This window comes from Manis pentadactyla, chromosome 2 (assembly GCF_030020395.1).
Source record: "Manis pentadactyla isolate mManPen7 chromosome 2, mManPen7.hap1, whole genome shotgun sequence".
Taxonomy (NCBI): Eukaryota; Metazoa; Chordata; class Mammalia; order Pholidota; family Manidae; genus Manis; species Manis pentadactyla.
This window is the reverse complement of record NC_080020.1, coordinates 69,925,004-69,997,092: the sequence shown is the minus strand read 5'-3', so window position 1 is coordinate 69,997,092 and position 72,089 is coordinate 69,925,004. Positions and strand designations below refer to the sequence as shown.

At 37.3% G+C, this 72,089-nt stretch overlaps 1 protein-coding gene across 3 annotated transcripts; it reads right to left on the bottom strand.

Annotated features, from left to right (window-relative positions):
- Positions 1 to 25,650: 25,650 nt before the first annotated feature.
- ARRDC3 (arrestin domain containing 3) lies at positions 25,651 to 39,460 on the bottom strand. Of its 3 annotated transcripts, none has more exons than XR_005032707.2 (8): positions 38,902 to 39,460; positions 34,988 to 35,069; positions 32,968 to 33,115; positions 31,832 to 31,934; positions 31,225 to 31,481; positions 30,729 to 30,891; positions 30,292 to 30,484; positions 25,651 to 28,377 (listed from the first exon to the last, which is right to left on the bottom strand). XR_005032707.2 is itself a non-coding variant. In XM_036925679.2 (8 exons), the coding sequence occupies exons 1-8, from the start codon at positions 39,179 to 39,181 to the stop codon at positions 28,321 to 28,323; spliced, it is 1,245 nt and encodes a 414-aa protein (XP_036781574.1). In that variant the 5' UTR covers positions 39,182 to 39,442; the 3' UTR covers positions 25,651 to 28,320. The 3 variants fall into 3 exon arrangements, 2 of the variants coding, with proteins under 2 accessions (XP_036781574.1, XP_036781575.1); XM_036925679.2 differs by having other exon boundaries at positions 30,292 to 30,446; positions 38,902 to 39,442; XM_036925680.2 differs by lacking the exon at positions 32,968 to 33,115 and having other exon boundaries at positions 30,292 to 30,446; positions 38,902 to 38,960.
- Positions 39,461 to 72,089: the final 32,629 nt, after the last annotated feature.

The following is a 72,089-nucleotide window of genomic DNA, read 5'->3' as shown; positions in this document are numbered from 1 at the left end:
CTTCATTCACTCACCAAGTATTTTTTGAAAGCCTGTGATTTGCCAGATACTGTTCTGCTCTTGGGATACATGAAAGGAGGGGGGGCACAGAAAAACATAAAAACCCTTTGCTTTATTTCATCAACTACTTAAAATCTGGATGGGGAAGATGGGTACAATTTATTGGTGTGCTCTTCTGAGGACTTTAACTTTATTCAGAGTACAGTTCTGGTTAAAATATAAAGTTCTCATACAAGGCTCTGCCTGATACAAAGCTTGTTCCTTCTCTTCATCTCCCATCACACTCCCTTTCTCCCTCGGCTCGGCTTCCCTGCTGGCCTGGGAACACAGTGCTCACACTCACTCCTCTGTTTTGCACATGCTGTTCCCTCCTCCTGGACCGCTCCTCCCCTAGAAGGCCACATGATCTGTCTCACTTCTGTCAGGCGTCTGTTCAGACGTCATCACCACCGTGAGGGGTTTCCCATCCACCTGGATAAAATGAACCCCTCACTTCTGTTTCTTGTCTTTCTCTATTTCTCTTGCCCAGTTTTATTGTTCTTCATAACACTTATTACTACCACATGTATGTGTTGAATGTTCAGAAAAGTGACTGGCGCAGAGGAAGCACTTGATGTCGACAGTGATGAGGACCATGTCCATGCACTTAAGTGATGCTTTACTGTCTGCCAGGCCCTGTTCTAAGAGCTTTACAGCTATTAGCTCATTAATACTGTATCATATCCCTTCATATCAATCTGCTTTTATTTGCTTTTTACAGATAAAGAAGCTGAAGCATAGAGAGGTTGTGTAATTTGCCCAAGGTCACAGAGCTTGCAAGCATTAGACGGAGATTGAAATGCAGAATTATACCCCCAATGAGAATTATAAACCGTAGCGGAATAGGGGCTTTGTTTTGGTCGTGCTCTAGCCCCAGGGCATAGAATAGTGCCTGGCACTTAGTATGACTGTATTAATAAATGAACAAATGATATTACCTGCTTCTTAAAGTTCTGGAGATTAAAAATATTAATACATGTAAAAAGTTTAAATTGTGCCTGGCACACAGAGCTCAATAAAGATTTTTAAATTAAAAAAAAAGCTGTCCAGGGCTGACTTCTAGTTAACCTTAGTCTACATTAATATCCTCTATCTTTGAGCAGCAATTAGATATTGTAATATGCTCTCAAAACTAGAAGAACAGTTCTCAAGCTATGCTCAAACCTATTATTGATGGACTATGATCTGGAGTGATGGCTTCTGTGCTAAAATCAAATAATGGAATTTTCCCAACTCTCAGAAAAGTCTCAAATAAGTGGATAAAATCTTTAAAATTTTAGATGTTTTTTTCTCATGAATATTTCTTAAAACGTCAGCTATTACATCTTATCTGCCGGGTACAAAAGTGAGTGAACATGTAGCAAACACAGGCTGTTAATGTTAACAGGAAAAGATGGAAACTGCCCTAATTGGAAACCAGGAAGCAGCCTTGTTTTATTTATAAATAGAAGAGCAAGGGAGTGTAATTTACAATACCAACACTGGATATTCTGGAAAAATAAATACAATATGCATAAATATTTACATATCTAATAGACATCTGTATCTAGATTCAGATACATAGATAAGTCTTTTTGTATTCAGTCAGGTTTTTGGATTGGAATAAATATGTATATAGTTTATCATGCAACATGAAGAGCACCTTGCCTTCCAGGATGTTCTGCTTCCCAAACACATTAGAGAACCATTGAGCTTGGAAAGCAAGAACAAAAAAAAGTAAAAACATAGCCAACCAGTGTCACAGAGATTTCCCCTGGCTCACTCATCACATAAATGAGGAAACCTTTAAGGACTTCAGCAGAGCTACGTTTTCAGTATAACTTTTGATCTGAAGTTTCTTTCCACCCACATGGAACTCATTCAAGTGTTTAGAGTACCAAGAAATGTACTGCTACAATGTTACCCAGGCACTATAAAGAGAACTCATAGATCACTTAAAAAATATATATAACTATTATGAAAATCATGATGTTGTTCCCCAGTGGTAAAGCTTCTAAAAGAAAACTAGAATGCATTTTTTTAAAGTTATCCGGTAGCCTAGTATTATCTTGCTTAATTATTTTTGCAAAGTAATCATCTCAATGCAGCCCCTGGATGGCAAGAAAAAGGCTGCAGCTTAAGAGTAAAAATGTGAAAATACCATGTCATTTGAAGGGTCTAATTATGCTTTTGGACAGGGCACTGAACTGTAGCTATTTTCATTAGTGGGCATTGACTGTGCAGATTCCCACTTCAGTCAAGCCTTGCCATTGCCCCAAGCCATGCTCTTCATGTAAATATTAGTGAAATTTCTACCGCAGGCATAAATTATGGGGTATTAACCAGATCTCCTTGAACAGTTCCACTGGTTCCTTCTGGCTGTAATGAATCTCACCCAGCAGTCAGCTGAAACATGTTTATTTTAAAATATTTAAACATTTACTTGGTGCCAAATAAGGGAGCAGCAGTGGCATGTTTAATGGCAATTTTCTTAGCCAACAGAGGAGGAATAGATGTGTGCATTTACATTAGCTCCTATTTACTTCACAGAAATACACATTCCAAATTTTAAAAAGAGGAAGATATAAAATTCCCCCCAAATGAGTTTCAAAATCATTTCTCAAAAGAACCAACCAAACCAAAACAAAACCCTCAAAACTTGGAATGTCCCCTCTCCCTAATTTCCCTTTCCTCTTCAATGTTGGCATTCCATTTTTCTTTCCACTGTATCTTTCATCTTGGCAAATCCCCTTAGATATTCACTATATTAAATTAATTTTTAAAAAAGTTTTTCTCATAGACAGTGTTATGGAAACCAGTCTAGTCTCACCAGCACAAGCCAGGCAACCTGGGGAGCAATGTGGTCCTTTAACAGAATGATCTCTGCTCACTCCAAGAATCAGCCAGGATCTCACCAGCAAACAGCAAGATGGGACAGCATGTCTCTGGATTGTCTGGGACCCTCTCTGTTTTCCTGGAACAACTTCCACATCTGATAAGAAAGGGGTTCATAATGGGCTTCATAAAAATGCATACAGATAGATCCAGAACTGGGGGAATCCTTGTTTAAAATATGGAAGAATAGGTAAAATATTGCAGCCTCTTATTGTGAGCCTCGTCTTATGGTAGCATCATACAGCTGCTTCACACTGGTGCTCAGCCTCATGGAAGACCTGACTCAGCTTCTGTTGCATATTAAACACATATGGTCACCTTACACAACAAAATTAACATTGTTTCCATAGCTCTACTTCAGTCTAGTCTCATATACTTGTGGTTTGTGCAGCAAATAGCCTGTTCTGTTGCACCTTAATGTAATACAAATGTAAACCTAAATATATCTGAGGAGCCCATGCTTAAATTTCATTTTACCTACATCCCCATTCATTAAAAACTGTGAACAGTAAATAAAAATGTTAGGTAACAATAACCTCTTGTTTCTTTACAGAATGTAAAAGGATAGAAGACTATAGTTGGCATTTCTAAAAATAAGGTTAGGCGAAAGTTTCTGTGATGACTGCCCTTGTACTGTTCACCATGTAAGAACTTACTCACTATGTAAGAATTTGTTCTCCATGTAAGAACTTGTTCATTATGCTTCAGAAGATTGGAGACTGATGAAAATTAGGCTTGGGGTGGATTAATGATTGTGCATTGAGTCCCCTATACAGAATTTTATTGTTGTTAACAACCATTTGATCAATAAATATGAGAGATTCCCTCTCAAACAAAAAAAATAAATAAATAAAAATAAAATAAAAATAAGGTTAGGAACGTTGCTCTTGTAATGTAATTACAAAGTCACCAATGGTCGTAGTGAGATAGGAAGCTGCCTTTGTAGCATGTGATTGGCATTGACAATGAATGCAGAGATTTAAAGAATTCAATTGCTGCTCTATTACTGGAGCACATGGGGGGGTCATAAACTAACTTCTAGAAAACTTTCAATACAAACATTATGCAGTTGTGCACCCCCAGTCATAAAGTATATATATATATATATATATATATATATATATATATATATATATATATATACACATATATATGTTTTTTCCTCTCACTACTGAAGCTGATAAGGTATATTTTAAAATCCAAATTCAGAAATAGTTTCTATTTTTTAAAGATACCAATTGGCTTGGTCAGGATGAGTAACTCACTTTTGAGCTTGAAATCGGTTGCTACCACTCTTTACTGTGTCTCAGGTACTTTATGTCATTCAGTTCATAAACCTTGCAGTGAGGATCATAGCACAGCACATGTTCAGGCATCCTTAAGTTTATGAATAGGTGGATGTAAGGATGGGGAGGAAAGCAAGTGTCCAGCACCACTAATGGGTAAAGGATTTCTCCATTTTCCACCCACTCATACCCGATCTACCAAAAAGTCCTGTCTGTTCGGTATTCGATCTACCCTTCATTCTCTTTGTTACTGTCCCCCAGACCTAGTTCCCACCCTTTCTCACCTGGAATCATGTAGAGCTCCCTGACTGTCTTCCCATCTTTACGCTTTCCCTTCCTATAATCTATTATACCCACAATAGCCAAAGAGATATCTTAAAAGTTTAAATCAGATTACCTGACTCCCCTTTTCAAAATCTCATGAAGGCACCCTGCTGTACTTAGAGGAAAGGCCATACCCCCTGGCAGGGCCCACACTGTGCTGTAGCCTCTAGCCCCTCCTGTCCCAGCTATCCACTGCCTTTTCCCTGTGCCTTTAATGGGCCAGTCCTTGCCACTTCCTCTGCCTGGAATGACTGTCCCTCTGATTTTTTAAAGCCACACTAAGTATTAAATATTGCTTGCATTTTCAAACAGCAAAGTTACTGTTTACCCATTCCCTTTTCTTGAGCCACTGAGTAGATACTGCTCGTTCACTATGATCTGTCTTCCCTTCCTTCTTGGGCACACAGGACACTACTCCCTTGCTCACTTACAGTCGGTTGAGGCCATGAGGCCATGGCTAGCCAATGAAATGTGAGCAGAAGAAAGATGTATCACTTCTGGGCCAAGGCAGAGGGCCCTCTGATTTTTACATGACTGATTCCCCATCACCATTTGGCCTTGCCTCAAATGCCACCCACTCAGGGACCCCCTCACCTGTAGCCCAGTCTGTGCTCATATGACCTTGTTGGTTTTTTTCTCCATTCTGTGTGAAGTCATTGGTGTGTTTACTTATTGTTCTCTTTACTAAAAAAATATTAAAATACTAGGTGTCATAAGACAGGGACCTTTTATCTTTTTGCACAGTTTTCTCTCCTGTGTCTAGTGCAGTGGCCAAGACATAGCAGTGCTCAAGAAATACATGTTCAATATATGAACAAAGCAGAAAGAAACATTTGGCCCAGTCTCACTCTTCAAGACCTAGAATATGATGAGAGACAAACTTCATTTAGTCAATCATTAACCCATTCATCTCCCCATTCATTCACAAATCCACCCAACAACATTCACTGAGTATCTACTTTGAGTGAAGCACTGTACAAGACAATGCAGAAGTGTGTAAAATTAGGTTCTGGCCATTGAGGCACTCATATCGTGGTGGGACAGTAAGAACTGTGGGCATGTAATTATAGTACCATTGCAGTACATGGTAAAATAGAGATGGCTACAAAATGCTGTGGGAGTGGCACAGAGAGAGGAATTCATTCTGAAACATGTAATGAACAATTTCACCAACAGTATTATATCTTATCTAGTATCTTGATATAGTAAAAGTATTAAATTGTGAAGCTTTTGTTCTGTTATGATTACAATGATTCTTCATACATCCTCAGAAAAGCATCACAGGCCTAATTTAATATGATTTTATGAATAGTTTGGCAAATTCGAATTTAAATGACATGCCACTTTTTTCTGTAGAAGTACCACTTGTTTTTTATCCATAGAGCATGGTTTGTCATTATGTCTGGGCTGTGTCATTTCAACAGGATGTTGAAACTCCTGTTCTTACACATTGAATTTGTGAGCCTGATTAGTAATTTAATGTCTTTGTGCTCTGATTTTCCCACTGATATAAAGAAATGTCAGAAAACTTCCTTCTATTAACTTCAAATGAATGATGTTTGGATTAAGGTTTTAAATGTGAGTGAAAAAAACAAAACGAAACAAAGGAAGCCAAACAAGCCCTTTGTGGGTCTTGGAAGAATATTTTAAGTTGTCTTTAGAAAGTCTTGAATTCTTGAATCTCACTTTCCTATTCAAAGAGCTGTGATCTTGAGAAAACTAATAATCTAGCTGAATCCCATTTCCTTAGCTATAAATGTGGGTTGTTTTAATTTTAAGTGAGTTCATGAGTGTGCTTGGCATAACATAATCCCTCAATAAGTGGTAGCTGCATTATTATGATTGTTAGTGTTTCTTTTTGAAATACAATTAATCCTTATTATTCATGGATTCCATATTTACAAATTTGGCTGCTCACTACAATTTATTTGTAACCCTATAATACTTGTGGCACTCCCATTGTCATTTGTAGGCATGTGCCTCCTCAGAGCAGTAAAAATTGGAGCTACTGGAAGTGCATGTTCCTAACTGAACTTGAACGAGGTGACACTATGCCTTATTGTTTCAGATCTCATAGGGTAAATAAATGTCCTTTTCATAGTCTATTTAGTGTTGAGTTTTTCTAATTTTTGTGCTTTTTTTTTTTTAGAGATTTAACTGTTCAAAGTGGACCATAAGCATAGTGCCGAAGGGCTGTTACTAAATGCAAGAAGGCTGTTATGTGTCTTACATGTTAGATGAGCCTCAGGGAGGCATGAATTATAGTGCCAATGGCCATGACATTATTACTAACATCTGTAAACAGGAAAACATATAAACACAGTTATGTATTGATCAGTTGATAAAAATATTGTGACCAAAGACTTACAAGAAACTAATCCTGAGTTTCCCCTAGGAGCAATGATTTTGTGTTCACTAATTCATGTTTTTTTGTGATTTTATAGAACAAAACTACCACGAATAATGAAAGTCAACTGCATTTATATTGCAGCCTTGTTTTAAAAACACCTGCTATTTGGTTGAATTCTACACAAGCAATTTTCAGAATAGCTTTATTCTTACAAAGCCACAAGTTTCTTTCTATAGCAGTATTTGATGTAACGCAGCAAATACTAAGGATCAAGGCCAAAATTGATTAATGCCACTCTAACTAGGTTTCTCCTGGTTTTGTGTAGGTTAACCTGGTAGGTAGTAAAATAAAAACATAAACTTGATCAACAAGAACATAATTTTTATTTCCAAATAGATGACTTAAATGAGAAGGCATTTTGGAAAGATGAAATATTATTCCTTACAGAGAAAGATATCCTTCCTCTCAGTGAAACTTACACCCAGGACAGGATATTAAAGTGGAACAGTTGCACTGAATGGGAGAGAGGTGTCACAGATTTCCCTATGAGCCTGCAAGTATGCTGACAGTACCTGACACTGAGTACTAATGTGCATAAGGGTGTCAATGAAATTGTGAAGAAGAGATCTTGGGAATTAAGACATTAAAGTATTATTCATAATTATTGCTTAAACATCTCTCAGAAGATTAGCCTTGGCAGAGAATGAGACACAAGGAAGTATGAATCAAGAAAGGCATATTTGTACCTGGGAGAAAGGTCAGGAAAGGTCTAGACCAGGATAGGATAGTTGTCCTTAAACATCAGTGGGATTTACAAATCACACCAGAATCAAGCTAAAATTCAAAGGCCCAGCCCCACCTCCCGGGACTCTAACTCAGTAGGAATAGCTGGGGTCCTGGGAATCCTGATGCAGACTGCCCTGGGCCACACTTCAGGGGCTGATGCCATGGGCAGTCAGCTGGAGAGCTGTGATGTGTGCTGACAGAGTCCTTCCTCACCACTCATCTGAATGCATTCTTAGGCATTATCCCAAGGATATAATGCATAAATGGAGTGGTTCTCTGGGAGAATAAAACTTACAAGGGTGTGTGGAGCAGACTGGGAGGTCAAAGGACTCTGAAAACAGAATTTGTGTACAATTTTTTAATTTAACTGTTCCTGTTCCTTTTGGGGGCCTGTGAAGCAAATGGAAAGCAGATATGCAGGTATTATGATGGAATGGGGCATTCCATGATTAAAGTGATCTTCATTGCTTCTATACCTATATTTTAATGTTGGTGCTTCATGGGGAAAAAATTTAGGTCCCGAAAATAGCATACACTTATATCTGCATGCCAAAATACTGATGTGCCCAATAATAATGTATCTCACTTGCTTCTACGGACAGTTTCCTGGTTTTTAAAAACCCGATATTCATTCCTTTGGGTCACTAACTATGACCACTTACTCTCTCATTTATTCATTCAAATTTCAACAAATTTGTATGGCACTTAAGAAACATTATGTTGACCAGCTTAAGTTCTAATAAAGAAGACAGACAATAAATATAATAAATCAGTCATAAATTATATATTGTATTAGAAGGTGTATTGAGTGCCCTGGGAAAACATATACAGAGAGAGAGAGAGAGATGGGGCTCAAAGATGGGCAATCGTATTTTATAATTATAAATAGGGTTTTCATGGTACGTCTGCCATTAAATAAAAATCTGTAGGAAGTGAGGAAAATGACCATATGCAGAATTGCGGACAGTGGGACTGACAATGCAAAAGCCCTGAGGCAGAAAGCCTGTGTGGAATGTTCAAGGAAAGGAAGAGCAAGTAGTCAGGATGCGGCTGGGGGACAGTGGTGGGGAGAGGAGGAAAAAGAAGAGCACAGGGCCTCTTAGGCCACAGTGAAAATTTTGACTTTTGATCTGAAGTAGGGAGCCACTGAACAGTTGAGCAGAGAAGTGACTTGATCTGATTTTCATTTTTAAAGGATCACTCTGACTGCCCTTGAGGACTTGTTAGAGGGCAAGGGTGGAAGCACAAAATGTTTGGAAGGTTAGTGTAGTAATCCAGTGGGGAGGTAACAGTCACTGAGACCAGGATGGTAGTAGTGAAGACGGTGAGTACTGGCTGGAGTCTAGGTGTATTTTGAAGGCAGAGCCATGGAATTTTCCTGACAAATTGGATGTGGGATGTAAGAGAAAGAATTCAAGGACATTTCTCTCAGTTCCTCAATTGAACAGAGGACACAGGTGGCATTAACTGAGGTGTCATCCTGTATTTTATCTAGTACTGCACCACATTAAAAAACCTACCAATCAATACGAACTCAATCAAATTGAAGTTTGAATGCCCATTGGTTAAGTCAGCCTCTTGGCCGGCTGTGTAGGTTCTAATCTTGGCTCACCACTTACTGGCTTTGTGACATTGAAAAATTTACCTAACCTCTCTGTGCCTCAGATTATTTTTCTGTGAAATGGGGATAATAATACCTACCTCAGTGAATTGATTCAGTGAATTGACATATGAAAGCACTTAAAAATAGAACCTGGCATATAGATGTCAGCCAGCAGTACAATTTGAACACCAGATGTGAAGAAGTTGCAACTCTTTTTCCCATACCCCATTAGAGCTGGTTTTTCCCATTTCTTTCCATAGTGAGTCACTTGCTGACTTTTAGTTAGGAAGTTGTAAACCTTTCTGGGAACTTCAGAATAAAGGGTATGATTTCCATTTGCTTATTTGTCAGATGAGTGTTGAAGGAACAAAAGAAATAACACTCGGACATGCCAAAGGAAATGTACACACATTCAAACACAAAGATTAAAAGCAATTATTCTCAGATTCATGCTGCAGCCTTTAATTATGTTAGAAAGAATAATGAGGGGAAGTGTTCAAAAAGAGACCTTAGGTATCATCTAGTTTAATCCTTCCTTTGTTCATTCCACATTGTAATAAAACCCAGATGCCAGGTCCGGGTATCACCTGTCTGGGAGCGACTAGACCTTTAATGACATAAAATTGACTCAAACCTTTTTCATAAATCCAGGGGAAACTCAGCATCTGTCTCTCTCTCAGTATCTTCAGTGACCCTCAAGAAACTTACATTTCTCTTCATTCTACTCCAGTTTGCTGTTATCCGCTCAGATCTCAGGCTCTCCCCACTCTGATTTCTTTTTTCCATCCTGTTCCCAACATAAGACATTAGCCTGGATTACTCTCATTCCACCAAGCACTACTATTAGAAGGTCAAGTATGCAAAGGTTTTACTGGAATCTGTGTCAACAATAAAGGGTTACAGCACTGCACGTTGCAGGAAACTTCAAAATCATTACCATCACTCTCCTAAAGTCTAGTAGTTAGTTTCTGTCATATCATTTCCTATGTCTCCTGAACATATTGCTTCCAGTTGTGTTTTTGAGGCCCCAGGTCTCTCCTCTTCTACATAGCCTCCCATCCCCTAACTTTCTAATTCTTATTTCATTATGCAAAGCAGTTTAATACTTGAACTAAACTCTGCCTATCTAAACTATGCTTTCAATGTTTCCCCTTCCATAGCAATCAGAAGCATTAAGGTATATTGATAATACAAGAGACATTTATTCCAACCTCCATCAATTGTGTTACGTATCCTAGAAGATAAAACCTGGGATTCATTCATTCAATAACATTAACTGAGCTACTATATGAGGTACTGTGCTGGGTCTTGGAGAGGCAACAATGAGAAAATTAGGTAGTGACTCTGCAACTGACAACCTTATGGTCAACTGGCATAGATGGGTGCTATTTGTAAAAATTTATACAAGTATATAATGCAAATTATGAAGATATTGAAAGTATCTAGCAGATTGACCTCATCTAGTGAAGAAGTATTAAAGAAGACTTCTTGTAACTGAGATTAGATCTGAAAGGTAAGAAGGAGTAAGAGAAGGGGCAAAGCTGGAAGGCTTGAGGTGCAAGGAATCATGGCGTTATGAACAACTAAAAGGCTGGTGTGGCTTGACCCTACAGAGTGAGACAGGAGGTAGATCCCACAGGGTCTCATAGGATATTCATCTTAATGCAGAGTACAAGAAGGGAAACCACCCATCATTTAAGCCACTCTGGCTGGTTCCAGAGAGAATGGACTAGAGGGAGCAGAAGCAGAAACAGGAAGGCCAATGGGGAGGCTGTTGAAGTCCAAGCAAGAATTTATGGTGGAATAGTCTAGGGTGCTGATAGTACACACAGTAGAAAGGGTGTGTGTTAGATCGTTTTCTCTGTGCATGCAGTTATGTCCCAGGGGCCCTGTGGCACTTTGCATGTTTCAAAAAAAGAGAAACAAGTATATGTCTATATCAAGGTTGTTCAACCCGAGCACTATCAATGTTCTGGATGGCGTGATTCTATGTCACGGGGACTGTGCAGTGAATGGTATGATGTTTAGCAGTTTATCTGACTTCTGCCCACTAGATGTCATAATGGCTCCTCCTCTCCCCAGTTATGAACACCAAAAATGCATCTAGACATTGCCAAATGCTCTTGTGGTTTGGCAAGAGTAAAGGAGATGCAAACATTGCCCCTGTTGAGAACCACTGGTCTATATGAACGTAGATACTATTTGTTTGAAATTATCCATGAAATGTGAAACATTTCCAGACTGGCTTCTCTGAAAATAATTGATAGGAAAATCACAACAAAATTGAATTCTTTTGGGAGCATACTATAATAACATTTCAATTTGTGTGGATCTTAAGGAAAAATGGAAACTGAATTGGAAAAGGGTTTTTTTCCATTATCAAAATTAATGTTTCATTATTTCAAACTTGTTTTCTACAAACTTGGATCAATATAAGAAAAAAAATACAACAAAAATCTTTTTTGCCTACACTTTATAAGAACATATTTCTCAAAGTCTTCTTTCAACTCTGACATAATCTCCCTGAATGACTGAGATATGCTTCTGATTATTTACATAATATTTCCTTAAGAGGAAGCAGGAACATTGCAAATGTATATACAGACAGTAACTTAGAACAGTTTAGGCCGGTGATTATTTTTTCCTCTTCTTGGACATAGGGCCTGGATATTTTATTTTATTTATTTATTTATTTGTTTGCTTTAAGGGTACCAAATTATTTGAAGGAATAATACAAATGAAAGAACTTAAGCAGATGTTTTAGTGCAAGGCCTGGCTATTTTAGATTTGCATGAAAAATAATTCATAAAGAAATAATCAATGTTTAGAGATTCCACTTAACACTTTTTAACTTAGGGCTTGCAAAAAATTGTGTTGAATAAGTGACTATCTCAAAATCTCTAAATTTGACTAGCCATTGAAATCACCTTGGGAAAAAATCTAGCCCTAAATTAGTTTATTAAATAGTTCATAACTAAGGGGCCATTATGATTAGCATGTATAATGGGGGGGTGATGGGGAGGGCTGTGCAACACATAGAAGACAAGTAGTGATTCTACAGCATCTTACTACGCTGATGGACAGTGACTATAATGGGGTTTGTTGGGGGGACTTGGTGATGGGGGGAGTCTAGTAAACATAATGTTCCTCATGTAATTGTAGATTAATGATACCAAAATAAAAAAAAATAGTTCTTAACTTGCTTTAAAGAAGGTAAAATTAAATTAGTATAAGGATTTTAATATTATTGGTCTGATTGAGAGTGGTTCTGTTAGTATTTTTATAGTATATAAAGGTCTCTGTTGTCCCTGTCCGCACCCTCCTCAAAAATCCTCTCCCTTCCCCAAGTCAGCACACCCATAAACTGTCCCTTTGGCAAATTGTTTTCAAAGGCCTCCCGGCAGGGAAAATTCTCTTGGATTTTGTTCTTTCCCTTCCATAGATCTGTTCAACTGAATGCTTTGTGATTCAGTTTCCAAATTTTTATTGGCAGAAAACTGGAGTTTAGAAAGATTTATTGTTTTTAATTTAAAGCATTGCATTCTGAACTTAGAGTATAAGTTAAATCTTGGTAGGTCTTCAGCACTACCACACAGTCTAGGAGTTTGTATATTGTTTCCAACTTTTCTCCCAGAACACTTTTTTCTTTCAAGGAATTGTTTACTTGTGGTCCAGCAGGGGCTTGCTGGGATCAGACTAGAATTCCCTTTCAGGCACTTTTAGATCTTAAAACCTTGGAAAATTTTGATCACTCCTTTACTCAATTGATCAATGAAGCTAAACTCTAAAACATAATCTAGACATCAGAACATTTTACACCATGTGCCTTGCATGTCAACCTAGCAAAAGCTTGCGACTTTCTTCATGGGCTGATAGGCTCTGATAGAACATATGTGTATTAGCAGACTGAGCATGTGTGCACAATGTGGTTTTCCCTTTAACATATACAGTCTCTGTCTCACAGGACTGCAGTTTCTGCCTACAATCTGGACAATCAAGTTCTTTCACAGTAGTTTACATTGAGAGAAAACATCCCTGCTATGTCATTTTACATTTCATATGCACTGTGTCTTAGAGAAAAAATACACTTAACATTCCATGGGTGGCAAACATCATCTCCAAATTGAATGCTTAAACTAAAATGAGCCTTAGGGAACTGGTTCATGCCCAGATACCCATCAAAGGAGAGGCAAAATATTGCAGTGCATAGAAAAGACCTGTCTTCTAATCCTATGGAAAGTGTGTGTGTGTGTGTGTGTGTGTGTGTGTGTGTGTGTGTGTGTGTATGAGTCATTTAGCCTTTCTGATCATGTTTTCTTTTCTATGAATAATATCATATTCATAGGCTTCAATTAGCCATCGACGTGAAGATGCACCATTATCTTAGCTATCATTAAGAAAGAAAAACATTATGCCAATTAAATGATGACACAATTCTTTTTATCACCTAGAATTATTATTTGTTTTTGCTATTTGGAAGAGCGTTTTTAGACTTAAAGACTTTTGTCACATTTTACCCTTGTGTATAAAAAAAGGAAAATGGAAACCAAATAATTAGTTAAGGTACTACTAAAATTTCCTTGGCATCCAGATTTTCAAATTCACTTTTGAATCAGATTTATCAATGCCTGTAGATGATGGGGCAGCATTTTCAAAAAGTCTGCCCTACTGTGCTCAGTATGCTTTTTTTTTCTCCAAGCTTCTGACACCTATTAACAAGTTTTGATGCTGTAGCTTTCTTCTGTCTTGCCAAATGGTGTCAGCAGAAGGCTTTTAGACAATCACCATGACTCAAGTCATCCTAAAATGACATGGGTTCATAGTTTTCCAGTCTTGCCTCCAGATGAACTAAAAGTGTATACAATCATTGGAAAATGCATCATGATTCCTACATGGCCAACAAAGATTACAAGATACTATCCAATTTCAGAGAAGTTGAAATATGAAATAAAATTCCTAGAATCAAAATATTGTTTCAAGAAACTGAGTGAGGCAGTTGTAAATTAGTAAAGGGACTTAATAGATTTTAAACATCATGCCTATGTAATACTTTTTTATTTAGATATTCCTGTGTTCACTGGAATAATAAGACAGGATGCTATGAAGAATATTATGCCTGCTAGGTTTTAGAGAAAAATTTCAGACCTAGAGTCCACGGCAGCTCCTTATAGGGTATTATTTTTAGAGTTTAAAGTGATTACATTGCCCCCAAATAACTCTTATATCCCTGCCACAGTCTCTGAAATTCCAAAGAATTTAAATTCTTTTAGGGAAGATGCATGTTAAAAACAGTGTAGAAACAGGGATGTGTTAACCTGTTACTAGTCAATAACAGCTCCGGTTAAGATTGTTTATCAGAATAATTGTGGAATCAACAGCCTAGTTAGAAAGAAACTAATCCATAGACATGTAATAAAAAGAATAATTGCAAAGTAATAAACATGTACAGACTGGCAGAGTATGGCATAAAATAAATATATAATGTTAACAGGATCACAACCTACCTACCCTCAACAAATGACCATCTTAACTGACCTTAACAATCTTAAGGTGGACAGCTGATTCCGGAAATGCTTTCCATATCCATCAATTACTATCTTCAGGGCACTTTAAAAAATAATTGTGTTTTTTTAAAAGTGGGATTATTGTAGAATGGTGGATAAAGAATAGGCAACTTCCTGAATGTGGCCTCTGGAAATTTCCTACACCTGTTTTAGCCCTCACCTTCCCCACCTGTTCTGGAGAGGATAACCATGCCTACCTGTATCCACGAGCATGCCTTTCACTTTGTTTTCTACTGGCTTCCCGCATAGTTGCCAAATGCATGCTGCAGTTTCTGGCATTACATCTAGACATAAAAGCATACAGTGAAAGAAAATAGGATGTTTCTTCCTTCAGTTTTACTTTAAGGGAGAGGAAACATTTCCCAGATACCCTGTGGTTCATTGGCCAGAACTGATTCACATGCTCTTCCTTACCCATTGTTGGCAAGGGGAGAGGGTTTACTGTGTTCACTTTACCAGCTTGGATTCACTCCTGAGTCACTTGTGAGGGATGGGAGCCCTGAATAAATAGGAATTCAACAAAGAAGTAGATGGGAATGGTTGTAAACTGGTCATCTAACAGTTCTGTTATATTATCTATCCCATAAGATTACTGAAAGCTAAATGATATAACTCCTACAAAACAATTAGTAATAGTGATGACAATGACAGCCACTTCAATGGCATGTGCTGTGTGCAATACATTCTCCTATACATACACAATTTTACATAGACAGCAAGCCTCACAAAAGCCCCATAGGGAGTTTGTATTATTGAATGTTTTACAGATGTGGAAAGTGGGCAAAGAAAGACTAAATAACTTGCCCAAGGCTTCACAGTTTGTGGGTGGCTCTGCCGGGATTAGAATCCTGTAGGGTGGTCCTAGGGCTCATGTGCTTAATCAAACTCTTGGAAAATAGTAAGTGCTCATCTCAGCAGACCTACATTCCTCAAAAAACAGTTACAGTTTTTCTTTTTTGTTCTGTCCTTTGGAGTGATAGAAGGATACATCAAAGAAAATGTAATAGAAAGGGTTTGAATGAAACTTTAATAGAAATGTTTTTCAAACATTATATCATAACTGATTAGTGGGTCATGAAAACTACTTAATGAGTCACAACCAGAGTTTAAAAGAATAAAATATAATACAACATGGTAGGATAAAAAAGAAAAGTCAAATAAAAAATATCAAGGTACAACCCATGTAATAAAATAACTTTTATCTCTGTTTCAAATATATGCCTATTTTGTATATGTGTTCTAGCTTGCCAAGTAAAATGTATTTCTCAGTTTAGGTTGTGGTCAAAACAAGTTGGAAAAACCTATTGTACAAGTGTGCTAGTCAAAGTGTGAAGGAGCAGCTTCTGGAAATCTCCTGAGAAATGCAAATCTCAGGCTCCACCTTAGACCTGCTAGAGTCAGAATCTGCATTTTAACAAGATTATCAGGGAGTTCTTATTTGCACATTGATGGTAAAGCAGCCCTGCTCTAGTGCTGGCTGTTTCCTGCCCAACTTTATGTGCTCTGCACAGAGTATTTTCAAGGTGTGTGGGGAGAGAAGAGATCATAGTTTGAAAATGATGCTCAGGTGGTCTGCTCCCCAGATTCCTCTAAAATGACTTCTCTAAAGGAAAACTCAGAGCAATAGCTCACTGACTTTCTTTTTCTTCCTTTCCTTTTCTGTACTGAACAGTGCTTTTTTCAGATAGCTGATCTCTCTCTCTCTCTCTCTCTCTCTCTCTCTCTCTCTCTCACTCTCACTCTCTCTCTCTCTCTCTCTCTCTCTCTCTCTCACACACACACGTTTCCAACTTATCCTGAAAAAAATTGGGAAGTCTAATAACACAAGGTTGCTATTTGTACAGAGCACCATTCAGCTGGATCTGAGTAGCCCCTGGGCACTATGGACAGAGCGGTAGTCTTCAGTGCATTTCACTTCTCACTGCACACAACTCATTACATAGTACCTGGCTGGTCTCTAAAGGCATTTGATGTTATAATATCTGGGTCCAGCTTTAAAGTTTTCTTCCTAGATCTTAATCTGCAGTTATTAGATCCCTCCTTTGGACTTTCCTGATGAAAATAATTTTTAAAAAAATCAGGCTTCTGACTCCTGAATCATTAACAGAGCTTAGCTAGGGGTATTATCCCAACTACAACAAAAGTCCGGCTGCTTGCAGTTGGCTCCCACAGTTGTTAAAATGCTGACTCCTATTCTATGGCTAAGAAAGTAGAACTCAGGATTTTCAGTGTCTTACAATTATTCCTCAGTTCTTAGTGGAGTTTTGGTCCTCCTAAATATATGCCTTTGTGTTACCTTTCCAAGTGTTCATTCTGTTGTTCTATTTATTCTATCAGGGATTTTAGTTTGCTGTTCTGAAAGGGCAAATTAATATAATGTCAGTGCAGTGTACTGGAGTAAAGTGTGTCAGGCTGTGGGCTGGAGCAGCGCTCACATAGATACAGTACTGGGGAATAGTTGCAAATGTCTGTACATAGCACTGGGGTGTGCATTGGGTCAGATTGACACACAGTGAGAAGCTTTGAATTTTCTTCTGTGAATAATAATTTCCTCATTGTCATGGGCTTAACTCTCTCTTCTGTAAGAAAGATGTTTCTGGTTGCAAGTAACTGAAAGCCAGACTCAAGCTTGCAATGGAGGAAATTTATTAGTGCATGTGTGGGGAGAGGTCATGCAGACTTCAGGCATAGTCAGATCAAGGCTCTGGCTCTATTTCTCTTTTGAATCTCTCAGATCTGTCTCTCAGGGTTGGCTTCATTTTTAGCCTGGCTTCCTACACAATAAATGAACAGCTGAAGTAGTTCCACATACAACACTTTCCTGTGAAAGAGAGAATGTCTGTCTTGCCAAGTCTTTGGTGAGAGCAAGGAAGTTTTCCAGGAATCCTCAAAAAATTCTTACATTCCTCTGGTCAGCACTGGGTCATTTGCCCATCCTTGAATGATTCACTGTGGCCAAGGTAACAAGACTAAGCTAACCAGGGCTTACTCTTCATTAGCTCATCCATCTCTCATGGCTGAAAGGTGTGGTGTAAAGAAAACTATTATCATGAAGGAGAGGTAGAAAGCTGGACGGAAACACTCCTGTTGCATAGCCAGGAAGGAATGTCATCAATTAGGATCATCACATGGTAGCCCTTCTTCCCTTTTCTTCATGAGGATGAAACAGTCAAAGGAGAATGAAAGCAGTACTGGTAACACCAGCTTTCCTCAGTGCCTGTCTCATCAGCTTAGGCTGCCATAACAAATACCTAGACCCTGTGGCTTAAACAGCAGAAATTAATTTCTCACAGTTCTGGAAGCTGGGAGGTCCAAATTCGGGTGCCATGGTGGTTGGGTTCTGGTGAGAACTCTCTTGCTCACATGCAGATGGCTGCCATTTCACTGTGTCCTCAGATGGCAGACGGAGAGACAGAGGGAGAAGTCTCTCACCCTAATTTTATAAGGCCATAGTCCTATCAGATTAGGTTCTCCCTCTTATGACCTCATGTATCCCTAATTCCCTTCTCAAGACCCCATCTTCAGATCCATTGGGCATTAAGGTTTATGAATGGGGGGATAGGGGACACACTCATTATATATAACAGTGTCCAAATGTTAACCATTGTTGAGGTATTTTTTGAGCATCTGTCCTGTACTCAGGCTGGACCAGGCACTGTCATAGTTGAGAGTGGGGTGGGATGGGCTGAAATACTCAGTGAGGAGGCAAATGTAAAGTAGAACAAATGTTATGAGTTAGGATAAATGTGGAGGGGATTCCAGAGTGGTAGGGATCAATGAGGGTTGGATGGGTCAAAAAAAAAAAAACACTTCATGCAGGAATTGAGGCTTAAGCAGGGATTTTTGGAATGGGTAGAAGGAAGTAAGAAGTGTGTAATAGGATAAAAACCTAGACCAGTAAGGTAGCAATGGGAATGCAGGGAAAGGACCAGGTATAATAGTGGTCTCCCAGAGAAGACAGAAAACTTTAAAAAATGATTGGAATGGAGAAGATTTGGGGCAGGGAATGAATGGATGAGGAGAGTGGCTCTTTTGACAGAGATCAGAAACTCCAGAAGGAGGAAGGCATGGGAGTGGGGTCAGGTACATGGGGAAGGATGAAGAGCTCATTTCAGAAATACCAGTTTCTAGAGAATGGAGAATTTACTAAGTAAAATATCAGTAATGCCATCGAGAATAAGGGCAGAGAGATAAGAAAAAGTAGGGCTGGATGTCATGGAGAGTTGAATCATTGTCATAGAGTTGACGATCAAAGCTAAGGAAATGAACGATCTCCTTGAGAAAATGCATACAGAGGTGCATGGGAAGGAGAGAGCTGATAGTGTCATCATCACCCTGAAGGATTGAGCAATAGCGAGCGACATAATGGTGTAAGGCTTGAAGACTTGGAAATTTAATGGATTTTATTCTGATTTTCTCAGGAATGAACATTTGTGGTTAGCTTGATGACTGAATGGATAATTGTTAGTTGTTTAAAATCCAAAATGCCTAGTGTGCCTCAGAGATATTTTAAAGTCAAGTGTCTTTCCCACTTTCATTTAATTGCATGTTTTGAGCATTGTTTATCATTCATACGCCGAAGACCTGATGAGCTGAGATGGTTTTCGCCTCACATGAGGGGTTAGTTAGCTCAGTTTTCAGTGGAGTCATCTGACTGTCAGACTAGTCCAGGTACCATCATGAGGCATGCCCACTGGGCAAGGTGCCTGGGAGAGCATGGCACTGTGCTGTGACCTAGTTTTCCCCCTGGAATCAGGTCCTCTCTTCTGGGCCTGCCTAGTCCTCTCCCCTTGTCAGCTCGGCTCTCACTGACCTTTTTCCCTTTACCAGCAGCGACTGTTGATGGTTGGATCTCGATATATCTGTGAAGACAATGTGTGGTGGTGTGCCTGTATATTCCCTCTTCTTCCCTTAGGGGCTCAGAGCTGCTCACAGTCATACCTACCCACTATTATAGATCCTCCAACCTCTTCTCCTCTTCTACTAACAATAGTTACCATTCTAGTGTCTAGTTCTTACGGGGCTCTGGTGTGGATGAGTGGATTTTGTGCAAACTGGGACTTTCTGAAGACAAGCCTTGGTTCAGCTAAGGGGTTAATTAATAATATATGTAGTGTGATAGTAAAATGCCAGGCTTTAAATCCAGATAATCCTGGATGTGAATCATTAGTCTTTAATTTGATAGGTGTGTGATTTGAGAAAGTTGCTCAGCCCTTGAAAATAGTTTCCCCAAATAAAAAGCAGATGTAATAATGATCTTTGAAAATGACTGTTAGGGTGAATAAGATAAATATACATAAAGAGACCTTGAACAGTAACTGCCATATTGTAGGAGCTGGGCAGGATGGTATTTATATGAAAGGCTGAAGAAAAATATATGTGTGCCATTTCTCTTTTACAAACCACTCCACATGGCCTTAGGAGGAAGATTAAGGCAGACAGACATACAATCTTCCCCCTAATTTGGGAATATATACTCCAGGTTCTACTTGGTCAGAGCTTTTTGATTTCTATGATGTTATTTTGTAAGCTAGTGCTTCAGCGTACTGAAGAATAGTACCTTAGAGAACTAAAGGAGTTAATAGATTTTTCCTTAAATCGGAGCAATTTTCTTCTCCTTTATTGAATCAAGAAAACTGTCAAAGAAGCATAGAATGGTGTAGCTAATACCCTAAGGTAACAAAACTCTATTATGTTATATTCCATTAGAGCTGAGCCAAGGGTATTTTGGAAGGAAATTTCACTGTGTAATAAGGGGGGACTGTAGCTAAAACTTTGTACTGCATTTTTCTTCAGGTTTTCCTTCTTTATTTATACCTTAGTAGCATTGTCCCAAGCGGAATATCCATGTTCACTTTTTCCTCCTGAGAGTATGCAGTGCTGACACTAAATTAGAGATTATCTTTGAAGTAAACAACATTAAGGTGAACAGAGAAACAATGCAACTTCCCTTCAAAGGACAGGAACATTTCAACTTGCCTTATTGTCTTCCTCCCCCCACTTATGTAAGCCAGAGTCACCAGTATCTTTACCATAAATAAGTAGGACAGGTGACTTTGCAGCTGCTCCTCAGCACTAGCCAAATCTTCTTCAGAAGTTTTACTGTCTTCTGACTCTTATAAATAAGACTCAACTGTTCTTCCTATGAAATAGTGTTTGCTGTCTTAAGTTTTATGCAACTAAATATATTCCTTATTAAGAGACTTACTCAAGTCCTGAGGTCTTTAAAGTCTGTACCTATATCATGGCATTAAGAGTATATAGTAAAGTTGCTCAATGCTAGGTAAAACTACATATCTTCATTCTAGAACTGAAAAGTGACTTAAGCTTAAATAAACAAACCAATCTCCAAAAGTAGAATCTTACTTGAATTTCACCCTTATTGAATAGGAGGTGGACTATGTGGCTAGAAGAAATCACAGAAGTCATGGGGAAGTTTCAGTCTTACTGATATAGAATGAAGAAATTGAGGTCCAGAGATTTACTGACATGTACACTGTGATCAGCTAGCTAGAGGAAGAGGGGAACCTAGGATTCTTGATTCCTGACATATTGTTTTCTTAAAAAAATTGAGGTTATTGGATGATATTGTGGCTAGCTTTGAAAGAACAAGGTGAGCTTTTACTGTTTGAAATAAAGTACTAACCTATCTAGTACTCCAAACTGTTTTCTAGAGTGAATTCAATTGTTTAAATTTTAAGCTATGGTATTGGTTTAAGTAGAGGGAAATTATAAATTTTACAGTAATATAAAATCTTAAAGACCAGAGCTTGAACACAAGCTACGGTATTCGAACTCAATTACATGAGGTACTGTAAACAGAAAGGTATTGCTGGAAGAGTTGTTTCTTACATGAGGAAACAGGAAACGAGGTCCCAGATTTGTTCAAGTTCATTCAGCCACTTAGTATCTGCAGAACAGAATTTTGGTTTCTCATCTCCCAGATGAGTGCTCACCCACCACGGGAAAAAAGGTATGTGTGTTGGGGGAGAGGGGTAGTTTCCTTTGGTCTCTACTGATTTTACAGTTCAGGACTAAATCTGCTGTATAAAATGAGAAATAGCTAACTGTATTTTCCCTAAAGAGGTAGGTTTTCCTTGCAGATACCACATTGTTAACATGTTTTCTTTTTTTGGAGGGGAGGAAGATGTTCTGGTTTGAATTGTGTCTCCCAAAAAGATATGTTGAAGCTCCAATATCTCACAATATGCCTTATTTGGAACAGGGTCATTGCAGATGTAATTATTTATCTAAGGTCCTATTGGAGTAGGGTGGACACTTATTCCAACATGACTGTGTCCTTATAAGAAGAGGAGAGACTTAGAAAGGAGAATGCAGTGTGAAGAGACAGAGAGACAAAGGAAGAGATGGCCATTAGACAACAGAGGCAGAGATTCCAGTGACATATGTAAGCCAAGGAATGCCAAAAATTGCAGGCACCACCAGAAGCAAGAGGCAACAAGGAAAGATTTTCCTCTGCAGGCTTCAGAAGAAACATACCCATGCCATAATTTTGAACTTACAGTCTCTAGAACTGTGAAAGAATAAATTTCATTTGTTGTTAAGTCTCCTGGTTTGTGATACTTTGTTAAGGCAGCCATAGGAAACTAACACAGGGGACAATGTAATGAGGGAATTTATTGGGCTTTCCCTGATCAGTTTGCTTGAGGCACTGATAAAAAAGCTCACCAGCCGGAAGCATTTGTCTATTGCTTCTCTGCACAGCATATACCCCTATGGCTGTTTCTTCTCCATAAGTTTTCTAGAGTTGGCTTTCCAAGTGGGAGAAAGAATAGTGAAGGGATAGTTTCAGCAAAAGAATAGTTTCTCCTCTTTTGTCATTTTAGAATTTAGCATGTTGATTTAGTTTTTATAGGTTCTGGGTATGGTTGTATAGGCTGCCAGCATCCTGTTTGTTTGTGTGATGCATGTGCTATATCTTAGTTACTGTTTTTCTAAACATTTTGAGTTATACTCTTAGGGATTCAGACCTGTTAAGATGTCTAGATTATGAAATGTGCCTTGCACTAGATGGTGGAAATGTTGATTTCCTTTAAAAGGAAAAAAAAAAAGCAAATAACACAGAAACTGGCTGTTTATTCTAATTATTTTTTGCATTTCTATCATTATTTAAACTATCAATTCATTTGGAAAAAAATGACCGAAGAAGTATACATTCCTATATTCAATAAGATCAGATAGCTTTTCCTTTTGGCAAAAATCTGTATCATGTAAAGTAGTAACAGTGTTACTTTCATTAGTTGTATCATCACTGTTAGATCTGAGTTGGCAAAACGGACATCATTCCATAAGGTTAAAAATTAGGACATTGTATTTTAATCTTTCACATCCTTCTGTTCACTAGTAAGACTGTTTATAGAACTAGTAAACAGACCTCTAAACTATACAAAGTGATATTCTAACTCAGTATTTTAATTTTATTAATGTTCTTAGAGACCTACGATTGCTAGAGGTCATAATCATTTTGTTTGGGTTGGAAATTGATATGTCTTGAATTTAGAAGTAGTAAGAATCTGTTTCCAGTTAGAAGTAGTTCTGATATAGCAGAAGTTCTTAATATAAATGGCATAAACGTTTATTTTCTTCAATCACATTAGGCTACAAACTTTTAACATGTAAATGCTAGAAACTATTCTAAAGCAACTTTGTTTTTTGGTTCTGTGTGATATCTTAATATCATTTGTCTAAATTGGTATCTGTGAGGTTGGTTTGAACAAAAGTCTTTTCCTTGTATGTTTAACTTTGTGATGGTCAACAAAAACTGATACTGGTTCTGTTGCCAGTTGGTCATGCGCTTTCGGATTTTTAAACTAATTTGTCTGAATTTGAAGTGACCTTTCAATGTTCATGGGTTTACCACATCTCCTGGTTATTTTCCTAAATCTCTTTTATCGTAAAAAGATTGCAGACTGCATTCCTCAAAAGCCAAAATAAATGTTTTTATATCAATACTTTTTTCTCATAAATTGCAATGATATGTCCTCCCTCTGTATTGATTTTGAAATCAAGGAATGAAAAGACAAACTAGTCATTCAGTCATGTAAATTTTGAGAACTGCTGATTGTTGACATCAGAATTTTGAAGGTATAATTGCTACCGTCTCAGTAGTACAGTCACAAAGTTTTCTGTCTCAAAAATATTAAGCCATAAATATGCTTTGGGATTAAAAATGGCATTACTTTTCACTTCAGTGTCCCAAATTCTCAGTTCAGTTACAGCTTGGGATTCATGAAAACAGTTACTTATTCAATGTTTTCATGTCTTTTCTTTGATGTGCCACAGAGCTTCTTAAGCTTTACTCTACTTACAGATCACCTAGGAATCATGTAAACAGGTATTTGGGGTCAATATTCTAGGATAGATCTTGATCTACTTTTCTAACAAGTTCCTAGGTTGTCATTGATGCTGGTTTGGACAACACTTGAAATAGCAAGGGTATAGTGACCTCTTTTCTCCCTTTTTCTGGTGACAGAACTCTCCATTAGGAAGCCCATTTTTGTGGCATGAAACATGACCCAGGGATTGGCCAATCAATCTCCTGTAACAAGTGATTTGGGGATTCTAGATGGCATTCCTTCTGTGAGCTGGAAAAGCTGGAGTCATCTTTCCTGGCCCATCTAACACAAAAGATAAGGAAAGAGTAAGGCTAATATGAAAAGGGTAAGTGACAAAGGTTCGAAACAATAATGTAAGTATGTGAATTTCTGGATCCAAACACTTTATTATAATTCACCCCCGAAATTACTAGTTAATCGTTTTTTGCTTAAGCTAGTCTTTCTCTGTTACACTCAAGTCTTGATAAATATACAGAACTCAGCCATTCATTCATTGTCATTATTAATGACCAGGGAAATTTGCAAAGTACAGATGATTAAGTGAAAAAGAGCCATGTAACTGTCTCACTTAACTTGAAGCATGTACTGAACTCGTGCATTTAATGCAAACTCAGAAAACAGTATGTTTAATTACCAGTGTTAAGTATACATTATTTCTTTACTTAAAGATGTATTACAATCTCATGCCTGCAGTGATGAAAAGGACTTTGGACAGCTTCACTTTGTAGATGAAGAAATCAAAATTTGTGTTTTTTCAAAACTACACCTAATATCAGAGAATCCAGAATCCACATCTCCCCTTCTCATGTTGTAATTCCTCTGCCACCAGCCACTTTTACTGTTAAGACATGCAGATTGCTGGCTTTTAGTTAACAAGGATGACAGTATACTTATACAAAATTGATTATAAATATATTTGTGTCTTTTTAATGTTTTTTGTATACATTTGAGAAATAAGGGAGAATCATACAGTAAGGCAACTTGATAGCTCATCCATAATGTATAAACAATAAAAAAAAGGTAATTTCTAAATGTGAGACCAAAAGTACTTCTAATCTTAAAATGAAGTTCAATGTTCTGACAAAAATACTTAGTTTTAAAACTTAGAATAAGTTGAGTTTTCCTAAGATTGATTAATGTAACTTTTAAATTTATGTGCTCATGAAATACTAGAAACATGGACAAATCGGTGAGGGAATTGGTATGTTAAAGTACCTGGGTAAAAGTTTGGTTCATATAGAACTGAAATTTTTATTTCTAACTTTAAGTTATTTATTAAAAAAAGCATGCATAATAATGAATTAACTAAAACAATAATTTGAAATTAAAATTCTGCTAAGCCTTCAGTAATTTCCTTTAGAGATCTAGAAGTAATTCTTACACAGAATGGCTTAGAGTTTAATCATAGTCTTGTATGTATGATGAGTTACTAATATGACTGAATATTCAAATAAAACAACAATTTTATAAAAAAGAAAAAAAACACTTTATTTTCCACAAGGAAGAGCAATAGGAAAAATTAAATCATTTCCCACATATTGTTTTCTTAAAACAGAGCCTACAAGGACATATTCAGCACCAAATAAAAAAAGGAAAAAAAAAAAAACAGAAATTACAAATAGCCAAAGAATATAATCTATAAAGCAAACATTTAATATTGCACTTTTGTTTTGCTAACATTTTGGATTTTACTTTTCCTAATTGAAAAATCAGGACTCTATCTTGAATACTGGAATACAGCTATGAACCTCACATCTTATATGTCAGGAATTGACCAATATTTAGAAAATATTTAGAAAAGAGTAAAGTTAATGCCTCTAAGAAAAGTAAAGAAATACTTTAATGGGGAAAAACAAAACTTTGACAAAGTTTTATGTATTCAAAATTTTATCACATTTTATTTTGTGACTCCAAGCCAATTATCAGAATATTGGTCATTCTTGCTTCTTGTGTCATTTACAACAGTATGTGATAAGTATTCCAATGCTATGCATATCAACAATTGTTCCCTAGTCAGTTAGACATAAGAGAGAAAAGGGATTTTCAGACAATCCCCCCCAAACAAAAATAAAACCACCAAATGCCCTTTATGCCAAATATTCCATTAGCTTCTTTTGAGGGGGACATTCACAAAATGATTTAACAACAATAAAAAAATATTTCACCCCCATTTCCTTATTATCTAGTATTAGTTTGCTACGGGAGCCCCAACTCTTTAACTGAATCACTTAAAACGCGATTCATTTTTACACTGGGCTTTCTTCACCCTGTCAGCGTTTTTCAAACATGAATTGTCTTCCATGTTTTCTTAAAGGCCACTTATGGAAAAGCCTATTTGTTTTGTATGAAGCTTTAAGACAGTATTTAACCAGGTCAAGCACCAAGCCAGAGTTACTATTATTTTCAGCCACTTTATTAACTGTGGGGTTAAATGGCAGGATAGATGTAACACCCATTTCACATGTATGTTACAACATCAGAGATGTGACTTTTCCCATTAAAAACATCAGAGCTGAATTCCTTCTAAAATAAGACATCAGTACACTTGGTACTTTGTAAAAAGCAGTTTTAAAGTGTTATCATGAATGCTGGTATGAGACAACTGTAAATTATCTTTAATGTAAACTATAATTTACCAATGTATTCACTTTTTTATCTTACCTACATATACTCAGAATGAGTGATTTCTCATGTTTAGCAAAATGTTGATTACGTAATGAGAAAAAATATTTTCATTAAAAACCCCACAAAAATACAAAAGTTATTATATTCCAGCACACATTGTAGTATTTGTAATTTGAAGTTATGTACTTATAGAATCAACTTGGGTTTTCAAGCTCTGTCAAGCTTGAGCAGGATAGGAAATGTATAAATTGAGCTCTCCAATCATAACCTAAACATATATATATATATTCCTGCTCATTAAAATACTCTGCACCAGCAAAAATGATTTCCAACATTAATGTTTGGAGGTAATTAAGTAACTGTATAAAAATAAATGTACTTTTCCCTCTTCTCCAGTGACTGGGAAACTTTCATACTTTGAAAATCATAATAAAAACAACAGTAATTTTTAAGAGCAACAGCCTTAACTCTCTGCTGGTGCCTGCCATACTGCCTTGCTTTACTCCATTCTTAGCTCTGCTAGTTTCTTCTTATGTGTATTGATAAAAAGGGAATGCGGGTGGGCTATCACTTTTGTGTATGTCCCTTTTTCAAATTTCCCTCTCCAAAACGCCAACCAACCAAACAAAAAAATAACAGTGCAACAAAACACAAATAGCATTCCAACAGTTTGGCAAGTGATGCGTTCACCTGAGATTAAGTGATTTTAGGCAGTCAGTAACAAAATGCTGCTTTGCTGTAATAGTAGAAAGGCAACAAATTCTTAAAAGAAATCAAGAAGGTATACAGTCTTGACAGTCTCGTATTAGCTTCCTCCTCTCATCTCTTTTCCCACAGATCTGTTGCGTATCTACTACAGTAGGCTGCAAAACATACAGCAAGAAGGATTGGCTTGAAGGCATTTGATGTTTGTAAATAAATCCACAATAGGATCCAAGCTGAAGAGGTGATACACGGTCAGCCTAGTGGACAATTCTGAGCATGTGCATACGCAGGTGAAGTCCAGGCTATATTAAGTTAGAAAAAAAAATGTCAGTGCGTTTTTTTTTCTTGTTAAAGTTTTTTCAAAGCTTTCTTTTGTTCCTTGTGCTGACCACAGACAAGTTTTAAGAGTATCGAGTCTGGCATAAATGGAAAAAAAAAAAAGCTGTAGTGACATCAAACTGCACAATGTAAGCATTGAGCATGTGCAAATTTTCAAAACAAAAGAAGGAAATAGTCCCTCTTTACCACGTGGTGTCTTGACATGTATGACCATAGGCTAAGAAGACTGCTCTTAGTATGTGCCAGTTTTAAAGGAGAAAAGCTTAGATCTTCAAGCATATTGGAGCAGTCCCAGAATGTTGCTGTAGGCTTCTAAAGCATGATCACTGGTTGTTTCATATATTTGCCATTTTTCTGGGCAAAAGCAATTCCACTTCCTCTGAAAACGTGTCTCCAAGATTCTTCTGTCTTCAGCCGGGAAGAGATACAGTTCGGAAACCACATCAACTTGATTTAACCAAGTGTTCCTTCAACGAGAGGGGCAGGATGGTCTATCATCTGCTGACTGATCAGGATTTGGATCAATCTAGGAAGAAGAGAAAAAATCTAGTTATTTGATAAAGCTTGAATAAAATAATGAAGATTTTGAGTACTAGTTGAGAAATGGAACCAGAAAGTACACAATTTGTTTGGGGAGGAAAGGGTTCTGTTATTAAGTGCCTGATATTCAGTTATTAGATTAATAATATTTAAAATGGTATGTTCAATAGTTCTCTTTTCAAAGTTAATGGTAAAATTTTATCAGACAGTGGAGTTTTTACTCAGTAATTAGTAGTACTTAAGACTCATACATACACAATGGAGAACATTTTCATGGCCATGGTGTCTTGAAAGTATTCCTTTCATTCTTCTACAGAAAGTCAACTCTTCTCTATGCTTTGGGAAGAGTGTAGTTGTGTAAACAGTGTTTCTGGTGCTTATTTGAGGTTGTAACTAAAGGGTGTAAAACCCCAGAGAGGGCCTAGGTATACAGTGTTCAAGAACCCTCAATGCTGAACCCAAAATGTCCCAGAGGTTTCCCACCACTTTTACCCCTGGAGTGACTTTCATACACACATGTGCACATATGTTCATATAAGTGAATGTATTTTAGTAGCTTCTCAGATATAAACAGAATGGGTACAGGAAAGCAAATTGTTGGGTCTAATAAATTACTTTTACTGAAAGAACCTTTGGACAAGACCCACTTACTTGCATTTAAATGTGGGAGAATCCAAAGTTTTGAAACTTTTTAATTCACTTAATAATCTTCAGTTCCTTTTTAAAGGAGGAGGTAGAATTTTATGACAAATTACTTAAAAGTAGATACTTAAGATTGCCATTTTAAAAAAATGCTTGCCGGCCAGCCAGGAAGCCTCAGATCAAATCAGAATGTCAGAATAAAAACGCAGTCTCAAAATTTCTAACAAGATGGAGAATGTTTAACATCTAATGGAACATTTTTGAATTAGGATAGAAAAATTATGTCTAATCAAGAATTCGCAAGAACAGATTCTGAATATCCTATAATCAATGAATAAAGCGGATCTCATATTAACAACATCCAAGGAAAACTGAATCTTCCAGTATAAAAAAGAGCAATTTGTTCAAGAGTGAAATAATCCCTCTTATGTCTTATTTAGGAGTAATATTTCATTGTAGAATAGCTGTCTGAACTATAGGAGCCAGAAGGAAAAAACGGATTCTGACGATGTACAAAATTATCTGGTATTATAGTATTATCCAGGCCAACTTTAGAGCCCCTCTATACACATAAAACATGTACTGTGTGTATACATGCATTCTGAAGTGTCCTAAAATTGCTGTTCTCCCCTCGCCTTCTTGCCTTTGCACATGCTACTCTTCCTGCCTGGACTCAACCACCTCATGAGGACTACTTATTCTTCAATGTACTATTTTACTTCTAAGTTTTTTCTCTCATTGGTCTGTGAGCTTCTCCCAAGTAAGGGCCATATTTAATTCATTTAAGTGCTTAGTTGTCATCAATATGAGATGAATAAAAATAATCCAACAATGTAAGAATGTTGTTTAAGATGTTATTTCAAATTTTATTTCCCCTATCACTGAGTGTTAAAATACGCAAGAATTAAATTGGAAAGGGTGATGACTAAGATAAATTCTAGCTATTTAGTCAATGCTTACAAAATTCCAGTTCTACTGATGATTTGAAATATTATTCCTTTAACTGGCATTTTGCAAGCATGAGGTTAAATCATTATCTTTATTTCCCCAATAATGTAAGTGAAGGGTCTACTTCTGGGTCATATTTAGTAAATATTGATGATAACTGTAATCTAATTTTTAATGTGTTATATCTGAATCTTTGTTATTTGCTTTTCTATTATCATGTTAATCAAACCCAACTGTATTTTTTAAAAAGTCTGCAATGCTCTTTCCCAAGAAAGCCAGCCCATTTCACAGTTGAGGAATTGGAGCTTACCTCTGAATAAAGAGGAGGAGGCAAGAACCGAAACTCCTGGATATACGCAAACAGTGGTCCTTGAAGTGCTCTCTCAAAGTCATCACAAGCACTCACTGGTGCAAGATTGTTCCGCCTTTGTTCCTCTGTTACCACTTCTGCATAGCTGGGTGGTGCTAAAGGAAAAAGATACACGCAATTCGAACAGCACGTTCTTATGCATGTCAAAATACACAGAATAGTAGGTATTAAAAAGGAATGTCAAGGTAAAATAATAATTATTCGTTTTATGATCAAAACTAGGGGGATATACATTTTAAATCTAACATTATGGACATACATATTCTCTTTGGGTATAGACAATAGACAATGCTTATCTAATCAAATTATCAGAAGCAAAATTATGTTACTGAAAATAATCACAAATGATTTAGCTTAGGTATACATTATCAAATTACCTTCAGGTCTTTCAGGTAGGGATAAACCAAGCCAGTTCATGTTCATGCTACACTGACTGCTTACACTTGAGGTTCTGCTACCAAATGGATGTAGAGGAATGGTACCGATGACAAGTGGCAAATTAAGAAATAAATCCATAGCTCCAGGAATATCCACATATACCTAAATGTTGAAAGGAGAACTTAGGTTTAGAATGCCAAGTATTATTTCCTTCTTAAAAATTGGTAACCCAATTTTAACATTATTTGAGGCCCTTATTTACTTCATTTTTTACTTATATGCATATGATATTCAAGAAGTTTCTCCATTATGTACCACACTGTGTTAGGTACATTTACATCATCATTTAAGGTACAATTAATAATTTAACTTAAACTACATAAAGATTTATAAGTATTTGCGTAGATCATACATGGAATATAAAAATCAAATCCTGGGTAATTATATCCTCATGACATTGACTTAAAACCCAACAAAACTTAAATCTACACATACCATTAATGAATATTCCACACGGATTATACTACAGTCCAGGATAGAGGGAGAAACTGGTGGAATTTTCAGCAACTTGCCATTCCATGTATCTGTCTTCCCAGATGATAAGGACTCCCCGCGCAAGTTAGCCACAAGCTGTTTTACTTCCTTCATTTTCCCTTTGGCATAAAAGGCCTGTGTTTGGTAAATGGCTGCCTTTGGCACCACCATTCGGGAAGAGCAGTTCTCAATCTCAGCAAATATCTGAATTGATTCACCTAAAGGGAAAAAAATACGTATCTACAATTAAAAAACAAACAAAACCCAAACTGAAACCAAATATAAATTTTTAGGCTAACATTCAAAAGTTTAAAGAACTATGTGGATGAAAAGCTGTCCTAAGAACGACATGTAACTTGAAGCTGTAAAATGAACTACTCATTTACAATAGCTACTTAAAAAAGGAGACTATATTCCAACTTAGAAAAGGAAACTGGATGTACAATTTATGTTAAACTTTATCACAGAATACTGTACCATGCTTGCATTTAGTAGAAATACTATAACATTATACACAAAAGCTAAGTGAAGAAAGACAATTTTTTGTGGGACTACACCTCATACATACCTGGGGTATAGCCCTTCCTTTCAATTTTGGCACTTAAGGATATTGGGCCTGAGGTACAGAACCAGCAACAGAGAGTCTTTTCTTTTGTGCCTGCTTGGGGTGACTGTAAGAAATAAAGTTAGAGAAAAACATCAATGTATGTTGGGATAGTAATTCAATGTTTTAAAATACAATCCTAAATTCTTGGAGAATTTAAAATGAAAGGCAGGGTTGCTTTTTTTCCCTTCTGTATTCAAATACACATTTGAAAAAAAACTAAACCAATAACTTCTGAATTATACTATTATTTTGTCTTTATGTAAGTTTATTCAATTGAAGAAAAAAGGGTACAGGGCTTAATGCCATATTCCACAAACACAGTTTTAGCCCACACATTTACATATATACTAATTAAAAACCAACCAACCAAACAAAAAAAAAAAAAACCCTTTCCACATTTCATTTAATTGCCTTAAAAAAAAGGCAGCTTGGAAAGCAACTTGGTTATAATCCCAAATGTTAACATCTTTTTTAGAGAATGCAAAAATAAATGTTTGTAAAAAAAAAACAAAAGAGGAAGGCTTTTTAAAATGAATTTGTATTTGCTTAAAGATGTTATCATTTTGGTTAAAACCAAATAAAGTCAAATTTGAGTCTTGTGAAAAATGCAATTAAAAATATTTCTTTTAAAATGGAATTAAGTTTTTTTTATGAAAATGATTATCTCCCCATCATTTGACAACTATCCCTACATTGGAATAATACAATGCAGTATAAACTTTAGATTATGATACTTTCAAGGTAAGTGATATTATCTTATAATAATAATAATTTATATTACTGTTCCTCTGCTACTAAATTTATCCAGGGAACAGACCTATTTTTTTTTGTTATTGCTGTTACCTTCTGAGTAAGAGATTTCATACCATATACTAGTTCTTACTATTAAAATTTACTTAGTTATTACATTATCAGAAAATATGAGCACATTCTTCACTAAATTGTGTGCTCTTGACCATACTTTTTAAAAAAACGTATCTGTGGAGTTTTAAAACAAAACCACTATTTAAAAATTACAAAGACTGCATAGTTTAGGTAGTTATTCTTTAGTATTTATATGCCAAAAACAAGGAGTGAAGCATTATGTCAATCCTTACCAGTAACGAAGGAGTGTTGATATCTATATGCTCAAAGACTGTAAATTCCTTCTTTAATTTTACTGGCAGAAGCCAAGGCCTGTGCAGTTCGGCTTTCACCCAATAGCGCACACTGCCATGTCGGCCTTCGAATGAGGTAGCAAGTGGTCTGTGCAGAATATAAAGGGCAATATATTACTCTTATACCTCTTTCTAATAATTATGCAAAAGGTCAGCAGAGAACTACTACACTGTACTGTTTATCCATTTTACCATCAATATGTCAATATGCAATTTTTAAAGATTTCCAAAGGGATAAGTCATTGGGGAAAAAAAACTTCTGTTTCGGAAAAGTAAATAAATATTATAGAAATTTTGCTGTAAGAAGCCAGAAGAATACAATTTCTTTAAACGAAGAGGCTACTTTTAATGCTGGTGGCAAAATTATTAAAGTTTGGAGATGAACAATTCTCGGAAAGGTCAAGAATTTAATTTAAAAGTAAGTTAAGAATGGTTTAACTAATTGTATTGAGAAATTCTAGACACTGGTTAAACATTCAGACCGAATTCCTTGTAGTCTCCACTTTTCATTAGCTAGGAATTATTATCTCTTTTTATAGCAACAAATTAAGAAGGTCTAGAAAAGGCCTAGAATAATTATCATTTCAAAAATTTCACATTTCATAAAGTGCACTAAAACTCTAAACTGCTTTATTACATTTCCCAGTTTACTCATGTTCTAACTCTTTGGCACTGCACTGTTTTCTAACATTATTCTATAGGCTTAAAAGAAAAATATACCTATGGTATATCAAGACAATCAGAACTGTGTTTTCAGTTCTCCCACATTTTATTACTTGTGGAAGGTTTTATTTTAGTGAGTTTAATATTTTTATGATTTCATTAGAAAAATGCCTGATGTTTAAATTATTTACAAGGTAGAGTACTAGCTTAGATTAGAGTGTTTTTACAATATTTTGGTATGTTAGACTCCTGCATTAACTTCTGTAGCACAGTGAAATAAAATATGGTATTTATGCTACTATTCTAGATTTTATTTTAAATAATTTTGATTTACACATAGACTTTTTTAAAAAGCCTACTAAATTACTTCCATCCTTAATATTTAGGCCTAATATTACCCTAATTGTATTCACAGACATAGAATACTTCTCTCAGAAAGCAGATTATATTCAGAATGTTCTTAATATGGTCAACAGAATACTCTGAAAAATATCACTTATGAACTCTATTTGCCTAACAACTCAAGCACTAGAATTAACAAAAATAAAGAATTATGTACATTTGGCACTTGATAAATTCTTATTAATGCAAAAAATAATCTTTACAAGTGCCACTTTGCAAGTTTTAATGTTAAGGGCATTTAACAACGCTTCATTTGTAGAGCTCGTCTATCTGTTATTAAAGAACATATAACCTTCCTCTTTCCTTTCATACTAGATTCCAAGCCTTACTGAAGGTATCTTTAATGGACATTTCCTTTGAAGTCCAGGTCATAGTATCTGTGTGACCTCAAGAGCTCTTTGCATTGAAGCTATTGAATTCATATAAGAACACCACTTCTGGAGTTAGGATAGTCCTAATTATTTTTACCTTCTTAGCTTACTGTTATTGGCTAGTTTTAGCAGAAAAGATAGAACCCTGGATTTTTATGAATTTCTGAATAAGAGATGGTATGTTCTATGTTTCGTGCTAATGCTGACTGATGATGATAAGCCAAGTATTTATAAAGTGCTTATTATTTATTTGGCTAGCATCTTCCAATTCACTTACCTGAAATGAAGTACTATTTAAGTTTTAAAAACCTCATAAATCTTGAGACACAATTCTAAGAATTGAGCTGTGCTTTCCATAATTTTGCCACACTAGATTAAAAAATAGCTTCTTTTTTTAGTTTATTGTTTTCTTCCAGCACGTTTCAGTAATGAAAAGGGTTTTTTTTAGCTAAAAATATTTAAATTTATAATTATTTTGAAAGAATGGATATTTATGAAAAATGTTTCTTACTTCAGATACTTACGTCTGTGGAAGCTCAAAGCTGAATGCATATTCATGCCTTCCTGAATGAATAGTGTTGAAGCCTTCTTCAGAATTATCATCATCTAAAACGGAAAAAGAAAACAAAAAATCCTGTCATTAAAACTTCACACACTTTTCATGGTATCATAACTTTAAAAATACTTAAAGCCACATGCTCTAGAGTCTGAAAGATCCTGAGCTCCAATCCCAACTTCATCACTCCCTCTGGGTAAAATAAAAATCCCGAGTCTTCAATTGCCTTATCTGTCATATAGAGATAATTAATAGTTCTACCTCCACAGGCAGTTTTTTCATCAAAAAAAGACTCAGATCTCAACAAATTTCATTTAAGATGTTATCTATTGTCTCCAATAATTTGCTTAAATTTATATTAAAACTGTATGTAAAATGAAAACTGTTCATGTAAACCCTTTAAAATGTCAGTTTTGATACAGAAGATGTGAATGTTACAATTCTAAAGCCATTAGAAAATGTCACATCAGATGCTGGAGTTTAAAAAAAACCAGTAACTTTAATTTCTATTTCACAAAGTAAAAACTATTTATTGAATCTAAAATGATGACAACGCCCTCAGTCTAACCCTAGCAACAGCTAAAGATTTGCATATATAAAGAATATACCTTTTATTTAAATGGTGCCTGCCAGTTACTGGGAACCACCACCGTCCCACACCTTGAAAAACGAGGTCTAGTTTGGTCGTTTCCAATTGTCAGCAAAAATGAATGACCTTTCATTTCATGACCAATTTATTTTGGCCAAACAGGTTATTTTTTAAATGCCTCCAACACAAGTATATTAGCAATAAATGTGGGAGGGAATTCTAGATTTTTTTTAGCGTTTTGACTAGATGATGTAATTACAGCGTCGTATCTATATAGATTTTTGATGTAGCAGTTTGTATTAACCACCAAAAAACTATTATTAACTTTCCCCTACCAAAAGTGGTAAATATACCCAAAAAACGTGACACTTCCCTTCCATCATAAGGGAAGACAGGGGAAAAAAAAGTGCCTATACGTGGGTACTTTATTCTAAAAACCCGGAGGATTCGCTTATATCTCACTACTCTTCGCCTCTCCTGTGCAAATCCCCTGGAGGGCTTCAGCACCGAAAACTAACGGGTGAGTTGGGGGCCATTTAAATTCGCTCCCCTCGAAGCGCACGAAAGTTTGCTCCCCTCTCCTTTTATTCCCTTCTCGCTTTTTGTGCCAGCTCAGCAGTCTCATTGAGGAGAGCAGCGGCGGCGGCCGCGCCGTGGTAAACAAGTGCCGGGCTGTCAATCAAGAACTAGACCGGAGCAGGAGAGGACCGGCCTAAACCGGCGCGAGCAGATCCCAGCCGGCCCGCCCGCGCGCCGCCGCCGTCGCCGCCCGCGCACCCCGCTATACATACGGCATACGTTGCGCGGCGCTCGCGCTCGCGCTCGCACACCCTAGACTGCTGGACGAGGGGCGGGACCATCGCGTCGCAGCGCTTCCGCTTTACACGCCCCAGCCGGTGACCGGTTCGATCTGGCTCGGGCCACCCTGACACCTTTACAGTTGCGGCAGGAGAAAGTGGGGCGGCGAAGCGGGTAGGGGGACTAGGGGAGGGAAGGCCCAGTCAACAATGGAGTTGGAGCGGGGAATACTCGCCGCGGCCCCCGCCCATCTCCCGATGTTAGTGTCACTTTTCCTCCCCCCTACCAGCCAGCCTTTGCTGTCTCTCCCCTCAGGTCAAATCAGGTAGCAGCACAGGTAAGGAAACACGCTTTGCTTCAGCCAACGTAAAAAGAGCGTTTACAAAAGCCACCTGGTATCGTCCACCCGGAAAAGAAAATAGGGTCCTAATACTGTCGCCTTCCCCCACGTTCCTTCATTAAAGGGTTGTCAGCAAAAGTTGCGCCCAGGACCATCAGGCACCTGTAAAGCCAGCAAGAGATTTTCCCTTTTACTCTGTTAAACCCCAAGTCGTTTCTTAGGGAAGCCAAGTGCAACCCAGTGAGGGGCGACATGCTGTGTGACACAAGTCCCGGGAGCGTTCAGCAGCCCGGGAAGGGACGCTAGTAGGGGCGGGGGCGCAGCTCTGGAGGGACCTTTACCGGCGCACGCCGGTTCCAAGCCTCGCCCCAGCCGGCGCGAGCCTTCTCTCCCCACCCGCACGCACCCAATCCAATCAGAGCCTGGCATCGCCTTAGCAACAGGCTAACAAACCCGGCTCCGCCTATCGCCAACCGCACGGGGCGGGGTCTCAGGCACCAGGCTAGTTTGAGAGATCCCAGTTTTAAGTCATTGAAACTATTCCAGGCTACGGGCTCGTCCACGCTTTGCAGGGGTTCAGGGGTATCTCATGGGGGTGCGGGGCATATAGTTTTTTTTTTTTTTACCGTGAAATCATGGAGCAACTAATGAATTTGTGTCTGTCCACGTAAGTCATCAGTATACTTTTACCCCATTGCAAACCTCAACTACTTAAAAACCTTTGTTTCTTCTCACTCATTTTATGAAACACTACAATGTCCAGAAAGGTTAAAACAAACTTATGCGTCTGCTTTTCAACAAATAGCAGGACTGTCATTAGACATTTATGTTTTTTATCAGTTACTGCTTGGAGAGATTAACTGGAAGTTATTTCAGTAAGCAAACTACCTACGTATAACTGAAAACCCAACTAAAGAATTGGGTTCGTCTTAATATTTAAAAAAATGCATTGATGCTGTAACTCAAAGCATCCGTCATTTCTACGCTTGCCTTAGTTACTAGCACTTCCTCATGGATGTATATTTTTAATACAGAAAAGAAGGTAAAAATGCTTTATACTTGGAAAAATCGTCAACATTTGAACTACACATTGTATTATAAAGGAGAAGCACAAAATTATATAACCAGTTTTAACATTATATTCTTCTTGGGCTAGGAATTAAGTCATCGCCACCACCTGACGCGTGTAACCAATCTGCTGAAAGCAGAACAAGCGCCCCTCCTCACCACCCCCCAGAACTGGTCCGAAACAGGATTGAACCGCTTCTAACAAAGGGTGGAAACTTAGAAAAACAAGCTTAGAGTCTCCTATATTTTCACAATGTAACACATTAAACAATAGGTAGGAAATCTCAGGACCCCTTCTCCCTTTGACAACGCTTTATCTCCCTTTCCTAACCAAAAATCAAGTCCAATGTGCTGAATACTTTTCAATTCCATTTGACTGGCATGGGTTTCATTGAATGCACGTCCCAAAGTTAGGCATGATGCTCGGAAAAGAAAATTACCCGAAATGGCTTCTAGTACTGATTTGAAACCTATCATAATGATAGATACTGTTCTTTAAAAGACTGGATGTTTGTGTAAATTTCTAAAGGGACTGGAGAGAACAGGGAAAAAAACACGTGGGGTGTTGATACCATATGTCAAAATAAGCCACAGAAACCCTTTATCAAAAAACAATGCTCAATTTTCTGGTCCTGTGCATGTATTAAAAATGAAATACACCTATTAACCCACTTAAAAATGTCATTTCATTTCTTCATTGAACCTTAGTTTTTAAAATAAGGCTGCAGAATACAAGGAAAAAATCTAATGGACCGCAGCTTTTAACATTTCATTTGAGGACAAATTAGTAAAATTACTAGTTCGAATTTAAAGTAAGGTGCAAATGGGTTGCAAGTGCGTATAGCATACACCAACCCTGGTATAGATAGAGGTAGTTGAGTAAGTGCAGTTTGCAGTCTCTTTGCAGATGCCTGCATGTATACGGCTTAACACACGATGAATGTCAAGGAGAACCCAAATCTTCCAACTTTGCTAATCTTTATCAAACTGCTGTATTATGCTAGGAGAATTACATTAATTCAGAAAAATTGAAAAGGTACTTTCCCATAGAAAAAGAGTCTAATGATTTCTGAATATAAAAACTTACCTCTTTCGTGTCCAATTAAGATGTCTTTATGGTTGAAATATTCTACTTCTTCAGTGTAATTCTGGGTATAGGCGGTATTGGAGCCGGCGTTTCTAGATTCGGTCCAGCGTACTTTTGCATGTCCTCTTGCATGAATTTTAAGAGATTTTACTCTGATTTCCCCAGTAACTTCTAAATTCACCCTTCCTGAGACTGTATCCCCACTAGAATACACAGGGACATTGCTGTCATTAAGACAGTCAAAGCTTATCGTCAAACTCTTCACCTTTCCCAGCACCATGTTTATAACAAAATCTATAAAAATATAATGTAAGACAAAAAAGTCAAGATCACATATAAATGTGATCTTCACCTAACACTGATCGATGTCTTTGCCGTGCAGAAAGCTTGCAGGCAGATCAGTGATTCTTTACAAGTAGTTCATTGAGATTTCTTAAAAAGTCAGGGCAGCGGAGAGGCTGCTGCTCCGCGCTCCCGCTAGTCTCAGTGGTCTCCTTACAAAGACGGGCGGCTGGAGGCTGCCAGCTCACTTTAAGAGCAGCTTTGTGAAAAACAACCCCGGTGCGCATGCGCACGCCGCGGCTGCTGTCCGCCCTCCCTGCGCGCCCCCTCTCGCGCCGGGCTCGCTCCCTCGCTCGCTCGCTCGCTCGCTGGTACAGTAGGTGTACAGCTAGGGGAGGAAGACACTGGAGCTGCTGGGAGGCCGAACTGACTTCTCTTCATTGTGCGCTCCTATTGGTAGGCAGGCTACCGTAAACTCTCGACGTGGGATCTGGAACCCCTTACCGCGCACACTCTAATAGAAAGATAACGGCCTAGGGGGCTCTTGGGGACGAGGACTGGGTGTCAAGTCCTTTGCAAAGCCAATTAAGGATAAATTGTCGAGTGACAGGCCCGAAGAGTACGGTACCGGCACTTAAGGCTTTTGCCCACTGCCTGGATGTGAGGAGGAAAAAGTGATGTGTGAAGAGAGATGGGGGAGGGGAGGAACCGGTTGGGCAAGCAGCTGGTTGCTGAGCATAATCTAACGAATTTCAAAAGAAAACGTAATAAAAGCCAGACAAGAAATAGTGTTCATAGACAAGAGCATACTTGGCTTGGAGATTTTAGAAAGCCATTGCTTTGTAGGCAGAGTGGAAATGAACTCAGTCGAGGCCAAGGGAAACTCCAAAAAAATGAAAGGAACAAGTAGGGCAAACAAGTATGATTTAATCAATAGGTTTTGCTTTCTCCTTAACTGCTTTCTTTTCCACCTCTTAATTAGACAGCAACGAAAAACAACCAAGTTGTTTGCATGATGACACCTGGGGAAGAAAAGGGCTTGACCACTTCCTAGAAGGAAGAAAAAGTCCTTTTTAAAGACAGCACCTACAGCTAAATTTGCAGGGTATAACAAGATTATAATTCCTGTGTCCAGAGAATTAAGAATAGAGTTCGGCCTTTAAAAAGGCAGTATGACATAGTGTTTTAGCTGACAAACACAAGATAGAAAAATCTTTGTTAGAAATTAGTGAAGCACATAAGATGTTTGTTAAAAAGCTTGATTTTGAATATAAATAGGACTTAATTCTGTAAGACTTTAAATTTTCAGCCTTGGACTCTTCAACAGTAATTCTATTACATCTTAGTTTGGTACATTTGTCTCTTCATTGTGAATGTTTTGGTAACAAGTGGCAGTGCTTTCATAAAATCACTGGAATTCGAGGTATAGCAGCATAAATCTATTTGATTTTTTGCAATCGAGAACTTTTTTATAAGAGAAATACAGGAAAAAATGAATTTGAAACTATATACGTAACCAAATACACTGGAAGATTTTTGGCTATGTCTAAAACATGTTAGATTGTTTTGTGCAGTATATTTGGATAGGTTGAACCTATGAGTCACAATAAACTAAACTCGTTGGTCTTGCTGCTTGCTTTTTTTTCCCAAATGTTTTCCAAAATTTATTTAGTTGGATTTTAGATGGCTTAGACTCAACAGCATTACATATAGAGTATAAATGTGAAAACTATTTGGACAGTTTAATGGGGGGCCATTTATCTCTAAATTGAGTTTAGTTGGTTATGCTTAAAACTATGAATTCGCGTATTTTAGTGGGCAAAAGTTTTCTTTTGGCCCCCTCTTGATTGACACCTGGTGGAAGTTCTAGTTGGTCAGGTACTAAGGGATCTTGTACTAACTTTGGTAACAGATACTACTAGGCTTTTTTCGCCACCTAGTGGTAAAAGTGATGAATTTGCTAAAATGTCAGCGTCTTAGCATTAAGGTCAAATGGTATTAAGCATTCATATGCCATTGGGCAAGGAACGAATTTAAAAGTGCAGTACACAATGAAGCCTTAGTTACTATTTTTTAAAAATTAGGTACTAGTGAATAATGGTTGAATTCTTCAGAGTTTTTAAATTTCTCTAGGTGAATATTACTTATTTCTGAAAAAGTAAGAATCAGTTGTGTGAATACATTAGAATTGCATTTAACCAAAAATAATCCCAAGAGATTTACTTGTAGTTTGGAGAATTGTTTGAGCACATTAAATGATTCATTCCTGTCACTATATTACATTTTTCCTTGTGTTTGAAGCTTTTTGGATGTTAGGTATCATTATCTCTATTATTTATTTTGCTATTTCTCTTTATTTTTTGCTGTATCTTTCTAAACATTTAGTAAATGCAAAGAAATTCTTATCTGCTATCATGTTTACTTAAGCTCCTACTTGCCCTAATTATCACCTTCTTCTCTTTGAATTTGGTGACGGGCTGTTTCTTAAGTGCCTGAACGTGAGTTTACTTGCTTCATTTTTTTTTCGTTCTGCTATTTATTCAAACTATGAAAATACAAGAAACTATTTGTTTCAGCCAGCAGTTTTGGCACCCCTAAATCCTTTTTTATGCTTTTATTTATAAAAGAAAAAAAATGGACTACATTTTGAATGTTTTCTCTTGTGACTTTTATAACCTCCCCTTTTCAGTCTCCTCATCATAGTATCTACTAGCCTTTAGACAGCTTGAAATGGCTGCAGTGCCAGTATCTTGGACTTTTGGACTTGCTTCACTGGGCCCTTACTGTATTTTGCATTAAAATTTAAGCTATTCGTCTTTACCACCAAGGCTCTTTTACTGCACCCCAGCCTACGTTTCATATGCCATCTCCTCCTACTCATCTGCTAACTCTATTCTCCTGTCAAGTACATCTTCTGTCCCTTTTGTTAGCATGTCTTACTGTTGCCAATGTGCAGTTACATGCTGCTTTCTGTGCCCAGAACAATATTCTACTGCTGTGTTATCTCCTTCCCCTTCTTCTAACCCCTCCACTAGGTTCAATTGGTGCAAATGAATAAAATCCCAACTAGACAGAATAACTAGCTTCCCCTCCCCTTTTTATAGTTTCTTTAGAACTAATATAGGAATCTATATGGCATTTGTTTCTTGAATTTTAAACGATTATTCCATCTTGCTGTGTAAAGGTTTAAGTTTGCTCTCAAGAACTCTGTCAAAAACTGATCAATGCTGATTGCTATCAAGATACATAACATTGAGGTGATATGTCAAAATTATTGCCAAGTCTGGACTTTTTCACACATCAAAATGCTCAGTATTGTTATAAAAAAAAGCAAGCCATCTCAACTGAAAGTTTTCCTGTGTGGTAAGACAAATCAGACCAGCAGTTAGAACTTGTTTCTTAAAGAAAAATGTGAAATCCATGCTTAATCCTTATGTTAACTAACACTTGACAGCTTGAGTGCTGTAGAACTAAGGGAAGTTTTTGTTAAGTCTTAATTCTGTATTTCAAGATTTTGGAACTCTGACAACTCTTTAACATCTTTAAAATGAAACAAATTTGACTTTGATATGGAAACTGGAGGTATGATTTGCTATATTGTTAGCAAAATGAGTAAGATTTGTTTTTCAGATTTGATAGTTAATTATTTGGTGTTATGTTTTTGGTATTTAATAGACATTCACATTTTGTGTACCAATATGGTTTTTGTTCTTCCTCATTATGAAATAATGTGATGAGTGTTATATGAATGCCATTTAATCTTTTATTTTTTGATTTCTTGATTTAAAGTAAAATAATTCTGTCAACCCAGAGAAATACCACTGTTACATTTTGGTATGTTTCCATATAGATGTACAACTAAGTAAGAAAAGCATTGCCAGTTAAGCTATGACAATGCTTCTAATCAAGTAGAATTTTTTGACAACAGATATGATGAGGGGAGTCAAGGGAGGGTCTTTTGAATGAATTTGCAACACATTTTAAGTTAGATGAGTTGGGAAAGTGTATTCATCCAGGCTCAAGTGAGATGAGGCCTGTAAGAAGGATCAGAAATGCTTAATTTCTTTTCTGAACTATTTTATGACTTTTGACCAGGCACAACTTGTGTAACTGGAGTAAAAAAACTGTAATGACAATGACTAATATTTTCAGATGGATATTGAGTTCTAGTGGCAAAATATAATTGAAAGAAACTAGTTCCCTAGTTCCAAGTATTTTTTTGTTTCTGTTTTTTTGTTCCCAGTTTCTTACATCAAATTATTTGACTAACTGGAATATAAAATTCCTTATCTTACCTGGAGAATGTTGCCCTTCCACTCATCAGCATTTTCTCAGTTGATGAAGAGGATCATTATTTTGAATGATTAAAACCCCCCAAATTTGTTATTTACTGCTTCTACCTTTTCAATACTGTTTAATGGAAGCATTTTCCTAGGGTCTGCCACCTAAGGTTAGCTTTATTTATGTTAATTATTATCTTTATGATACCATAACTTAAAAACTGTAAGAGAATTACTGTTTCTCATGCATCTGTAATTGGCTCAGTTTTCATGTTAATTCTACTTGCTACCAAATTGAAGATGTAGCTATGGTGAAGGAAGCGTTTGTCAGGAAAAACTGTGAGGAGGAGGGGCAAGTTAAGTTTTAAAGTTTGCGGAGGACTCACTGCCTCCAGATTTCTAAGTGTTTCAAATGACCTTTTGTTTTAGGGTCAGGAAACAGGTCAGGTGATAGCTAAACTTTAAAAATCACACATTTAAAATATGACCTAGTAAATTCACATGTGGAAAATCAGCGATTAGTCTTGTATTTGTTGTTTTTGTAACATAAATATCCAGTGGAAGCATGAGGCAACTGAGATGTTTTTTCCCCAAACTGTTAGAACATTTCTGTAGTCATGTATGAATTTCAAGGTATTTTGCTGTGGAGAATCTGATAAAAGAAATTTAATGCTTTAGTATTTTGGACTGTGAAACATGTAAAGGATTTTGTGGACATGGAAGTACTCATGCTGTTGTAAAGAAGCACAAAACAAATGATCCGAAGTGAAGAACAGAATTAAATCATGAATATTTTTCAAGTTAAAATAATATAGGCTGTCTTGATCTTTAGAAAGTGGGAGTAATGCTTTGATAAAGCCAAAATAATTTTATAAGGTGTGCATTAAAAACAAAATTTGGAAGCTAGAGTAGATACCATTTTACATAATAACTCTAATGTTCAAATCATAGCTTTTACACTGTTAGAAATAAAGGACACTTGAATAGGGAGAAGTCTTTTAACTTTAGCTTTTCATTTATTAGTAGTATTATTTTTGCTATTATTTGGGTCCTTTTTGGTGAAACTTGATAGAAGCTCTCAGAAAGGTGAATGTATAAGAAGAAACTTAGCTGAGCTCTGACCTCCCCTTTGGTCTTTCTGCAAATGGAGCAGAAGGAGAGAAGAACCGTTTGAAAGAGTCATTTGATAGGCAAGCAGCAAATGGGAGATTGTTGCAAGGCTGATGTAAAATACAGTCATGATCTTATAGGGACTGTGGGGAAGAAGGAAAGGCCATACTGTTACTCTGTTTTTAGCATTAGCCTTTCTCATCATCACAAACCTCAGTGTTTTGTGTTCTAATTGCATTGCTTGTTTCCATATCTCTCACTCTGCAGTGAAGTTCACGCCAGATGAAATGAAATGTTGGTCACTGGCTTTTGAGACTGTCGTGGCTAAAAGAGGACTAAGCTTATTAGGTAAACTGCCTAAAAATCACCAAAACATGAATAAGAAAGACTCTTCAGAGAGTAGTGTGAAGATGAAAGGCAAGAAATCTGTCCTGTGGCAGTTGTGGGGACAGAGAAAGATGAGGAGACAGGCAGTCCAGCAGTCCAGAGATGCTCAGCGGTCAAGTCCTCTTTCAAAGAGTGGGTATGCTCAGACATGTTAGGTAATGACAGCAAGTCAAGACTTCCAGGGGATTGGTAAGCCTAGCTGATAACAGAAGATGGGGGGAGGAGGGTTGGTGAGTTGTAGATGTATAGGACATGCATACATTGGCCACAGAGTCCAGAAACCACCAGGTTGTATGCTGAGTTGGGTATGTGTGTGAGAAATAGAAAGAGATCATCTTTATAACAACCAGGATACTAGCATATGATATGGCAGCCACTGTGCTTTCTACTCATTATCTCTTTTGATCCTCTTAACAGCCCTATGAAGTAAACACTAGTATATCCATTTTATAAACAAGGAAACGAAACAGACTTGGAGTGGTGAAGTAACTTGTCCAAACTCATACAGCTAGTAACAGATGGTGCTAGGATTTGAACCTGTGCTGTTAATCACTAGGCCATATTGCAAGCAAGTCAATAGATTTATTTATTAGTATCTCACCCAAGAAGTTTGGATTATGTGTTTGGATTACGTGTTTCTCTTTGCTCACAGCACCTTATTCTTTCACAGTCTTTTATGTAGTTTGTACATTTATTATCTCTTCCATAATACTCTAAGCCTCTCAAGGTCACTCTCCATGTCTTATCTAGTGCATAAGTATTAATCCATTTTTGTATCTCCAGCACTTAGCATAGTGCTTGGCAAATAATACTACTCAATGTATGTTTGTTGATATTTGATAAATTGATAATAAAATGTTATCTTAAAGAAGTTTTTCATTGTAAGGTTATAGGATCTTATGGGAAGTTTTTCTAGATAACCACATGAAACCACATAAGACTGATGAATTAAAAAAATATTAATTCAAGCTGTCATTTTATAAATGTGTGTGATTGTCACAGGTCACCATCATGATGTATTGTGCAATCCCAGTTCAAGTGAATGAGGTTTACTGGCCTTTGCTAAATGAAGTTTTATGTTGTAAAATAGTAACCTTATTAAAAATACAGATACTCCCTTTCAGCATTTTTCTACTTATATTACTTATATTTACAGCTGATAAAGAGTCTTCCACCCTGCTTCTGACGGCTTAGGAAATACGCTATTGTGTGCCATAGCAGAGAGCGATTGTAAGGATTTGGGCAAGTTAAGTGAGACTTGCAGTATTGTTTATCTGAATTTTAACATAATTTTACAGCTGACACTTCAGTATTCTGAACAGATTTGTAAGTAGGTACTAGAAAGATACTTGATTTCAAAAGTCTTGATTATATAATATTTACTTGTTATATATATTGAGATTGTATATAGTTGATTCTTAGAAAGTAGAGTCATTAAAAACATTTCTGAAAAAAGTACTTTTCATTCATAGGTTTGGTAAATTCAATGATCAGGTATGTGAAACCCTGGTCACTAAAAGTATAACTCAAAAAAAATTTATGTGCATTTTAAAATATTCAGTATTTGCTGTGGAGCAGCAAATTTTTATGGATTTATGAATGGGAATACAATGTAACACTCCAGGTACTTAAAAGTTATTAGAAAGCACGAGCAGTGGACAGTGCTGTGGATTAAATTTGTTTGTATAAATTTAGCTCCAGAAAAAACTGAATTAATTTTCCTTTAATAATTAAAAAAAAAGCTCTTGGAGTGTGTTTAGTGTGTAATCTCATATACTTTCCTAAACAACAGAGATCTAAGATAAAATCATACAATTAAAGGTAAAACATGATAGTTAAATTTAGAGAAAGTGTGGTCAGTCAGTAGAAAAGTATAATCAATGTAAGTTTAAATTTTCACTTCTAGAAGCCAGAACTTTTAGCTTAACATTTTTAAATGAAACAGAATATAAGATAGAGAGTTAGGAAATATATATTTTTCTTCACAATTATGAGACTCAAAAGAGCTTTAAATGTGTTATATACAATGTGCAGTCTGTCAGTGTAGGGCCCATCACTCAACTGAATCATTACTCTTTTTTACAATAGGGCTTTCTTCCTCAAAGCAATATTTAGTTTTAAATAATTATTTAAGTCATAGAAAACTTTGTTTTCCACAAATTTATATATTTGGCCTACATTGTTATGTAATATGTTAAAAGTATATAGTTTAATAAATACATTTACTATACAGTGTATATGTAGAATTTGCTGTGGGGACTTACGTGTATTTACTCACTAGGACAGAGAAGAAAGAAATATTCTGTGCTTGAGTAATGCTAATGTTTTCTGGATTTTCTCATTTTCCAGAAGATAAGTTTCTGTAAGACCTGTGTTTTCTTGAAAAAAGGAAATAACAAGAAAAATAACTATCATGGAGAAACTTACTATTATTTGTGTTAAGAAACAATCTGTTTTGTTTCTGCCTGCTTAATAAATAGGGTATGTAAAGGAAAATTTAAAAATTAGGTAGGAAAAGAAGACAAATTTAAAAGAGCTCTGGAGGGAAAAAATACATTTGACTATGTAATTCTTAAAACAAAATGATGAAGATGGTGGGCTCAGCTCTTTTCATGTTTAATATCATTTGATCTGAACAATAATGCAAGGGTCCTCATTTTACATTGGGGAAACTGAGGCTCACAAAGGACCAGTAACTTATTCAAGGTCATACCCTAAGTGGCAGAGTTAACTTTACAGACTTTAGACTTTAACAGGGAATATAAACGAATAGTTACAATAGATGTATGTGTGCTGTAGATAGTGTGTGTGACCAATAGGCTCAGTGCAGTGTTAGGGAACAGTGGGCAAAGGTAATGAATCCTGATCCAGAGCTCAGGCACAGCCTTCCCAGAGAAGTTGAGACTCAGTAGAGAGGAGAGGGAAATCAGAGTGCTTAATGATCAATCTAGAGTAGTAAACAGAGGCCAGATTGTCAGAACCTTAGAGCTAGTTAGAACATGTAACTAATTGTCCTAGCTGGGATACTTTTGAGAGCAAAAGGGAGGCTGATAACTGTTGGTTCAAATCAACTGTCTTGGGAAAACCAGGACGTATGGCAATGTAAGGAGTTTGGATTTCATTGTAGGAGCAATCAAGAACACCAGACGGAAACTGAAGGAACAAAACAGCAGCAGACTCACAGAACCCAAGAATGGACTAACAGTTTCCAAAGGGAAGGGTACTGGGGAGGATGAGTGGGATGGGGGGAGAAGGGGAATAAGGCATTACGATTAGCACACATAATGTAGTAGGGACACAGGGAAGCAGTATAGCAGAGAGGACAAGTAGTGACTCTATAGCATCTTACTATGCTGATGGACACTGACTGTAATGGGGTATGTGATGGGAACTTGATAATGGGGGGAATCTAGTAACCACAGTAATTGTATATTAATGATACCAAAAAAAAAAAAACACCAGAGGGGAATAATATGAACAGATTAGTGTTTTAGAGTAATTTAGACTGATGTGTAGAAAATGGATTGGAGCACTTGAGACTATTTTAGGAGGCTGTTTGAGTAATACAGGAGAGTGACACTGGTGGCCGGAATTGTGTACTTTCAGAATGACTAGAGAGAAATGAATAAGCTAAAGAGATATTTAGGATGTAAAATAAATAGGACTTGGTATGTAATTGGATATGTACAGGAGGAAACATACTAATTGGATGTATATTGTAGTGAGGAAAGGGGAATCAAGGATAGTACTGGATTTCTGGCTTAGGCAACTTGATAAGTGAATGGTGGAGTCATTCATTGAAATGAGGAACAGGGGAAGGAATAAGGATGATGATGAATTTATATTTATTCAGCTTTGTAGTTGTCCAGTTTAAATTTTTTTGGTTTAGGATATTTTCAAATGAAAGATTTACAGAAAGTTTGCCGGCACAGTAAACAGACCTTTTTTTACTGGACTATTTGAGGGTAATTTGCCAGTATGATGCTTCACCGCCCCTGAATACTTTACTGTGTATTTCCTACAAATAAGAACATTTGTTTACATAACCATACTACAACCATGAAAAATAGTCATTGACATTATATATTACTACCATCTAATCCTCAGATTCCAATCAGGTTTTGTCAGTTGTCTCAGTATTTTCCTTTTAAGCAAAGATGTCATCTCAGAATCACCTGTTGTATATAGTTGTCATGCCTCTTTAGTCTCCTTCAGTTGGGAGCAGCTATACAATCTTTCCTACTCTCTAATGACCTTAATTAGAGGCCAGTTATTTTGTAGAATGTACCTTTGTGCCTTTTCCAAGCAGTGTCCTGAGAGAGAATTAAGCCCTACCATTCTAAGACAGTACACCTTGAATGATTTGAATTATGTATGTGGTATTCTTGAGAGTTGAAGAAGTAGTCACTGTGTTCTGTAGTTCAGTTGAAAAAGGCTGCATTACTAGATTTTTGACAGGAACACCTGAAAAATGTTGCTGGTTTCTTCTCATTGAGTCCTGTCAGATGACATACAATTTTGATTTGTCCCATTACTAATCGTCACTTGATTAAGAATTTGTCAGTAATCTCAACTATTAAGTTTCTTCTTTCTTTCTTTTTTTTTGGTTGTTTTTCTCCCCTAGTAATTAATATTTTGTGGGGAAGTTCTTCAAAAGTTTCCAAGTATCCCATTCTTAATCAAACTCCAATTTACTCATTTGTTTATTTGTACTACTTTTGACTAATATGGGCCATAACTCATTACTATCATTATTTATCTTGATGTTCAAATGGTTCCTAATTTAGCTAGTAGAAACCCCTTCTAGGTGACTCATGTGTTCTCTTGACTCCATCACTTTCTAACTACTTCCCTTCTGGCACAAGATAATAACAAGTTCATCTTGTACTTTCTCTGTCCTAGCCCTAGAATCAGTTATTTTAGCCCTGAGTCTTTATAGTGGAGAGTAACATTTAGAAGACAAGATCTGGGCACTAGCTGTGCTTTTTGCCTTTGGAGTTTTGTGCTTTGGAGCTATCTCAATGGAAAGAGCCAGGCTATATATGCCTGTATATATGAATGTAAATAAACAGTTTTGCATTGCATCTAGCTATTCATCTTTCTCAAACCATGAGTGCACATTGATACCATCAGTTCTAATGTAGCACCTCAGGGTTTGTTCTTTCTCCCTTTCCTGTATGTGTAACCCCTTCCTTGATGCTGGGAGCCTGGCTCCCATTGGTCTAATGAGATATACTTATTTGATCAATCCCCGTGTAAGTAATCAATCTCTCATTTCCACTGCTATCCCCTTTCCTATATATAGAAACATTCTTCCCCTGTGAGGACATTATCATCCAATCAGATTGCAACTCACATGGACGTATCCTCCTCACCTGGCTCAGGCTTACCCTCTCCACTCTGGACTGACCTTTGTGTGAAGCCATCTTCACCCTGTATCAGGTGGGCTTTGAATGACATGCTGCGCCCACTTTTCCTCCTCCTGTGCCTCTTCCACAAGCAGGGAAGCTATACAACTATTTTTTTTTGTTATCATTAATCTACAATTACATAAAGAACATTATGTTTACTAGGGTCCCCCCTTCATCAAGTCCCCCCCACAAACCCCATTACCGTCACTGCCCATCAGCATAGGAAGATGTTGTAGAATCACTACTTGTCTGCTCTGTGTTGCACAGCGCTCCCCATGCCCCTGCCCCCATTATACATGCTAATCGTAATACCCCCTTTCTTCTTCCCCACACTTATCCCTCCATACCCATCCTCCCCAGTCCCTTTCCCTTTGGTAACCGTTAGTCCATTCTTGGGTTCTGTGATTCTGCTGGTGTTTTGTTCCTTCAGTTTTTCTTTGTTCTTATACTCTACATATGAGTGAAATCATTTGGTATTTGTCTTTCTCCACTTGGCTTAATTCACTGAGCATAATACCCTCTAGCTCCATCCATGTTGTTGCAAATGGTAGGATTTGTTTTCTTCTTACGGCTGAATAATATTCCATTGTGTATATGTACCACATCTTCTTTATCCATTCATCTACTGATGGACACTTAGGTTGCTTCCATTTCTTGGCTATTGTAAATAGTGCTGCGATAAACATAGGGGTGCACCTGTCTTTTTCAAACTGGGCTGCTGCATTCTTAGGGTAAATTCCTAGAAGTGAAATTCCTGGGTCAAATGGTAAGTCTATTTTGAGCATTTTGAGGAACCTCCATACTGCTTTCCACAATGGTTGAACTAATTTACATTCCTACCAGCAGTGTAGGAGGGTTCCCCTTTCTCCACAACCTCGTCAACATTTGTTGTTGTTTGTCTTTTGGATGGTAGCCATCTTTACTGGTGTGACGTGATATCTCATTGTGGTTTTAATTTGCATTTCTCTGATAACTAGTAATGTGGAGCATCTTTTCATGTGTCTGTTGGCTATCTGAATTTCTTCTTTGGAGAACTGTCTGCTCAGCTCCTCTGACCATTTTTTTATTAGATTATTTGCTTTTTGTTTGTTGAGGTGCGTGAGCTCTTTATATATTTTGGATGTCAAGCCTTTATCGGATCTGTAATTTACAAATATATTCTCCCATACTGTAGGGTACCTTTTTGTTCTATTGATGGTATCCTTTGCTGTACAGAAGCTTTTCAGCTTGGTGTCGTCCCACTTGTTAATTTTTGCTTTTGTTTTCCTTGCCCGGGGAGATATGTTCATGAAGAAGTCACTCATGTTTATGTCCAAGAGATTTTTGCCTATGTTTTTTTCTAAGAGTTTTATGGTTTCATGACTTACATTCAGGTCTTTGATCCATTTCGAATTTACTTTTGTGTATGGGGTTAGACAGTGATCCAGTTTCATTCTCTTACATGTAGCTGTCCAGTTTTGCCAGCACCATCTGTTGAAGAGACTGTCATTTCCCCATTGTATGTCCATGGCTCCTTTATCGTATATTAATTTGCCATATGTTTTTGGGTTAATGTCTGGAGTCTCTATTCTGTTCCACTGGTCTGTGGCTCTGTTCTTGTGCCAGTACCAAATTGTCTTGATTACTGTGGCTTTGTAGTAGAGCTTGAAGTTGGGGAGTGAGATCCCCCCCACTTTATTCTTCCTTCTCAGAATTGCTTTGGCTATTGGGGGTCTTTGGTGTTTCCGTATGAATTTTTGAACTATTTGTCCCACTTTGTTGAAGAATGTTGTTGGTAATTTGATAGGGATTGCATCAAATCTGTATATTGCTTTGGGCAGGATGGCCATTTTGACAATATTAATTCTTCCTAGCCAAGAGCATGGGATGAGTTTCCATTTATTAGTGTCCTCTTTAATTTCTCTTAAGAGTGTCTTATCGTTTTCAGGGTATAGGTCCTTCATTTCTTTGATGAGGCTTATTCCTAGGTATTTTATTCTTTTTGATGCAATTGTGAATGGAATTGTTTTCCTGATTTCTCTTTCTATTGGTTCATTGTTAGTGTATAGGAAAGCCACAGATTTCTGTGTGTTAATTTTGTATCCTGCAACTTTGCTGTATTCCTATATCAGTTGTAGTAGTTTTGGAGTGGAGTCTTTAGGGTTTTTTATGTACAATATCATGTCATCTGCAAACAGTGACAGTTTAAGTTCTTCTTTACCAATCTGGATTCCTCGTATTTCTTTGTTTTGTCTAATTGCCGTGGCTAGGACCTCCAGTACTATGTTGAATAATAGTGGGGAGAGTGGGCATCCCTGTCTTGTTTCCGATCTCAGAGGAAAAGCTTTCAGCTTCTCGCTGTTTGGTGTGATGTTAGCTGTGGGTTTGTCATATATGGCCTTTATTGTGTTGAGGGCCTTGCCCTCTATACCCATTTTGCTGAGAGTTTTTATCATGAATGGATGTTGAATTTTGTTGAATGCTTTTTCAGTATCTATGGAGATGATCATGTGGTTTTTGTCCTTCTTTTTGTTGATGTGGTGGATGATGTTGATGGATTTTCGAATGTTGTACCATCCTTGCATCCCTGGGATGAATCCCACTTGGTCGTGGTGTATGATCCTTTTGATATATTTTTGAATTCAGTTTGCTAATGTTTTGTTGAGTATTTTTGCATCTATGTTCATCAGGGATATTGGTCTGTAATTTTCTTTTTTTGTGGTGTCTTTTACCTGGTTTTGGTATTAGAGTGATGCTGGCTTTGTAGAATGAGTTTGGGAGTATTCCCTGCTCTTCTATTTTTTGGAAAAGTTTAAGGAGAATGGGTATTATGTCTTCTCTGTATGTCTGATAAAATTCCAAGGTAAATCCATCTGGCCTGGGGGTTTTGTTCTTGGGTAGTTTTTTGACTACCGATTCAATTTATTTGCTCATATTTGGTTTGTTTAAATTTTCTGTTTCTTCCTTGGTCAGTCTTGGAAGGTTGCATTTTTCTAGGAAGTTGTCCATTTCTTGTAGGTTTTCCAGCTTGTTAGCATATAAGTTTTCATAGTAGTCTCTAATAATTCTTTGTATTTCTGTGGAGTCTGTTGTGATTTTTCTTTTCTCGTTTCTGATTCTGTTGATGTGTGTTGATTCTCTTTTTCCCTTAATAAGTCTGGCTAGAGGCTTATCTATTTTGTTTATTTTCTCAAAGAACCAGCTCTTGGTTTCACTGATTTTTTTCTATTGTTTTATTCTTCTCAATTTTGTTTATTTCTTCTCTGATCTTTATTATGTCCCTCCTTCTGCTGACTTTAGGCCTCATTTGTTCTTCTTTTACCAATTTCAATAATTGTGATGTTAGAGTATTAATTTGGGATTGTTCTTCCTTCTTTAAATATGTCTGGATTGCTATATACTTTCCTCTTAAGACTGCTTTCGCTGCGTCCCACACAAGTTGGGGCTTTGTGTTGTTGTTGTCATTTGTTTCCATATATTCCTTGATCTCTATTTTAATTTGTTCGTTGACCCATTGATTATATAGGAGCATGTTGTTAAGCCTCCATGTGTTTGTGAGCTTTTTGGTTTTCTTTGTACAACTTATTTCTAGTTTTATACCTTTGTGGTCTGAAAATTTGGTTGGTAGAATTTCAATCTTTTGGAATTTACTGGGGCTCTTTTTGTGGCCTAGTATGTGGTCTATTCTGGAGAATGTTCCATGTGCACTTGAGAAGAATGTGTATCCTGTTGCTTTTGGATATAGAGTTCTATAGATGTCTATTAGGTCCACCTTTTCTAGTGTGTTGTTCAGTGCCTCTGTGTCCTTACTTATTTTCTGCCTGGTGGATCTATCCTTTAGAGTGAATGGCATGTTGAAGTCTCCTAAAATGAATGCATTGCATTCTATTTCCTCCTTTAGTTCTGTTAGTATTTGTTTCACATATGCTGATGCTCCTGTGTTGGATGCATATATATTTATAATGGTTATATCCTCTTGTTGGACTGAGCCCTTTATCATTATGTAATGTCCTTCTTTATCTCTTGTTACTTTCTTTGTTTTGAAGTCTATTTTGTCTGATACTAGTATTCCAATACCTGCTTTTTTCTCCCTGTTGTTTGCATGAAATATCTTTCTCCATCCCTTGACTTTTAGTCTGTGCATGTCTTTGGGTTTGAGGTGAGTTTCTTGTAAGCAGCATATAGATGGGTCTTGCTTTTTTTATCCATTCTATTACTCTGTGTGTTTTGATTGGTGCATTCAGTCCATTTACATTTAGGGTGATTATTGAAAGATATGTACTTATTGCCATTGCAAGCTTTAGATTCGTGGTTACCAAAGGTTCAAGGTTAGCTTCTTTAGTATCTTACTGTCTAACTTAACTTATCTTGCTTATTGAGCTGTTATAAACACTGTCTGGTGATTCTTTATTTCTCTCCCTTCTTATTCCTCCTCCTCCATTCTTTATATGTTGGTTGTTTTATTCTGTGCTGCTTTGTGTTTCCTTTAACTGCTTTTGTGGGTAGTTGATTTTATTTTTTGCCTTTAGTTAGTATTTGGTTGGTCTGCTTTCTTTGCTGTGATTTTATTTTCTCTGGTGACATCTATTTAGCCTTAGGAGGGCTCCCATCTACAGCAGTCCCTCTAAAATACCCTGTAGGGGTGGTTTGTGGGAGGCAAATTCCCTCAACTTTTGCTTGTCTGGGAATTGTTTAATCCCTCCTTCATATTTAAATGATAATCTTGCTGGATACAGTATTCTTGGTTCAAGGCCCTTCTGTTTCATTGCATTAAATATATCATGCTATTCTCTTCTGGCCTGTAAGGTTTCTGTTGAGAAGTCTGATGATAGCCTGATGGGTTTTCCTTGGTAGGTGACCTTTTTCCTCTCTCTAGCTGTCTTTAAAACTCTGTCCTTGTCCTTGATCTTTGCCATTTTAATTATTATGTATCTTGGTGTTGTCCTCCTTGGGTCCCTTATGTTGGGAGTTCTGTGGGCTTCCATGGTCTGATCAATTATTTCCTCCCCCAGTTTGGGGAAGTTTTCAGCCATTATTTCTTCAAAGACACTTTCCATACCTTTTTCTCTCTCTTCTTCTTCTGTTACCCCTATAATGTGAATATTGTTCCTTCTGGATTGGTCACACAGTTCTCTTAATATTGTTTCATTCCTGGATATCCTTTTATCTCTCTCTGCGTCAGCTTCTATGCATTCCTATTCTATGCTTTCTATTCCATCAATGGCCTCTTGCATCTTATCCGTTCTGCTTATAAATCCTTCCAGAGATTGTTTCATTTCTGTAATCTCTCTCTGGTCGTCATCCCTTAGCTCTTGCATATTTCTCTGCAGCTCTGTCAGTATGGTTGTGACCTTTATTTTGAATTCTTTTTCAGGAAAATTGGTTAGGTCTATCTCCTTCTAAGGGGTTGACTCTGTGATTCTGGTCTGTATCAAATTCTTCTGCCTTTTCATGGTAGTAGAGGTAGTAGTGGGGAGCTGGCACGTGTATCGGCTGGAAGAACGTCCCTTCTTGCTGTTTTGTGGCCTTCCTCTCCTGGGAGAACAGCGACCTCTAGCGGCTTGTGCTGGGCAGCTGCGCGCAGATGGGGTCTCTGATTCTTGCCTGGCCGCTGTGGAGTTAAGCTCCGCAGTTGCTGTGGGCATAGCTGGCCTCAGTCTGCTGCTCCAAAATGGTGGAGCCACGTCGGAGGGGAAACAGGCGGGAGGCTTTTTATCACTGTGAGGGGCCTCCAAGCTGTGCTGCTGCCCAGGGGGTTAGGGTGCCCAGAGTTCCCTGGGATTCCCAGCTGCTGGGGTAAGTGTCCCGGGATGCTTCCATCCAGCTGTGGGGTCCCTGTCCCTTTAAGACTTTCAAAAAGCAGTCTCTTTTCTTTGTCCCTGGGGTGCTGGCTGCGGGGACCCGCTCAAAGGTCTTTCTGTCCCATTTTCCTAGTATCCAGAACACCATGCACTGTGTGTCTGTGCTCTGGTGTAGATGGCTCGAGCTGGCTATTTATCAGTTTTGGGCTCCCTCTACCTCCCCACTCTGACTCCTCTCCTCCCACTGGGAGCTGGGGTGAGGGGCACTTGGGTCCTACCAGGCCGCGGCTTGTATCTTACCCCCTTCACAAGGCGCTGGGTTCTCGCAGGTGTGGATGTAGTCTGGCTGTTGTCCTGTGTCTTCTGGTCTCTCTTTTAGGAATACTTGTATTTGTTGTATTTTCAAAAATATATATGGTTTTGGGAGGAGATTTCTGCTGCACTATTCATGTCACCATCTTGGCTCCGCCCTCACAACTATTTTTTTTTTTAGTCCTGAATGGGAAGAGAAAGATAGTGGAGTAGTTTAAAGATGATTCATCAGGAAAGAACTATTTTTGATACGGTGCCAATCTAGGTGGTGAGGTTAAGATATAGATGAGCCACAGGTAATTGATATATCCACTTCTCTCAGAAGGTAGAAAAAAAAATGGAATCTAGAGCACAATCCTGAGGACTAGTTTTTAAGTATGAGAAAAGTTCATGTTCCCACTTTAGTAAAGAGTGGGAGGCAAGAATGGGCTCAACACAGCTTAGTCTTAGTGTTTCCTGGATGGAAGATGAGTGAATTTTCTTTCTCTGTGATGGCAGTGATTTAGTTGGAGACTTGAGGAAAGTAGAGGCACTCCTGAAATCACTGTATAGAATAAGAAAGTGAAATGAACAAGAAAAACGAGAAAGATTTCTGAGAGGTATGGAGGATCCAACTGAGACTAGAAACTGCAAATGAGCTGACAACAATCTAAATAGTTGTAATGTCTTCTCCAGCAGCCCTCAGTGCTAGGAGTAGAGAAAGCAGCTTTTACTAGGCAAACAGTGAAATAAAATAAAGATAGCCCACAGGTAAGTTGAGGATACTGGCTAGAGTTTGATATGAAGGAAATGAATATTGAATGTTGAAATGTTGAAATTAATAGTTATTTAAACTATTAGAAAAGTGAAGGAAGAGACGAGGGGTCTGGAAGGGTGACAGTAGATGGGTCATGGCCCATCCCAAGGTCCTTGTATGGTTTGGTTCCAAACAATCAGAAACCAACTCTGTCTAATGTCAGGGTGTGTATGTAGGGGCAGGAAGAGGAAGGTTGTGTTGGAAGTATATTGGATAGCTCATGGAATTAAAAGTGAGGCTGAAAAAATCATAGCCTAGAAATAAAGGAAGAGAGTGGATTCTTAAGGTGGTAGCATGAGTAGGGTGGTAGAAATATCCTCCCAAAACCATGTATATTTTGAAAATACAGCAAATACAACTATTCCTAAAAGACTGGCCAGAAGATACAGTACACCAGCCAGGCTACATCTACATCTGCAAGAACTCAACATCCCACAAAAAGGTTAAGATACAAAGCCGTGACCTGGAGGGACCCAAGCACTCCCCTCACCCCAGCTCACCGGTGGGAGGAAAAAAATCAGAGTGGGGAGGGAGTGGAAGTACAGGACTGCTAAATCTACACTGTGAGCACAGACACACATTGCATGGTGTCCTGGATATTAGAGGAATAGAAAAGCAAAATCTGAGACTAAGACTGTGAACAGGTTCCCACAGCTGGCTGCCCTTGTACAAAAGAAAAGCGGGTGCTTTAAAAGTCTTAAAGGGACAAGGGTTTAATAGGTGGACAAAATTGTCCTGGCACACTCAGTCCAGCAGGCTGGGAACTTTAAGGAACTTCAGGTGCCCTAACCCCTCGGGTGGCAATTCAGCACTGAAATCTGTCACAGCAATAAGCAGCCTGCCATTCATTCCCCCCTGCTGGCACTGCAAGTGACCCAGCTGATCCGCCATTACTGTGGAGCAAATGGGGAGCAGCCCCACCCACAGCAACCATACAGAGGCTTCTCCGAGCATGCAGCTAAGTGGGCCAGACCCAGAGGCTGCCCCTGCCTGCAGTCAACTGCCATGATAGATAGACCAGCAAAGAGTATGGAAGGCACAAAGGGGCTTTTGTTCTCGTGGTGAACATTCGCTGCTCACCTGTGACCCCTGCAAGTGACCTAGGCCATCCAGAGGGCCCCCCCCCACGCATGGAAGCTCAGGGAATTAACCCAGAGGCTGCTCCCTGAATGTGGTTGACTGACACAGGCAGCAGCGATGGGCAAGATGACCAGCAAGCAGAAGGAGCTTTGTTCTCCTAGCTGACACATGTGTCACTTGTCAGCAGTCACTTCCATCACCATGAAAAGGCAGAAGAACCTTGTCAGTCCAAAATCCCTCAAAAATCAGAGAGAGGGCCTAGTGAGACCAAAATTACCAATCTTCCTGAAAATGAATTCAAAATAAAAGTTATAAACATGCTGATGGAGCTACAGAGAAATATGAAAGAGCGAAGGGATGAATTCTGGAGGGAGATAACAGAAATGAAACAAACAATGGAAGGATTTAAGAGCAGACTGGATGAGGTGCAAGAGACTGTTAATGGAATAGAAACCAGAGAAAAGGAATACAGAGAAGCTGAGGCAGAGAGAGATAAAAGGATCTCTAGGAATGAAAGACCATAAAGAGAACTGTATGACCAATCAAAATGGAACAGTATTCACATTATAGGGGTACCAGAAGAAGAAGAAGTAGAGAGAAAAAGGAATAGAAAGGGTTTTTGAAGAAATAATTGCTGAAAACTTCCCTAATCTGGGTAAGGAAATAGTCTCTCAAACCGTGGAAGTCTACAGGACTCAAAACACAATGGACCCAAGGAGGACAACACCAAGACATATAATAATTAAAATGGCAAAGATTAAAGACAAGGACAAAGTATTAAAAGGAGCCAGAGAGAGAAAAAAGATCACCTACAAAGTACAACCCATAAGGTTATCAGACTTCTCAGCAGAAACCTTACAGGCCAGAAGAGAATGGCATGATTTATTCAATGCAATGAAACAGAAGAGCCTTGAACCAGGAATACTTTATCCAGCAAAATTATCATTTAAATTTGAAGGAGGGATTAAACCATTCCCAGATAAGCAAAAGTTGAGGGAATTTACCTCCCAGAAACCATCTCTACAGTGTATTTTAAAGGGATTGCTCTAGACGGAAGTGCTCCTAAGGCTGAATAGATGTCACCAGAAAAAAAAACCTCAGCAAAGAAAGTAGACCTACCAAATGCTAACTAAATGCAAAATAAAATCAGCTATCTACAAAATCAGTCAAGGGAAACACAAAAGAGTACTGAATAAAACACCTAACATATAAAGAGTGGAGGAGGAAGAAAAAAATGGGGGAGAAATAAAGAATGATCAGACTATGTTTATAATAGCATAATAAGTGAGTTAAGTTAGACAGTTAGACAGTAAAGAAGCTGCCCTTGAACCTTTGGTAACCACGAATCGAAAGTCTGCAATGGCAATAAGTACATATGTATTGATAATCACCCTAAATGTAAATGGTCTGAATGCACCAATGAAAAAACAGAGTAGTAGAATGGATAAAAAAGCAAGACCCATCTATATGCTGCCTACAAGAGACTCACTTCAAACTCAAAGACATACACAGACTACAAGTGAAGGGATGGAAAAAGATATTTCATGCAAACAATAGGGAGAAAAAAGCAGGTGTTGCAGTACTTGTATCAGACAAAATAGACTTCAAAACAAAGAAAGTAACAAGAGATAAAGAAGGACATTACATAATGATAAAGGGCTCAGTCCAACAAAAGGATATAACCATTATAAATATATATGCACCCAACACAGGAGCACCTACATATGTGAAACAAATACTAGCAGAATTAAAGGAGGAAATAGAATGCAATGCATTAATTTTAGGAGACTTCAACACACCACTCACTCCAAAGGACAGATCAACCAGACAGAAAATAAGTAAGGACATGGAGGCACTGAACAACACACTAGAACAGATGGACTTCACAGACATCTACGGAACTCTACACCCAAAAGCAGCAGGATATACATTCTTCTCAAGTGCACATGGAACATTTTCCAGAAAAGACTACATACTAGGCCACAAAAGGAGCCTCAGTAAATTCTAAAAGATTGAAATTCTATCAGTCAACTTCTCAGATCACAAAGGTATAAAACTAGAAATAAATTGTACAAAGAAAACAAAAAGACTCACAAACACATGGAGGCTTAACAACATGCTCCTAAATAATCAGTGGATCAATGACCAAATTAAAACAGATCAAGCAATATATGGAGACAAATGAAAACAAAAGCACAATGCCCCAACTTATTTGGGACACAGTGACGCATTTCTAAGAGGAAAGTAGATAGCAATCCAGGCCTATTTAAAGAAGGAAGAACAATCCCAAATGAATAGTCTAAACTCACAATTATTGAAACTGGAAAAAGAAGAACAAATGAATCCCAAAGTCAGGAGAAGGAGAGACATAATAAAGATTAGAGAAGAAATAAATAAAACTGAGAAGAATAAAACAGTAGAAAAATTTAATGAAACCAAGAGTTGGTTTTTTGAGAAAATAAACAAAATAGATAAACCCCTAAACAGACTTATTAGAAAAGATAAGAGAATCTACACACATAAACAGAATCAGAAGTGAGAAAGGAAAAATCATGATGGACACCACAGAAATACAAAGAATTATTAGAGAATACTATGAAAATCTATATGCTAACAAACAGGATAACCTAGAAGAAATGGACAACTTTCTGGGAAAAGACAACCTTCCAAGAATGACTAAGGAAGAAACAGAAAATCTAAACAGACCAATTACCAGCAATGAAATTGAATCAGTAATCAAAAAACTACCCAAGAAGAATCCCGGACCAGATGGATTCACTGCTGAATTTTACCAGACATTTAGAGAAGGCATAATACCCATTCTCCTTAAAGTTTTTCAAACAATAGAAGAGGAGGGAATACTCCCAAACTCATTCTACAAAGCCAGCATCACTCTAATACCAGAACCAGGCAAAGACACCACAAAAAAAGAAAACTCAGACTAATATCCCTGATGAACATTGATGCAAAAATACTCAACAAAATATTAGCAAACTGGATTCAAAAATACATCAAGAGGATCATACACCATGATGAAGTGGGATTCATTTCAGGGATACAAGGATGGTACAATATTTGAAAATCCATCAAAATATATCAGAAAGATCATCCAACATGATCAAGTAGGATTTATTCCAGGGATGCAAGGATGATACAATATTAGAAAATCTATCAACATCATCCACTACATCAACAAAAAGAAGAACAAAAACCACACGCTTATCTCCATAGATGCTGAAAAACCATTTGACAAAATTCAATATCCATTCACGACAAAAACTCTCAACAAAATGGGTTTAGAGGGCAAGTACCTCAACATCATAAAGGTCATATATGACAGACCCACAGCCAACATTATACTTAACAATGAGAAGCTGAAAGCTTTTCACCTGAGATCAGGAGCAAGACAAGGATGCCCACTCTTTCACTTTTATTCAACATAGTACTGGAGATCCTAGCCATGGAAATCAGACAACACAAAGAAATAAAAGGCATCCGGATTGGTAAGGAAGAAGTCAAACTGTCACTGTTTGCAGATGACATGATATTGTACATAAAAAACCCTAAAGAATCCATTCCAAAACTGCTAGAACTAATATCTGAATTCAGCAAAGTTGCAGGATACAAAATTAATACACAGAAATCTGTTGCATCATTCCTATACACTAATGATGAACTAGCAGAAAGAGAAATCAGGAAAACAATTCCATTCTCAATTGCATCAAAAAGAATAAAATAGCTAGGACTAAACCTAACCAAGGAAGTGGAAGACCTATACCCTGAAGACACTCCTAAGATAAATTAAAGAGGACAGTAATAAATGGAAATTCATCCCATGCTCTTGGGTAGGAAGAATTAATATTGTCAAAATGACCATCCTGTCTAAAGCAATCTACATATTCAATGCAATCTGTATCAAAATACCAACAGCATTCTTCAATGAACTGGAACAAATAGTTCTAAAATTCATATGGAACCACAAAGACCCTGAATAGCCAAAGCAATCCTGAGAAGGAAGAATAAAGTGGGGGGGATCTCGCACCTGACTTTAGCTCTACTACAAAGCCACAGTAATCAAGACAATTTGTACGGTCACAAGAACAGACCCATAGACCAGTGGAACAGAATCTAGAGTCCAGATAGTAACCCAAACATATATGGTCAATTAATATATGATAAAGGAACCATGGATGTACAAAGGAGAAATGACAGCCTCTTCAACAGCTGGTGTTGGCAAAACTGGACAGCTACATGTAAGAGAATAAAATTGGATTGTTCTCTAACCCCATACACCAAGGTAAACTCAAAATGGATCAATGACCTGAATGTAAGTCATGAAACCATAAAACTCTTAGAAAAACACATAGGCAAAAATTTCTTGGACATAAACATAAGCAACTTCTTAATGAACATATCTCCCTGGGCAAGGGAAACAAAAGCAAAAATGAACAAGTGGGAGTATATCAAACTAAAAAGCTTCTGTACAGCAAAGGACACCATCAGTAGAACAAAAAGACATTCTACAGTATGGGAGAATATATTCATAAATGGCATATCTGATAAGGGGTTGACATCCAAAATATATAAAAAGCCCACACACCTCAACAAACAAAAAGCAAATAATCCAATTAAAAAATGGGCAGAGGATTTGAACAGACACTTCTCCAAAGAAGAAAGTCAGATGGCCAACAGGCACATGAAAAGATGCTCCACATCGCTAATCATCAGAGAAATGCAGATTAAAACCACAGTGAGATACCACCTCACACCAGTTAGGATGGCCACCATCCAAAAGACAAACAACAACAAATGTTGGCGAGGATATGGAGAAAGGGGAACCCTCCTACACTGCTTTTGGGAATGTAAATTAGTTCAACTATTGTGGAAAGCAGTATGAAGGTTCCTCAAAAATCTCAAAATTGAAATACCATTTGACCCAGAAATTCCACTTCTAGGAATTTACCCTAAGCATGTAGGAGCCCAGTTTCAAAAAGACACATGCACCCCTATGTTTATTGCAGCACTATTTACAATTGCCAAGAAATGGAAGCAACCTAAGTGTCCATCAGTAGATGAATGGATAAAGAAGATGTGGTACATATACACAATGGAATATTATTCAACCATAAAAAGAAAACAAATCCTATCATTTGCTACAACGTGGATGGAGCTAGAGGGTATTATGCTCAGTGAAATAAGCCAGGTGGAGAAATACAAGTATCAAATGATTTCACTCATCTGTGGAGTATAGGAACAAAGAAAAAACTGAAGGAACAAAACAGCAGCAGACTCACAGGACCCAAGAATGGACTAAGAGTTACCAAAGTGAAACAGACTGGGGAGGATGGGTGGGAAGGGAGGGATAAGGGGGAAAAAGAGGCATTACGATTAGCACACATAATGTGCAAGGGGGCCCAGAGAAGGCAGTATAACACAGAGAAGACAAGTAGTGATTCTATAGCGTCTTATTACGCTGATGTACAATGAGTGTGTAATGGGGTATGTGGTGGGGACTTGATAATGGGGGGAGTCTAGTAACCATAATGTTGCTCATGTAATTATACATTAATGATACCAAAAAAAAAAATACAGGAAGAATGCAGCTTTGGTGGCGTGGGTACTGGGGAGTCTCTTCAGATGACCACTCGGGGAATGAATCAGCTCCATCACCGTCTCTTCTTGTGTTACTGCTCAGGATTCAAATACCCAGAGGAAAGGGTACAGTTTAAATGGTCTTATTTGGGCCTTGTGTCCACCCCTTGGCTAAGAGATTGAGGTTTCTACCAAGACTGCATGAATTGGTTGAGGTGTGGTTCCTCAAAGGAATACAAAGGCACTGTTCCTTATGAGAAGAAAGAATGGTTGCTACACTGGAAACAAAATGTCTAGTTTTGGAGTGCATTTGTCGTATTGAAATTATGCAAGATAATGCATGATTTGATATGGAAAGGAAGATGATGAATAAAATGCAAATCCTTTGTTTTACTTTTACAAAAATAATACATGTGCATTGCAAAAATATTTAAAACTATCTCCCTTCCCCAAATCTTGAATTAATGTGGAGCAAAGGCCAAGATAATGACAGCAGAGGGGAAAAGTGGGTAGAAGGTGATAGATTGATAAGAAAATAATGGTTTGAACGTTTTTCTATGGTTCAGATATGTCATGGTGACTGTGTATATGAATATAAAAAAATGAAAGTTTGGTCTCTTGCTCATAAGTTAACGTACAAACCCTGCATTGAAAACTTTAAGGTCTTATGCAAATCCAAAGTTGGTTTTACTAAAAATGTCTCCTTTTGGAAAAGACATAGGTAAGTATATACCTTTAACTTACTCAAATCTGAAAGATTTCTTTCTTCTCTAAAAATTGGCCTTTTTAAAAACATTTTCTTTTCATTGTCCATTATTTTTGAGACAATATGTAAATCCTTTTTCCCTGAAAAAAAAAAAAATCCTGCCTGCCTGCTTTGGAAAGTCAACATTTTAATGCAAACATTTTTATTGAGTAGACTTGGTGGATATTAGCACAGTAATGTTTTTATTTTTCTCCAATCACAATTCCCAGTAGTGCTCTGTAGAATCTCCCAGGACAGTTTCTTGGGCATATTCCACAACTTTATCATCACTTTCAGTTATTAAAAAAACAAAGCAAAACCAAACTATTTTCACTCCAGTGTAAAAACCCAATCTCAAACCTAATTCAAATATAATCCTCTCAGTTCCCTCTGCTAACTCCTGTGCTGGGGAGGAGGAATGTGAGAGATGGCAGAGGTTGCTTATTGGGGATGAGGAAGTGCTCCTCCCCACATGACTGTGCATGATTCTGTTTCTGCTGGTGGTGACTGAGGATATGGAGGCCTCCTCCTAACTGTGCAGTGCTTAGGGCTGTTGAGTTTCATGTCCTCCCACCACATTACTGAGGATGCCCGCTGAGGAGGCATTTTGTGTCTTCCTTCAGTCCTGCCTTTGGTCCACATCCCCCTATGGAAGCAGATGTTGGGTAGCCCCAGGGCCTGGACTTTCTCCTCTCTTTTTCAATATTTCTTCCTGTCAAGGGAAACATGCAAGTCCTCCACTGCATCCTCTGATAGATTAGGAAACCTGGAATGCATTGAGGGTTTCCTTTACCTTCCTAAGGTCCCTAGAATGTAGTCTCTTTTTCTCCCACCTTCCTGAGCTCAGTCAACAAGTTCTCCTCCAAAAGTTTCCTGAAAAGAAGCAGGCACAATTCTCTGTGTTCAGATATGCCCCCAAATTCCAAAGACACAAGTCAAGTTCTTCCCCAGACTTGCTCACAGGGCTCACTACAGTCTTTGAGTTGGTTTCTAGCTCCCTGACTCTGTAAGTGTTCAGTAGGTAGAAGGCTGTCAATCTTTCCTCCTTGCCAGGACTCATATTCTTTATTTCACTGAAACTACTCTTTCCTTTGGCTTCTGGTGGATTGGAGGGAAACACTTTTCTGCCCACCTGGGACTAAGATGTGGCTGGGAGTAGCAGTCCTCAGGGAGGGTTTTGGCCCCAGTAGTTGGAGAGGTATTTAAAAGCATGGAATTCTTACACCCTTTTGTCATGATTTTTCAGTCAGAATAACCATTTCCAATACAGCAGGAAAAATCCGATTCACCATTCTATTATTATAGCATAAAACTAAACTAAATGATACCCTTTATTCTTGATACTACAGTTTACAATGAAAAGAAAAAACACAAATTCTAACCCAAAGGATATGACAAATCAAATCTCAGTCCCTAAGATTATTTAGGTTAGGTATGTTTAAAGCAGCATTGATGTTCCAAGGTCATCAGAAGCACCATTAATGAATAATAGTGTGTGGTCTGACCTCCTATTGGAATGTGGCAGGTAGAAGATGGGTGTCAGAGCAAGGGATAGGAATTAGGCCTATTATTAAATCATTGGTTAGTCATGAATATAGCTTAGTAACCACGTTTAACTATATTTTTTATTAGAAAGGCTTTGAATATAATAAGTAAGATGGGCATTGATTTAAAAAAATAAACAGATTTCCCTTTAAGAACTTTGAAAGACATTTAAAAAATTTAAGTAGATGTTAAAATGTACTTGTTAATCTTACACCTCATAGTCCCCTTAACAGAGGTTTGAATAAAGAAGTGTTTTAGGCTCAGGCTTAAATATGAAGATGATTTTAAGGATTCCCAATGGCTAACAAATATAATGGTTATCATTCCCAGGGCAGTACTGTCTTCAAACTTTCTCAACTGAATTCTTTCGGAGTGACATTTCTGCTACCAATATCCTTCTTGTTAAGAACTCAATAATGTACTAGGTTAATTAGAGACAGGTAATCTTACCTTGTATTAATCATCCTTCTGTCAGAATAAATTAACCTTTTAACTTCTATTTTCTGGAATTCCCAGCCTCCATAGACACTTTTCTCAAGGCATTAGATAGCCTCATAAAAATTTAAACTCATTTGAATTTGGAAATACCCATTACCAATAGAGTTATTAAATTTAATAATCTCAGAGATTTACTCTGAGGTCATTGAAGATAAGCCTAATTCAGGCACTTTACAGGCTTGTTTCTTCCTAGCTGTGTGATCTGGGGAAATTCGATTATCTCTGAATCTTCACTTCCTGACTTATAAAATTGGTATAATTATGTCTACCCCAAATGGTGGAAATCAAATGAGATAGCACCTGTACTAGATCCTGAAATGTTGAAATTGCTAGTATTATTTTGCAATATGGTCAAATTGGAAGAATTAATTTTTTCCACTGTTGGTGTTTACAGATCCTTAATATCCTAATTCTTTTCCCTGGCTCCCCTATACCACTGACAGGGAGAAAACTAATGGCAGATGGTGTGTGAGAGCGTATTCTGACTACGTGTGGCTCCTACAATACTTTGGGACATGTGTGGCCCTGGATGAAGATGTATCAGTCAGTCTTTGATGGACTGATGGGGCCACGGTGGAGACTGATGAAACACTCCATGACAGACAAACTGAAAATCTAGCATGCATTGAAATGAATTTACTACTAATGTAAACATAAGTTCCTCTGCTCTTAAAAGACAAAATAATGCAGTACATTTCAGAGGTAATTTGGGAAATATTCAAATATTTGGCTTTAATTAGAAAGGCAGGAAAATATATCAGAACTAGATTCCATTTGGGCAGGGTTTGTTATCCTTCTCATCTTGAATTTGAGCCCCAAATCCTCAGTTTTGACTAGTTTTAAATGTTTCTCCAAATTTGGGCACAGTCTTTGGCCTATTTAGAGACAGATGTTGCTTAAATTCAATGTTAGATAAGCAAAGATGGATGGTGGCATCCATACATTGATAATTATGCAGCCATATTTATGGTACATCGATGAAATAGAATACTGTGGGTCAATGAAAAAGAACCAGAAAGTGAACTATGTAGTGAGAGGAAGATGTCCAAACATAGTATAGTAAACAATATTAAGGTACAGAACAACAATTAGTTTAACCTATTTATGGACATTGGGTTATTTCCAGTTGTTTGCATTTACAACCATATTGCAATGAGTAATCTTATACAGACCTTACTTTGCATTAGTGTATGCATGTCATAGAATTAATTCCCATAAATTTTGGACAAAGTATGTGAAGTTGTAATTTTGACAAGCATTGCTACATTTTGTCCTAAGGAGTTTACCAATTTATACTCCCAACAGAGATAAATAAAAGTGCTTGTTTGCTCAAAGTTTTATCAGCAGTGTATTCTCAAATTTTTACATTTCCACAGACCTGATAGTTGACAGTGGCATCTTGGTGTCCAGTGCTTTGTTGTTCTTGTGCTTTTTGGTTCAATTTTTTAAAATTTGCAGATGATCTCAAACTTATGGGAAAAATTGAAGTACAAACAACTCTTTTTTTCCCTGAACTATTTAAGAGTAAGTTGCCAACATGATATGCCCGTACCCCTGAATACTGTAGGATATATGTCTTACAAATAAGAACATCCTTCTGCATAACAAAAATAAAATCATCAATATCAGGGCATTGGCTTTGAGAGTTACTACCATCTAATCCTCAGATTCCATTCATGTTTTGTCCATTATCCCTAATGTGTCCTTTATAACAAATGTATACAGTCAAGACTCATGTGTTGTGCTGAGCTGCTGGGCCTCTAACCTCTTCCAATCTGAAATGAGTCTTTCTGCTTTCTTCACGTTTATTATCTTGATTCTTTTAAAGATTACAAGCCATATATTTTTTAAATGTGCCCTAATTTGGGTTTTCTTGACAATTCATTTTGACTCAGTGCAGGTTATATATCTTTGGCAACAATAAGATGGGAGTAATGCTGTGTTCCTCTCATTGCAACCTATCAGGTTGGTGCATTGATTTATCACATTACTGATGATGTTCACTCTGATAATTTTATTGAAATGGTGACTACCGGGTTTTTCCACTGTAAATTTAGTCATTTCCTTTTGTAATTAGTAAGTGTTTTGTGGGTAGAATACTTTGGAATAATGTAAATATATCTTCCACATTAAAATTTCAGTTTATCCATTTGTTTCTTCCAGTTATATCACTATGGACTTGTGGGTTTCAGTTGTAGTCCATGAATCATAATCTTGTTACATCATTTTTATTTTGATAGCCAAACTGTCCTAGATTTGGTTAGTGTGAGCTCCTTAAGCAGGCTCCTCTGTTCTTTTGTCTTATCTCTATCATTCTGTGAACATTTTCTTGCTTTCTGATTCAATGCAATATTCCAGGTTTTATCTTGTACTTTCTCTGCCCCAGACTTGGAAACATCCATTTCTTTAAGGAAACTTTTAGTGGAAAAGGGTATTTAGAAGCCAAAATATGGGTGGTAGGTGTGCTCCTTGCTATTGGGATGTCTCTGTTCCTAGACCTTCTTAATAAACAAAAACATGTTTATGTATTTATGTATTTATTTATATTAAAAACTGAGTTGATAGTATACCTTCAGTTCTTTATCCAACACTGTGATTGATTTTAATTTTCTCCCTTTCCATATTTTTAAATCCTTTATTTGACAGTAAGAAACCTAGCTTATATTACCATTAAGTATTTACTTATTTAATCATTCCCCTATATGTAGCACATTGCACATCACTGTCCCTTTCCCATGAATACTTTCCTCACTCCACTTGGGCTTTGTGCAAGACCCCTCCATTTCCCTCCTTTCTCTCTCGATCTCCTGCAGAAGGTCTCTTTACTCCTCATAGGCTCCTATACCTCAGTCTCTTCATTTTAATTTGCATCCTTTTTGTTATGAATGAAGTTGAGCAATTTTTAATGAAGAGTGCCAATATAAATCCTTTCTCCATTTCCCATACAAAATCTTCAGTAAAACCGCATTGCCCAGTCTTATTTTTGTGTGAGTGAATTACATAGTAGTTTTTGAGTCAGAGCTGAGTTTTATGTTTGGCTGCACAGAAGAGTATATTATTTAAATAATTAAAAATATTTACAATATTATTTCACAGCAAGTGCAGCTACCGCTGATACTCCTGTAAATGTTCTTATCTGAACTGAACTTCACCAAGGAGCTCACAGATAAATTCAACCAATAAATTCAACAAAGCCCTTATGACGGACTAGTTACTTAAATAGTTTTATTTGGATTAGATATGAGAAGTCAGCAACTAAGCTGTGGTGATGGTTAAAAGCATCAGATACACTTACAAGCATCAGATGACTGAAAAGACAAATTGTCCATGATTGTGGGCCAAATAAAATAAAGTAATAAAATTATACCTATCAAAGATCAAGTTATAAAAGAATAGGAAAGGTAATAACAGCAAAATATTTGAACCACTTTATGGACAATGAGAAAGAAATGTCACTGTGGAAGAATGAGATTTGCCTCATCTATGATTTAGCCTAAATCTGGGATAGCATAATCTTAGTGGTCACTGGTAGTCACTTGGAAGTGCCTGCCTCAAATGCTGCTTTTAAAAAGATTCTGAATCCTAATCGGGTCTCAGCAGCATGGAATGCAGGTATCAGTTAGTGATGTCTGCCGTGGTAAGGGGAGGAAGGAGTCATGGCTTTAATTTTGCCTGTGGCTACACTGGCCCTTCTGGTCAAACAGCTTAGTCTCGCACCTCCCTATTATTAAAGCTTCATATTTTAACACCTCGTTAAAAGGAAAGGTGGAGGAGCCTCTGGAGCCGGGGAAAAGGAAATCAATACTTTGTGTGAGCAAATGGCCTGGGAAATGAAAGTAAAGCTTGGGTCTTCAAGAGCTGGGCCCTCTGCAGAACACCACCAGTGTTCTGGCCTCTTACAGACCAGGTAAGAGAGGAGGACATGGGGAAGTGGAAAGGAATTCTGCAGAGTGAGACTAAATCACATCAGAAATCACAGCAGTTGATGAAATAAAAATAATTTCGTGGTGTTTTTTCCAACCCAGGAGCATAATAATGATTAAATTAAATATAATTCTTAAGTATAAAACTGAAAATCAGGATAAAATGTTGTAATATATAAAATCTTTTCTGAATCCTGACTTTCCTATCTGTGAAACCCTGGGCCCCAGTTCCTTATCAGTAAAATGGAGATAAACTTTATTTCATGGAAGGTGTTTGGTACATAGAAAATGTTAACTGTTGTAATTAAAAAAAAAATTACCTTTGTGGGTGATCAGGGAATGTGAAACCCATTTAATGATTATGCTGAAATTGAACACTTAACAGCTATTCAAAAATAATGGAATGTTCTCCAAGATGTATTGTTGCTTGAAAAAAAGGCAAGGTGCAGGACAGTGTGCTGTATGTTTGCATTTTTAAAAGGATATTAAAATGCATATATGCTTGTGTGAGTATATACATTTTCTGGGAGTGATGATCAAACTTAATAGGAGAAAGATGGGGGCTTCTGGGTGGGGACATAGCTTAATTTTCACTGTCTACCTTTTTGTAGTGCTTACATTTTTAAATCATGCATTGGTATTCTTTAACTGAACAAGTTCAAAGTTAGACATTTTTCTAATATATTGTTTCATCTACTGACATAGAAAATTTTCAATGGTAGATTATGAAAGTGAGCTATTGCTAATAGAAGGATCCTTAGCAATTGCAATGTGTGTGCCTGAAGACGGAAATCTGTAAAATTACCTAGAGCTGATTATGATACATATATAATAATACGTGGTATCACTGTGGTGAAATATTTGTTGGATCTCATTTTAATTCTAGTCTTTTATCCAGTAATTTGGGTTAGAAATGTATTCTAATTAATGAGAATGAATCATAATAGCAGCTTATTTATCATTTAAAATATGACATGTTTTGGACAATAATCTTAGACTTTAAAAATGGCATAAGAGTGGTCAACAGCTTTAAAATGAAAGACAACATGTACCTTTCTTATCTATTAAATGATATATGTTTGTTTTAGAATATATGGAAATTACAGAAATAACAAACATGGCCAACCATAAAAGTTCCATCTTGTACACTTACTCCTGTTATGTGTATTTGGTTTTAGTCTTTTTTCCTTTTAGTTTTTATAAATTGCATAGGAAGATGGTGACTGGAACATCTTGTCTTTAATCTTACTCCCAGTTCAGCCTGTGTGCTTCTTCTGAACTGCTTTCGGGGAGCTGCGCGTAGGTAAGGAGTGATGTCCTGTGGCCGGCAGGCCAAGGAGAACCGGAAAGCACTGGATTCAGGGGAACCTTTGGACCCCTGAGGGTCCTGAACATGAACATGAGTAAAACCCATTCTCCGTGGCTTCTACAAAGTCAAGAAGGAGTT

Excerpts from the sequence above, each read along its gene's own strand:
- ARRDC3 (XM_036925679.2), bottom strand. The coding sequence starts at position 39,181 with ATGGTGCTGGGAAAGGTGAAGAGTTTGACGATAAGCTTTGACTGTCTT. Across the intron at positions 31,482-31,831 it reads AAGGAAGGGCTATACCCCAG|GTGAATCAATTCAGATATTT; the intron begins GTATGTATGAGG and ends TTTTCCCTTTAG. Across the intron at positions 28,378-30,291 it reads CTCCTCCTCTTTATTCAGAG|ATTGATCCAAATCCTGATCA; the intron begins GTAAGCTCCAAT and ends TCTTCTTCCTAG.